Source organism: Mycetomoellerius zeteki, unplaced genomic scaffold (genome assembly GCF_001594055.1).
Source record: "Mycetomoellerius zeteki isolate Tzet28-1 unplaced genomic scaffold, Tzet1.0 scaffold102, whole genome shotgun sequence".
Taxonomy (NCBI): domain Eukaryota; kingdom Metazoa; phylum Arthropoda; class Insecta; order Hymenoptera; family Formicidae; genus Mycetomoellerius; species Mycetomoellerius zeteki.
Window position 1 is genome coordinate 1,417,043 of NW_017255933.1, and position 72,089 is coordinate 1,489,131.

A 72,089-nucleotide genomic window follows, 5' to 3' on the forward strand; every position below is an offset into this window, starting at 1 on the left:
CATTTTGAATTTTTAATTCAATATAGTAATTTAATCAAATAGTAATTTAATAATAAATTCGTAAATCAAAATCATTACTTTTATAATATTTATTATAACCAAAATGATATTTATTAAAAGCGTTTTCTACAAATGTAAAACAAAAAAAAGGAAGCAACATGTACCGAGATTAGATTAGCGTTCGAAAAAAAAGGATTATAAAATTGTTTATGGTAATTAACTAAAGATTTCCATTCGCCATAGTGACTCAACCACTTTGAAATTTCAAATTTTCAATCCGCCATAACGATGAGGTCAGTTTTCTAATGCAAACATTTAGAATATAAATTCGTAACAATATATTTCATAAAGTCTAAAAAGGAGAGTATAATGGAGCAGCGCGCGCGGAGCGTGCGCAGGGAATGTGCTAGTTAATCTAAATTCGAAACGCAGATAACCTAAATAGATTCGAAATTACAGAAAGTTCTTCGCGTAGTTTTTTTTTTTTAAATAACATCAATCTTCTTTTTTCCGATTTAAATAATAGGTATATATAAGTACAAGTTGTAAATTCCTACACATTGAAGAAAATACTATAATTTTTATCTTATCGTATCTTATCAATATAATGATAAAACATGAAAACTGTGTTTAATAGTGCATACAAAAATAGAATTGAGTAATAGATGAATAAATATTCGTATCATATTGTGTTATGGTATAGTATTATATATAAAGATAATAAATAACGTTATATTGCATACAAAAATAATGCGTCACTAAATGTAACAATAAAAATTAACAGCCAATGTATTTTATGTATTATTTCAGATCACCGGCATCGTATTTATTTCAGTAGGCGGTGTGATTCTGGTTGTTTACAGCGGGTACAGCAACTTTGTGGATAGTTGGTTCTTTGCAGCCCCACTCTTAATGATAGTGGTCGGTGTCATAGTCTTCCTTGTATCATTCTTTGGATGCTGCGGCGCTGTAAAAGAGAATCATTGCATGATAATAACGGTATGATTCTTCAAAAACATTATTATTTAAATATTATTAATTAAAACTATAGTATCACTTCTTTTTCGTGTAACGGCAATACAAGATTTTGATTTATCTTTTTAAATATCTTCTATTATACATGTCTTTTTAAAAAAGTATAATTAAATCAGAAAGCTCTTATTTTATATGACAGTTTACTAGAACATATTATCATGTATAGTACACCCGTGCAATAATTTTTATTTACTGTAGTTCTCGGTTCTGCTGCTGCTGATATTTGCTCTGGAATTGGGCGCTGGAATCACAGGTTACATGATGAGAGGAGAAGTTGCTAATATGTTAGAAAACCGTCTAAATGGTACTTTGCGACAATATGAGATTAATCCGGATATTCGTCGTTCATGGGACATTATGCAGCACGATGTAAGTTCACTAAATTATTTGTATATAAATGTTATAATTATACATTAAAATTTTTATTTATTGCTATAAGAAAAAATATTGATATTACATATTGTGTAGGGAGAAAGTCCTCACTAGTTAGATAAATATCGTACTAATTTTATGTATGCCGTTAATGGAATTTGTAATTAACTGACAATTGAAATACGATTTTAGTTACAATGCTGCGGTATGAATAGCCCTGCAGACTGGCCCCATATTGGTTTCCGTGATAATACTGTTCCCGATTCCTGCATCCTGCTCAATCGCGATGCGACTTGAATTCCATTCATGTGTACAGTGACGGCTGCATGATGAAACTGCAATCTGCTATAGAAAATAATGCTATGATCCTGGGAGGAGTGGGCATAGGGGTAGCCCTCATACAAGTAAGTTCTGATTCATACTATCGTCCTAGCATTATGAAGTATATATTAAATAAAGTACTTGTGATTTAGATATGAGGCACTATTGTATACATTAATAAAAGAGAAAGATTTGTTATATAAATAACATTAAATATATATAACATTCCAATGTGTATACTAATAATAGTAATACTAACGAGCAAAGGATAAATTTACTTATTCGAAAAAATGAAATTGTAAAACACAATAACTATTCTTTATTTTACAGTTGATTGGAGTAGTCTTTGCGTGCTGTCTGGCTCGCTCAATTCGCCGCGAGTATGAGACTGTGTAAGCTGATAGACACAAATTTTCATTGCAACAAGCCTAAAATGCACTTGTATAAAACCTGATCTTTTACACAAGCTGTCACTATTTTTTTCCCTTATTTCGTTACCATTTAACCATGCACAATTATAAAAAAGATTTTCTTTCTTTTATCGCTTCTATTTTTAACACATTGCAAAGAAACCGTTAATTATTTTTCATCAGAGAGTGCGTGATAGGTAAAAACATATTTAAAGATCTCCAAAGAATCTCACTGCTATTTTGGTATCTGGGCCTTATCTATCAGACATGAAAACGTCACACACGTATGTTTTGTATGTTTTTACAATAAGCTCTCGAACAACTTTGTATATTAATGATAACAGAGCATCTGTGTTACGCTCGGAGATCATACATTTTTTAAATATATATCTAATTTGTTCAGTGTCATTGTGATACTGTTATAGTTGAGCCACGATAACTATACATCGATAATAAAGTTACATATAAAAGTTATATATAAATCACTATATATATATATATAATGCGTTAAAAGCTTCTTTTTGTTTGATGTCTGCTTCACGTGAATAATTGTTTAGCTTATTAGCAGAAGTGTATTTTTGTCGTTTCCATATATTTTTGCTTCATAATATCTCGCATGATGTAGTGTATATTAATATTGTTGTCGAGGCTCTGCTATAATATTTAGCAGTATCATCTTCAAGTTATAAGAGAATGTTCATATTTCTTAAGACTTCATTTTGTTTTCGGATCAGTATCATATTCTTATGAAAACATATTTTAGTATATAATATTTTTAGAAGCTCAGACCACAAATATGCGTATATATATATATATAAATATATAAAATATATATACATATATAGTAAATACTGAACCCGTATGAATTCTTTTATTCTTATATTTAAATAAAAATAAAATATTGTATTATAAATATATGTTTATTTTGGTACAATTTAATATTCTGAAAAAATGTGTACATGTACATCTTTTTTGACAAATAAAATTTCTGATGTCAAATGAAGAAAGCCACTAATTAGATTATTTAAGGTACAAAATGAAGTATTAAGATACGTGAATGTATCTTCTCAGCATTAACCCAATGGTGTATGATGAAGGGCATTTCCTTTATATATTGCATGTTATATAATCTATTCAAAGAGAAAATTATACTTTAACCAGTTAATAGGATGTACTATACTTGTGAACTGCAAAGAAACTGTGATTGAAAGTAACATGTGTCAATGCGCAATTTGTTTTTTTTTGGTATATTCTAATTTGTGGCTAAATGGTACTCTTCAAATTAATGAAAAATTTCCATGTTTAACAAATTGTGAAAGAGAAGTGTTAGCCTCAATTTGCAATTGCATGTTAATTACACGTATATGTTGCTGCGCGCGTGCTGTGCGATCAATACAAAACAAGAAATATACTATATCTAACATTAAGATATTTTGTTGTTTACCACAATGTAAAGTTTACATAGTGTTACAATCATGAAAAATGTCTTACAAGATGTATAAGTGTATAGAAATAGACAAAACGTAATATAGTTGTTCATGTTATATAAAATTATAGTAAAGCGTAATTCATAACAAAATTATTTCAACAAGAGAATTTATATCTTTCAGTTAAAGAGCAATAGAATTGCTTCAACTTGATTATAAAATGTCGTTTAAGCCGGTGTTGGCAATAAAAATACTCGTTATTAAAATCTACATTTTAATAGTATCACACAAAAATTGAAGTGTTTTCTTTTGTTTTCCGTTGTTTGTACTATATATATATATATATATACACGAAATTATATTGCTTAACATGCCGTAAAACTAGATGTTTTTTTTTTCAAATATTTTATGTTCATACCTAGTGATTTAATATTTTTACTTACAGCGAAACCACAGCACACTGATCTGCCATCAATTAGGAGGCATTTTTCATAATATTGTTCATCATACATTGATTAATAAATACTTGTAGATTCATTACGACCGTAATCATTCTTATTGTGCTTAAATATATACTCAAAGAGGAATGATGTCGCAAGTATTTAGTGTACAGCGATACCTTAAGTTAGTGATATTTCGGTATGTATGTATGTAATCCATGTGAAATTATACATACTTTAGAGAGAACGCAAATTGGCGTCTCTCTTTGCTTCGCTTTTTCTTATAAACTGAAAAAACAAACCGGATAGCAATATGCATTGAATATTAACATACCCTGTTAAATTTAACATCAAATTACTGCCAATATCTGCCAAAAATATATGTCACATGCAATATGAAAGCAAAAAAAGAAAGAACAACTAGTCGACAAATGTATACGATCCCGTTTACAGAAATTACCAGTGGAACTTTTATCAATTTTGGCACACGTACAACAAGGTGCCTGTTAAATGATGTGCCATGATGCAATGTCTAATCTATTTTTTCATGTGATATATTTGTACGAAGTTTGGTAATATTTTGCGAATTATTTACAATCTGTATCATTATAAGAAATAGCATTCAACGTAGCCATCATTCCTCTTAATTTTTTGCCAGATTTAAACGAACAAAAAAGAATGAGCTATTTCTGCATAATCTTCCTCAGAGTGCAGAATGGACAAATTGTGTAACGGTTAATTACAAACTTGTGTTCTGATAATTTAATATTACCATAAAATAGTATATATTATATTTGAGTACATGCAGTCTTGGCATCTATTTTTAATGCCTCCTCATCTTTTTCTCTCGACAAAATACAGTCTCTAATACTTATAATATATACGATGTTGTAGAGTAATCTTGTATTAAATTTATAATGATTTTCTGTATTCTACGAAGAAAAACAAGAAAAGGCAGTGTACTCTTATTCGTAATCGACGGTGCCCCGTGAAATATATATACGTATGCGTGTATATATATAGTGTCATTATGTAATATCAGATGTACACAAAAATTCTGTACATTATGTACCAATGATGTAACAAAATTAGCGCATCTTAACATTTAGCTCGATATAAATGGAGTATCAAATGGAAGCTAGCTCTATCCTGTCAATAATTTAGCTTGTAATGTCAGTGAACTCTGATATTGATTCAGATTCTTGCGCTTCATTGTATTATATGCTATTGACAGTCTATTGCTACAAAAACATTTGTGCATGTTTAGTGCTAAGTTCATTCATATTTGGGACCAAAGTAAAAAGATTGACATTATTTTTACTGATTGTGAGTAACAAGTTATTCTTGAAAAGAAATAAACGATTTAAAACAATTATGTGATACATTAAAACCTATAAAAAAAGACTTCTTGAACTTTATTCATAGGGTTCTACTTTCCAGTATTAAAAGAGCTTTCAATAATATTGGAAAAAAAATTAAATGAGAATGAATTACGATGATATAAAACTACTTATTTATTTGCTTCCATTTAAAGGAGAAACATTTTTAAATGTAATTTAAAAATTGATGCCAATTGGATGCTATTAAATAACATTATGTGCGTTTAAGTACATCGAAAATGTACAGTACTCTTTAGATTTATACGTAACAGATGAAACAGAAAAAGTTTTAGAAATTTCACTGCGTCTTGTCGATTTCACGAATTCAAGTACCACAATTCAAATTGAATTATGTAAGTTTCTGTAGTCTTGTGTATACAAATGCATGAAAATTTATAACATTCCTTTAGACATATATACCGAACGTTAGTAGAACGTATATGTCTAAAAAAATGGAGATACGTATTTATTGCAAATAATTTATATGTAAGAACAAAGAGTATTGATATATTTACTATTTTACAATAATGTTGAAATAATTTAAATCTACCATCGGCACATACACACACATACACACACACACACACACACACAAATACACACACACACACATGCACGCGTACACAGTGGGGAATGCACAAGATCTCAGAAATAAACATGAACGTCCGTAGGATAAACCATAAATGCAGAAACATAGAAATAATAGCTATGAGATATTAAAGTGTGCCTAACATAGTAACGTTTATGTTATAAGTTAATAGAGATTAGAAAGCATTTCTCAATTATATTAATCTATCGATCATGCGCAATATAGCTTCGAAACTAGCACTTGTCCAAAACGTTTGCTCCTTTTGATTATATAAAATCGTCTGTGTTTGTCAGAGATTTTAATTGAAAATTTTAGACTTTGTATGTATTAATTGTACCAGGCAACGCAAAAGACTGACGAAGATTATTGTAATCAGTATTAACTAACATTGGTATATTTTACATACAATATATACGTATTATATATATTATATGTACACACACACACATATACACATACACACACACACGTATACAACACATATATACAAATGACTTTGTACTAAATTCTATTTTGGCTGCTTGTGTTATTTTTATTATAAAGGTAAATTATTAGTATCGTTAAAGTGATACAAATGTAATTTCGTTAATACAGTATCTAATTTACGGCATTTTAGGAGCCAACATGTCCTTAGCACATATTCATCTAGCTTTTATGTATACTAATAAATTTAATGACACCAAGTAGCGTTTTCAATCAAAATCCTCTTCCTATCTTTACAAATTTAATTTAAATTCAAATTTCGCAGAATGCAATTAAAAAGAGTATCTTTAAGAAAAGATAAGGAAAGGTAACAATAATAACTACTGAAGAGATCAGCATATAATAAATTGTATTTCATCCGTTATATCATTAAAAGATTGTTTACCAATATATAAGACTGACCTTCGTACATTTGCTTTTTTCTTTGTTTGACATTCATACTTTTTATACACGTAAATAAAAGAGTGTTCATGGATCAACTGACTTCCCGGCGTATTGTAATTTTAGATCATCAAAACCGCAGATAAATGCCACGAGGCTTTTCCTTTGCTTCCTCCTATCCTTTTTTTTTTTTACAAAAGAGTTTTATAATGTGCTTATAAATTACTTTATAATGCGCTTCTATTTTCAGATCGATTTTAAAAGAGCATGCTTCCGTTTTCAGTTAATGTATAACGACATTTTTAGAAATAACGAGAAATCCATATTTCTTTAATATTCTGATAATTTTCAAGTGCACGCGGGCACATACATGTATTATCTTATGCATAATGATCTATTTACAATCCCGAGGCAGGATCAAGACTTATCTTCCACTTTAATTCATAAAGTTGTAAAACTGCATATTGGCTTACAAAATATAAAAAGCCAAAGTTTGTCGACTAAATCAAAAATTACTCAATTTTTGTCTTAATAGGAACTTACGCGATTCGCATATTTTGCACATGCATTTCACGCAATATTTACATTCCTCGAATTTCGCGACGAAAAGGATGCAAAGAGTGTTTACATTTTACACAATAAACTGTACAATATCAATATTCGTCGAGCAAGCTTCTCTCCTTTGCTTCATTTTTTTTTTCATTAAACTATAATTACACTCACACTACCCGATATTTTTAAGCAACTATCTATATTTTAGAACAGATATGTACAAAGTGATTTTAATCACCTTGTTGATCTAATTTTCATATGATATAAAAAACTACAAGAAATTATTCAGGAGACGTACATATACCTGACACATTGAAGATAGTGAAGTATCTCTAGCATGCTCGGGCTTAAGAGTATGCAACAAAATTGATATGTAAGTACCCTTTCAGATACAAGATAAAATAATATAAAAAGTCTAAAAACGCAATGAATTGCACCAACATTGGTTAGCGCTAATCATTAAAATTTTCTTTCTCTACTTATGTTAAAAATTAAGCTATAATATATAGAAAAGAATAAGAAATCGCTAATCAGAATTAGCAAATCAGGATTATCAGTGCAATCATTAAAACATTAATTTATACATACACATATATGGTATAGACAGAATATAAATCCAGGTCAGAATTACAAGATTTCTTGAATGTACCAGCGTATAAGTATACAGTAAATAATATTTATTTACAATTACAATATTATTTTTGCGGATGGGCCCAGACAATTGAATTATGTCTGATACGCAAGTATAATCTTAATGTCTGCTTCATGCAGAACATTACAATTACTGTATTATGAACACAAAATTGTATGCGATAGTTTTGTAGCATAGCTAAATTATAGTTACATGCTATTAGCCTATATTTTGAGTCAGGCGTCACATGTGTGAACATAATAATTTAAATTTAAGACAATTCAATATAAAAATATGGGAATTCAATTATATGGAAAAATGGGCCTCTACGTTTACGTCTTATTGCCTATATATCTATTAATTACTTACAGTTTAGATTATCAATATTGTTCATGTTATCTCCTATTCTAGAAACATTAGCAGCATTGTGCGTGGTATTGTTTTTGTAAACAATACAATCCATTTAAATACTATCTCATTGTAACTTTTAAGTGAAAAACTCCTGTCTCGTTATGCCCTAGCACACTATTTAAACACTTGCACGCACATTCATCCGTCCTTAGGCACATTACATACTCTACATAAAAGCACATCACAATCATGTTTGAGCTGATCTCAAACGGTCTTTGCTCACTTGTGTTTTCTGACCAACATGATCATAAGGATGTGTACACGCTACATATGAGACAAGTTGTATGAGAGCAGCAATGATCATAAGTTGGCATGAGACTAATAGGAGTTTAATATGAATAAAGAATATGCTCATGTAGCATAGCGCTTGGTCCAAAGCCGTGCTATGCGATCGTGTTCTTCTCTATTTTGTAGGTATTGCGTAGCTATACTACCTACCAGTGGATCAGCTGCAAGATAAAGTTATTCAAGATCCACATAATTTTATCAAAAGAAAATATGTTATCTACAGAATGTTATTTTAAAAACAAGATATTGTAAATTCATTCATTATTTACAATGTACATATCGTACATCAATTTTAAATAAATTATCATAAATAATGCGCCTACCTGGATTGCAGTCTGTTAAAAGGGAACATATTGACAATAAGACTTTTGAAATTGTCAATGCAGGAGACCAATTATCCTTTAATATGTCCAAGCAAATAACTCCTTGACTATTTATATTGCAATGGTAGATGCGCGTTCGGAATGTAACCTGTAGAGCAACACATTTTTGAAACATAAGAATTGTATAATTATTGAAATATATATCGCACTATTTTACTCAAGTAAATGAAATAATTGTAAATTTTCTAGGAATTTTTTTAGATGCAAGGAATTACTAATGCAATATTTACTAACCTCTTTACAGATAATTATTATGTAATAAATATTAATGTAAATATTTATTTAAAATATACAGATATTTCAAAAGTTTTATATAGAAAAATAACAATAATTTAAATAATACTTTTATTTAAATTTCTTTTTATTTTCGTCACTCTGACGTTGTTGTTATAATCCTGTATGAATAAGTTATTATCATTCGCAATATAAAACTAACGAAACTATCAACTTACCTTAGGAGGTTTAAAAGGATATTCTGGTGAGAAATGTATATCAAGAAAGAATACACCACCCTCATAAACCGAACCTGGAGGACCTAATATGGTAGAAACCCATTCATACAAGTTATCACCTTTTGGTCCTGCACTGTAAAATAAGTCAATCAACAATTAATTTTATTATCTATATATTATTCTCATAAGTATATAAACTGTTCCATAATTGATATTATTATGTAATTACAATTCTCCAAAATATTATTTCAAAAAGAATTATAACCAACGACAATAGTATTATACCTGCAATTCGGAGGTGGATCTAGCGTAATTTCTGCCAATTCTTTCTGTATCCTAATATTTAAAATATCAAAAACATTTAGTAACCACAAATTGCTGTAATATTAAATACATGTTATCATCACACGTCACAAAATGCGGATCTATTGCCTTACCTCTTAGCGGACGTTCCTAAAGCTTTCGACATCTTTGGATTTGGCTTAGCTTCTTTACTGTCTGGTTTATTGTCTGCCAAGGAGGAACCACGACCTCGCCCAGTTCCACTAGAACCTGCTCCTGATGACATGACTCTGTGACAAAACATACATGTATTATCAATTATACAGAAACTTTTGAAAATTATCAATTTAATGGAAGTAACAAAAGGACAAGCATTATAAAAATAAAACTAATTTTGAAACATGGTAACGGAAGTATAATAATGAAGTATAATGGAAAGCACATTGCGTTTCTGTCTTCGTTTCGCTATAGTGATATAATGAATCATATCTTGCGAAAGAAAGGAGAAACGCTCGATAGATCGAATTTTATTTGCGAAAACTAATATCACATGTGCAAAACAATAAAGCGAGGCAAACGGATCTTGTTAAAGTAAATCGAAAGCACAATTTGGATAGCAGTTCAGGGTGTTGAAAATGCGATGATGTAAACTGATAATGCACCGTGCTTCCGAAAACGGTCGTTTCTTTCTGCGCTTTCGACAGGGAGGCGACGAGTCGTACAACAAAGAATCTCGGTCGACACAAAACACAGGATTTTCTATTCTTCGCCCTCAACTGTCCCCTCCCTTCCTGCGCGAAGGAAAAACATAAACATCGCGCATATTTGATCGTCATCGGATAAGTGTCCTGTCTCACTCGGGACGGATATCTAGCGCGTCGTATTTTTAAACGGCGTCTCGCGTAGCGTTGTCTAGCCCGAAGCCCGAGGAGAAACTACGTGAGGACAATGTGCGGATCGAGAGACGTGCGTGACGGTCCGCCGGGTAGACTGAAAAAGAAAGGAATAAGATTCGTTTAACGTCATCGCGTTTGTTGCCTCCGATCGAGCGACTCGAGGGGGGTTCAACGCGCCCAAAATTGATTTCCCTTCATGGACGAGCACGCGTTTATCTCTCTCTCCCTCTCGCGCCTCTGTCTTTCTCTCGGGCTTCTTCCTCTCTCGTAGCTCTTGCGCAGGCAGGATGCGAGACTCTGGCTCCGACGGCGAACGCCGGGAGGTACCTCGGGACGACGTACGTTCCCCGATGTGTCGTCTACATGGATCTCCCTCTCCGTTCTCTATAGATATCCATGGTCCCTTTTAGGACACACGCACACGCACAGTGCCACTTCTGGCTGTTTCCTAACCCTCTCCTTTACCCCTCCGCGATTCGTTCGCGAGCCGAAACGGCTGTGAAAAGCGGTGCTGCGTCGATGTACCTCGTGTCCGATTTGTCCACGCCGTGTTTGCTGTCGTCTCGCCGCAAGCCTAGCTTCGCCGGGTCGCCGACGGTAGGGGGTGAGGCAGGGAGACGGGGGGAAGGACCGGTCCGCCGCTTCAGATGCGAGACCCGCGAGACGGTTCCCTCGGCGCGGCGACGGTGTCGCCGGGATAATGGAGCCGCGCGGATCGGGGGTGGGATGCACGCGGCGGCGGCAGCAGCGGCGGCGGAGGTGGCTCCGGCTTCGTTATTGTCCTCGAGTCAGGCGGGAGTACGCGGAGCTCGCGAATAATCCGCCCTATTACGAGATCGTACCGTTCTCGATACAACAGCAGGAACAACAGCAGTAGCACTCACTCACGCGAAACGCGCAGCGCTCGGCGAATCGGTTCTGTCGCGACCGTCCAATGGATCGACGGCGACGGCGATGATGATGACGGTCGTTGATACGCGACAACACTAAGAAACGATCGTGGACAAGCGCACGGACGAGACGGCGGATTTCGAATCGCCCTCGCGGATTGTCCTGTCCCGGAAGCCCAGCGCTCCTCAGGCCCTCGTTCTCGTATCGCGATCATTCATCTCGCTTTCATGTTCCGAAATCGCGATCGCGGCGTCCTTCTCCCCTCGGCGAGCGCCGAAACGTGCGCATCTCTGCGTCGCCGGATGTTGACTCTGTCGCCGCGGCGGCGGACGCTGGCAAACCTGACGACGCGTTTTCACGGGCGCTGTGATCGGTCCCGCGGAACCCGGCTCGCCCGGCGCTACCCGCTACCGGCACCCACAGGCGGTGTCTTTCCCCGCGGCTGAGGGGACCGTCGCGATCGCCGACCGACTGGAAAATTCCCTAGCGCACCGTGAGAGCGCGTAGTCGTCGACTACTTCTCTCTCTTTTTCTCTTTCGCTCAAGTCGCTTTATCACGCGCATCGTTTATTATCTATTTTTGATACCATGTAATTATGTGTTTTCAACGCTTAAGGAGAGAATATTACGGATCGCTTAATAAAATAATGACTCTTTGTTTCTCTTTTTCTCTTCTTCTTTTTTCTCATCGTTATTTTGTATAAACTTTAAATATGTTCAGATATTCTAATTTTTTGTATTAGAACTTTTTCGATCGCTTTCGCCAAATATTAAACACGCATCTTTTATTTGAAGTTCTAAAAATATATGCAACAATAAAAAACAGATCTTTTGTATTGTTTTTATATCACGCGGTGCGTACATTATTCAGGTCCGCATGCACTGAGAATGAGAGACAAGGCATTTCTTTGAAAAGAAATTTATGAATCTTTGTTGTTGTTACCCATATAAGTAATAATTCAATTAGTAAAGGTAACTTTGATCAACTTAATCAGCGATTAATCCAATCGTAGAGTTGCTCGAATCGTTGAAAAATTTATTCTAACTAGTCGTCCTTAATTTAATCTTGCTTTCCATGTTTTAAATGACAAAAAATTATTCCGCTTTAACACAAAATATAATAATATAATGTGAGTATTTTTTGATAAATTAATCGCCAATTAAGTTAAATCCCATTGTTCGAAATCGCTGTATCTAATTGATGTCATTCAATACGTTAATTACGTGTAAATTCTCTTTAGAAACTTGTTTTTAAATTCTGTTACACATATTATTATTAGAGTAATTCATTCTAGGCAAACATCTTCGAAAATATTTATCTGTTAAGATTAAAATGAATCGTCCCGTATAACGGAAAAATTCAAGAAATATCTTTAATAAACAATAATAAGATTGAAAGACCGCTAATGTTAAACATAATGCTTTAAATTAAGAAGCGCCATAACGGTCAGAACGTTGAGATGTTGAACTATTGTAAATTCATTTAAATGAATTAATTTCAGAAATGATAATTGCGTGCCGATATGGTTGTCGGACTTTCAACGCAATCAAATCTGAAAATATTAATAATCCCCTCCAAATTTCCCAACTTAAAAACTGTAATAAACTTATTGCGAAAAATAATGCCTCGGCCGGGAGTCGAACCCGGATCTCTTGCATTCCGTGTTATCTTTAATAAAGTATTAAATCCAATTTTTTTGAATTTTAAATAAATATATTCGGATTAATAATCTTATCCTTTTCTTTCTATAAAAATATTTGCATAAAAAATATTAAAAGTTCTAAATGAATTAATGTATATGTTTCCCATTCTGCAAATAAATAAATTTTTTTACAGTTCACGGAAACCATGAGTCTTTTATTTCGAATAACATCTTAACTATCTCCAAACGAATATTGATCTTTATTTCCAAGGTAAATAAATATCTCTGCTTGTATCTATAAGTTATCTGTCTGCAATCGAAATCAAAAGAAGATACGCGCATCGATTCCGATGAACAAACTGGCGCAAGTCTAATTCTAATGGCTCATGTTTGTCCGTCGTAACTATGACAACAACTTGCTAAGTTAAGAGAAAAATATTGTGTCGGAGACGTACGTTCCTATAGGAAACACTCGATCGGCACAAGTGTGCAAATTTACGACGACGTTAGAGACGATCCTGGCGAAATGAATGATAAGGATGACAGTGCTTGGGTATTCGACTCCTTGATTGGATTTTTACAAGGTCCTATTTGGTCCTCGCCCCTTCTGAGCTTCATCGAGGAAAAATCCCTCGGTTCGTACAACCAATGGAAATTCTTTTCTTTTGACAAATCTCGTCAGTTCTTCGAGTAAAAGGATCCTACACATATTATATGGAAAATTGGATCCTGAAAATGAATTAGTTAGAGTTTTTACAAATAATGTATAACGTATAATGTGAATAAAAGAGATATAGAAATATGAACCTCAATGCTTTCCATTTGATGATACAAGTCAACACAAATGTCGTTCTATCTTTGTTACTCTTTGAATGGCAAGAAAAATAGAATGATTGTTTACTTGTGTCACTAAATGGAAAATCCTCATTAATGGATAATTATTTAGTTCTGTGAGTTTTACACTTCTGATACACCAGTTCAAAAATATCTTTTGTTCACCACATTATATAAGTTATATATTATATAAAAAACTAACTCATTTTATCGCGCGAGACCAAATTTTCTATAATAATTAGTACGCTGGAGTCTTTCTTGGTGTAATAAGAAGGAATAAAGAGAAATCTTATAGCGTGGCTTGTAACGGAAGCATCACACATACATTCGTGTATTAATGCCTTTCAGAATGTGTTCGTATAATTTCTTCGCAATGGAAGTAGAAGTCTTCGTGGAATTGGAAAACTTTTCGCCGTGTGCTGTACAATATAAGGCGCATTTATTTGTAATAACATAAATAAATATTTTATAAAGTCTTATATATATTGTAGTTTTCGAGGCTAACACCGAAGACTGTGAAGAGTATCGGAAAATATATCAGGAGTACAAAAACTTGGTCGACTTGCTGCTTGGATGCTTTATGGAAGATATGGGTATCACACCGGAACAATTCGAACACGCATGCACCGTTAACAGAGATACAAAGATCCCGATACATTTTCAACAAGTACGACCATTACACATACACACACATCCTCATAATGTTTGTATAAAGAATTACGTTCGTGCTTTGTTTCATAAGATTGAAACCGAGATTTGTTTTCGCGACATTAAAAAAAAAAGAAGATTGACAATGGCTGCGTTCAGCAGAGAAAACTAATCAATTAGCGCTTAGTGATTCTTTCATATAATTGGTTCTTGCCTTTAGTTCTTCATTGGATCTAAGTGTAGGAACCAATTATATTGAAGAATCACTAAACGCTGATTATTTTCTCTGTTGAATGCAGCTATTGTATATAATATTTAAAGATTATAATACAAAAAACAATGAATGGTAGAGACGTTCATGAAAATTACACGATATAATTGATCTATAATTTTATATCCATCGTTCTTTTAAAAAATTATACCATCGTGTGTTTTACAGAATCTATTCGAACAAATATGGGCGGCGAATGAGTACGAAATATTCAAAAGAATGATGATACAAAAGAACTTGGAGCTCCAGCTGCAAGCGCTAAATATGATCGAACAAAAATACGGTCTCACACCTGCCTCCCTCGTGTACGAGACGGATGGCTTCCTTGACGACGAACTGGTCATGGAGGATTTGATACAGTACGTTATATCATAAATATATCAATAAACTAGTCAACATGTCTACTGGAGACGTACAAGAATTAGAGATGTTTGTAAAAATTGGAACGGTTTTTGTGTCGGAGAAATCATGTATCTTTCATATATGTGCACAGCAAACGTGTTCTGGAAGATCAAAGCGAAGAAGAGCCAGGTATATCTTCAGGAACAACATTGATCGCTGAACACGAGCGTTTAGCTGCCGAATATCACAATGAAAGAGCATTATTGGAAGAAGCATTAAGAAGATCGAAAGATGGCTCCAAGAATACTTCGGATGACGAGTCAACCGAAGAAGTTGAGTGTGCTACTATATCGGCTGAGAAAAAGCCGTTAGATAAACTTCAACTCCGGAAGAACGAGCCTCTCAAACCAATACCGACTTTAAAAAAGAAATCTACCGATGAAGATGAGGTATTTACTTTTGAATACGCGTACAAATAATTTTCCAAAAAAATAGACAAATGAACACGATTAAAAGATTTCAATCTGCATGTGTATGAAAACAAAAATGTATTGTATTGCTTCCATTTTGTAGATGAATGCAGAAGATATTAAAAAGAGGCAAGAATACCTGAAAGCCAGGCGAGATAAACTTGTGGCTTTGAAAAAGGAAGCTAGGAGCCATCAGCTAGAAATGAACAAAACTCGTCCGAGCTCCGCTAGAACAGTTGCTGAAGCAACTCTGAAAGGACAGCAAGAATTGGAAACAGCGCAAGCTATAGATCCTTCAATACTTCAAGTACGAAGGGCTTTAGCAGCCCGATTGAAAGCTGAAGTTGTGCATAAATAATTTTATTTTTGCATTATTATATATATATATATATAAAATATATAATATTATATTAGGTCTGTAACTTGAAACCCGCCCTCTAGCGATAAATAGCCGTAGCTTTGACAATCATCAATTGTGGCCGCAGCCCGATTCACGCTCACGCTTAAAAATCATTTCATCCTTGTTGTTTGTCAAATGTTGAACAAAGACAAATAATGCTCATGAGCGTGTCAGCATGAATCGGACCACGGCCTGTAATGGCTGAACAAGGCATCATTTATAGTTTTGACCTCTGTCGATAATATTCAGTATATAAAAGTTTGTATTTGTGACAACAACATAGTTGTTTACTGTGAAAAAAATGTCTGAATTTCGACCAAATAAGCATCATTTGCTTTTCTGTTTCAATTTGAAGAAAACTGCTGCTGATCGAATCATCGAATGCTGGTTGACGCTTATAGGGAATTTGCTCTATCGGAAACTACTTGCAAGGAATGGTTTCGACGATTCAAACTTGATGATTTTGACACGAATGATAAAGAACGTCCAGGCTAGCAAAAGAAATTCGAAGATACAAAACTGCAAGCATTGGTGGATGAAGATCCATGTCAAACACAAAATTAACTTGCAGAAATGTTGAATGTTACTCAAGCAGTTACTTCCAAGCGTTTAAAAGGTATGAAAAGCCAAGCTATGAAAAGGGAAAGGTATACAAGGAAGGAAGATGGGTATCATATGAATTGAAAGAAAGAGACATCGAAAGGCGAAAAACCATCTTCGAAATGTTGCTTGCTAGGCAAAAAAGAAAGGAGTTTTTGCATCGAATTGTGACTGGCGATGTAAAGTGGATCTATTTCGATAACCCGCTCAAACGCCGAAAAACCATTTGCGATCCAGGCCAACCATCGACATTGACGCCGAAACGCAATATTCATAGGAAGAAGGCAATGCTTTGTATTTGGTGGGATCAGAAGGGTGTACTATGAGCTGTTGAAATCTGGTCAAACAGTCACAGGGGATCTCTACCGAGAACAAATAATTCGTTTGAGCCGAGCATTGCGCGAAAAACGACCAGAATATGAGACAAGACAGCATAAAAAAAAAAAATATGATCTTGCTTCATGACAATGATCGACCTCACGTCACTAATTCCTGTATTCATAGTCAGGCCTTATATTTAAGGCTTCCTTAAATTTATCTTTAGATACTTTACGAATTATTTCATTAGCTATTGAGCATCTGAAGATAAATTTAAGGAAGCCTTAGTACAAGGTCTGACTATGAATACGAGCATAAGACTGTCAAGGAAATATTGGAAGCACTTCGCTGGGAAGTGCTGCCTCATGCGGCTTATTTACCAGACTGCGTCCCTTCCGACTACCACTCGTTTCGGTCGATGGCACAAGCATTTGCAGAGGAACACTTCAACTCTTATGAAAGCGTCGAAAAATGGGTCTTTAACTGGATAGCCTCTAAAAATGAGTCGTTCTTTCGCTGTGGGATCCGCTTATTACCAGAAAGATGGGAAAAAGTCATATCTAACGACGACCAATATTTTGATTGATGAATTTTTTTCATTTGTTTTTTAAATAAAGGCTTAATTTTTGCAAAAAAAGGCGGGTTTCAAGTTATAGACCTAAACTAATATATTGGTTTTTCATAATTGTAGAAGTCTTAAGCTTGCAATTCCAATAAAGTGCTTCACATAAAAGACTAAATAATTATGATATCTAGAAAAGTAGTACATGCAAAATTGTATTTAGTCAGATATAGTCTGCGAGAAATGTGTGAAAACCTACAAATTGTTTTTATATTTTTACGTCTTGTCGTTTTAAGAAAACTTTTATTTATAATATTTTCATAGAGAACAAACAAAACTTATTTAATATCTGCAAGTACATCCATGTATTTTATCTTATTAAAGTCTGATTTTTTAAACAAAACTACGTTTAATAAAAAAATATTGCATTTTAAATGTTTTTTCTCACAATCAGTATTATATAATGTTTGTATAAGTATATAATATTTAATAAGAACTTTTTAAAGTGCACGTTTATAAATATACGAAAAAGTATTATGAAATAATATTTAAAGAGCTCCAATTATTTCACAAAATTAAGTCACGTTAATTAACAAACACATAGACCCGTTTCTATCAACGTAGATTAACCTTAATCTCAGTTCAACTTACTCTTTATCTTTTTATAATTCTCAAAACTGATGAAGAGTTAGTTAAACCGAGATTAAAATTAAACTATATTGGTAGAAAGGGGCCATAGTGTTTCTGTATTCAACAGGAATTTAAAGTAAATATTAAGGTAGATTATCTTCGCTAACAAGTATTCATCTAATTTTAAATTTTATTTAATTAAATACTCTTCGCACCTCTACAACACACTGTATTTATATAACACACATTTATCATTCTCACTTTTTTGCAGACTACTTTCTAACAAATGAAATGGATTCATAGCATAATACCAGCAATAAGTACGCTAAACATATATTTATCTAACTTTTCTTATTATTTAATGAAATACTAACGTATATTTTTCTCTATAGAATAATAGAAATCAATATCTATCTGCAGCAAGCAAACATAAGTTCTTTTAATCATGTAATATATACATATATGTATATAAATGTGTCATCAATATTTATATATTAATACCTATTTTTATAACTATAATTAATATTTTTTAAGTTAAATTTAATTAATTCTTCCTATCGCTGCAGATATCGCTCTATTTAATACTACAATAGTATTCAACTAATAATTTTAAATATTAGAAGTGAACTGTTCGCTATAATCAAGTTAGAATCTGATTATACAATATTAGGCAAAAAATTCGTGAAAGTTAAACAACTTTCTGTACAATAGTTGCGTGTTTTGTGCTATGAATCCTGCATTTAGATATCACTTTTGTTGCCTGATTATATTTCTTTCATTCTCCAGTAGAATAAAATGCAAAATATCCTTTTTCAATTACAATTCATTCGCTTATTACCATAATACACACAGGATTGTATATCTTATATTTGCTCTTAATTCACAAAATTCTCGAATAGCTTTTCATATAAAAAAATTTTTTTTTCTGCATATATATATATATATATATATATGTTGTGTATATATATGTATATATACTCTCAAAAAGAAAAAGCTTATCTTGTTTTATCATATAATTAAAACGCATGCTAGTATTAGCATGTGATATTGTACAATGTGTGCACGTCTCGACATATTTTCTTCCTTTAATGTTATATCAATGTGACGGTTGAAAAATGTATGTTTGCGATCTCGGCGACGGTTCTGAGGCAGAATGTTTTAAACTGTCATATTATATGTCCAAAGTTATATTATGTAATAATATTATAATAAATATGAAATATTGTATTAATAGAAGACATATGATAAAACACTAACATTTTCAGAGCAGCCAATAAATATGAGATTATAATGATCTTGTGCTAGCAAATTTAATTGGATTTATTTTACTTCTTATTAAAAGTATATTTTTATTCTACAAATATGAATTCGTAACAAGAAAATATATTTGCTCGTTATATTTTTACAAAATTTTTTAATTTAATATAATGTATATCAATTAATAAAAAAAATAGAAACAAAAATATATCGAAGCTTGTAAATAATAATCAAGAATATTATTAATGACAAAATGTATGATAAGAGCGCAACACACTCTGTACAAATGTATATCAAATTTCTCAATTTAAATAGCACGTGACCGCATTTTTATTCTCTAGTATCACTTAGATGTTAATTCATTTGTTCTTTTTTTTACTTACATTCTTTACGCCCAATAACATTCTAGGCTTAATATCTGTTTTTTTATTATCGAATAAATTGTGGATATATGTAAAACACATAAAGAACAACATTACTCAGCATTATCTTACTTAACTAATTAATATTAGCCTTTGTTACATTTCTTCTTTTTGTGATCAGTCCAAGTTGCACAACATTTTATGTACATGTATCACTCAGCTCCAGCGAATTTGCCTACTCAGATATTCACAATTTGTTTATTTTGCGATTGAATTAACTTCTGAATCCCTTTCGCTATAGTAAGAGTTAATATATATGTATATGTGTACATGTGTATCTTCACTGCAATATTTCAAGCATTATGTACTTACAGTCCTAAAGCAGTCTTGGAAATTCTTTCGGGTATTAGGCATATTATTGAAAAATCTGTACATTAATTTGCAATACTTTTCTGTAAAATCAATTCAATAAAAAAAAAATGATAAAAATTAAAGTTATTAATGTAATACTATAGAAATTATATATATGATAAATGCGAAACTTAAATTTTCATTGTCAACTTTATCGCTTGCATAAATGGACCAAAAGAAGCAGACACTTTTTTCTGGAGCTGATTCAAATAGATAAATTTAGTCTTCTGACATGATGACTGTAAAGCAAAACTTAAATTTCAATTTAAAGCAATTATATATATATCTAATTGAAAATATTATTCACTTCTATAAGATGAAATTATTTAATATAACACTTCATCTCTTGTTAAATTTAATAGCGTAAACACAAATTAAGAATTTATATTGCAGTCTCTGTGACACTATTTTTTTATCCAATATATAAATTATGTTATATTATAAACATGTTCATAATTTAACAAAGCTAAATCGTGTATAAGTCTATTTTTACAAAGCGCTTTTCTGTCATTCTTGGCTCCACTCTGCCCTCATGTAAATACGAACAATATATTTTATACATAAGCCTAATATTCCGCGATACATTCATATTATACTTTACACATCAAGGATTAACATTGGGCATGAAGTGCAGACTGATAAATATACATAAATCAAATATTTATTGTACAATTACTACTACTTACATTGACAACCGAAAAATTTGTTGAAAGTATTTCAAAGGCAACTGAATCCTTAAAGAAATTGCATATTCTGTTTAATCCATGAGTGTGGTTGTTTTACAATCGTTACAAATATACATATATATACAAACTAAATACTACGTCCGTTGAACTGGATAAAGTTTCATAGTGCCTGACCCGTTGAAGAACCACTCTCACACATTCTCTCTCTCTCTCTCTCTCTCTCTCTCTCTCTCTCGCTCAGCGGGCGATAAGAAACTTACGAATGGCAAAACAAAACATTCGGTTACTTTTGTGCGGTACATCATGTACTCTTTGTCTTCTCCGAATTCGGTCTTACAACATATTGTAAGTTTCTTCTTGGCAGACTTACGAGATAACTATGATACACTGTGATTACGATTTCGTCACAGCTTAACTGTGACGCATTTCAGTTTAACTGTGACATATTCCAGTTTATCAATGTACTTACTAAGCACATGTTTCATTCTCTGTATCTGTAAGTCACTAAACTTGGCTAATTTTGGCCAATCTTCTTAGACTATTCATAATATCCGTGAGTTATCTTTCTTAATGCACAAAATGTTTCCAGACAAGTGGAATGGACTCTCTCTATGTGATTTGTTTAGTATCTCTTACTTTTTTAATGCATTATACAATAAATCATGCTACATCATATTATGCCACAATACTACACTGTTTGTTTCATTAAAGAAAGTTTATGCTTCCTTTGTTTTATCGATACACTCTGTCGACATAGCTTACTTAGTTTTCAATCACACCATATTTAAGTTTCACATACTATACACGTGTCAGCACAGACAGACCTATGGGTGCCCACCATACATTTTTTTTAAAAGCACTTATTGTTGTATCCGTTCCTTAGCAATAAGCTCAATCTATATCTCTTCCGACAACGAGAGAATAAATCTGTTTTTACATATAGAAGGGGCATGAAATGATAATAGCAATTAAAAATCACAATGTTCTTGTTGTTTTCAAGTTTGCCTACTATGACAATCGTTGTCGTTTTGGGGAAGGACTTAATTCTGAATCTTCGTCTTCCTCATCCGAATCTCCTTCATAATCGACTAACCCCTGGAAATTAAATTTATATAAATTTTATAAATTTCATAAAATCTATAAATTAACATAAAATCATTTATTGGTACAAATTGCAATTTAAAACCCAATTTAATTACTACAAGGATTTCAATACCAATAATTTTAATTGCATATAAAAACGATGCTATGCAACTATTATATCTCTTATTTTACCTTTTTAAACAGTGCCGTTCCCGTTTTTTCTACAGTACCAATAGCTGGAGAAGGATTTATTTCTGAAGCAATTGGCGATTCATTCGTTGTTGATGAGCTGTTATTGATCTGTGGTTGTTGTGAGGTAATATTATTATTAGCAGTATTGTTGTTTAATACAGACTGCTGTTGCTGTTGTTGCTGATGACTTTTAGAATCTATAATAATACGATTAAGGATAAAATTTGAAAATAATGACATTTTAATAGAAATTGGATGTATAAGATCTTATTGTGCTATTATTGCCTCACCTTCATCAAATTCTTCTTCTTCATTAAACCATAGTTCCTCTTCCTCATCTAGCTGCCTCTGGTCCCTTCTATACCGACTGTTTCGTAAGATTGATGGGACACTACACATAAATAATTTCAAAATGAATTTATATAAAATAAAAATGATTATGCTGTCAGTTCAGTAGTAATTTGTCGTATAATGTATTCCACATAATTGCGTCTATTATCTTCTTTTCATTATAAATATAGTAAAAGATATGTCAATATATACCTGTCAATTGTAGCTCTATCACGATCTTTCAACTTATCTTGATGTTGTTCATACCTTAACTTTAATGCTTTAAATGTTTGTACATAATCAATTGCTTCCAATTCCTTTGAAAAATTTTCAACAACATGTGAACATAGTGACTTAATATCCTCCTGAAACATCATAGTAAAAGATATAAATCGTAGTATTATATTATAAATTCTTTTAAATATATTCGGCAAATATACTGTTTGCCGAACAAAGCAAAAACAATTTTTACTTACCAATTTGATAAATTCAAACATTTCCAGTATAGCCGAATCTAAAAGATTGTATCTGCCATTGTTTCTTACAAATGCATCAAATACAGGTGTAAACAAGTTGCCCTTAATTATATACCTATTATAAAACTCATCCTTTAATGCTATAATCTTTCTCATAAACCTTAAAGCACATAGTACTAGAAATGTGTGTGTTGATTTCATTAAAACCAATATTCTTCTAAGTAAATCTTTATTCAATATGCAGTTTTTAATGTGATACGTATGGTGCTCCACACAGAATGATAATAATTCCAAGATCAATCCCAAAAGTTGTACTGTTCTGTAATCCTCTCTCGCAGGTCGTTCTCCAATTGTGTTTGCTAGAAGAGGGGCTATTAGAGTACCGATACTATTCTTGTAAAAGTAATTTAAGAAATCAGTCTTTTCTGATTTGTTAACAGAAGCCAACATGTTTTCTGGATCCAAAAGTAAACGTAGTACACCAGCCAACTGCACCGCTCCACCCAACTCAGAATCACTATCCCCAACAAGTTGAGCAACTATTACATTCACTAACATTTGGTCCTGTTCCGTGTTGTTTATCTGTTGTAATGTATAATCTCGTACAACACTTGGAGAGTATTCCACGATATAAGTCAAAATATCTATACTGGCTGTTTTCGTCTGTGCATCGTTCATTGCCAAAGTAATTTCTAGAGCAGGGAGTATACCAAGTGCTGTTAATGTTTTATAAAACGCTTCTTTTCCTTGTGGTTGAAGATTTTGCGAAAAGTTGCAAAATTCTTTTAGAAAAAGGACTAAATCGCGTCTTTTGCTATCTAAAGTCGCTTCGTCCGTTAACTGACGAAAAAGTTCGGTAAGAAATTTCTCATCATCCTGTATCAAAGTCACTATTTCAACTTTATTGAAGAATATAAAACTACTCAATGTACTCAGCATGTTGTCCTCGAATACACTCGGGGTTGGCAGCACTACGTCTTGAATGTATTGAACTCTGTATGTTTGATGGATTTTAGCTAATAGTTCGGTATTTGTAATAGGAATTGCTTGTTTAAATCTGGCTAATTGTCGAAGATACTCTCGATGCCTCTTTGGCTGAGATAACGTTGGCTCGTATTCCAGGCAGCCGACAACATCGAAAATTGTATCATCGCTGAACATAACTTCAAACAATGCATTTTTATTGAGTAAGAAAATATTTTTGAATATATCATAAAGATGATGTAAACCCTCAATATTTTCTAAATCCTCACATGTACGAAAAAGACTTAGCAATTTCTTAATGTAACCTTCGGATTCTAGTGCCACTGCTAATTTCTCTTTTCTCATTGGGGACGTTAAACAATTTTCTATGAGCTCGTTAATATCTTCCAATCGACTAAGTTCACAGGGAGGTAATTCGATAGGCGGTGCTGCATCTGACATATCATCAAACCGCTCATCTTCAGATTCTTCCACAATATCTTGTGTAATTTCTACAGATGGATCTTTGCCTTGAACCTGACAAATTTTCTCCCATATTTCGTCACAGCCAGCCTTTTCTTGAAAACTTAGGGCTAAATCGAAATTATCTCCTTCAGACCATACTATCAAAGTATCCTAAAATCATAAATATATTTACTTGTACATATCTATATATACGTGTCATGCATAAATTATAATTTATTTTATACATTAATATGTATAATATAAAAAATATTGATTTTTTAATGATACAAAAACACATTTTATAATTATATTATAAAATACGCAACAATAAAAAAATTTTATATAAAAAATTTTATGAGTAAATTATATACACTCATCTATTCTAGTTTTCACAAATTAGAGAGATTAGGAAATTTTATACAAGGTCACCAAAAATAGTAACATGACGTTTAACCATCAATATTGATTATGCTTGAAAAGTCATAGATCTTGTAAGAGAGTCACAAGAAAAGCAAATTCATAAAATTTTTGAATACCTGTTGTTTCTGATATGCTGTATCAGGTTGTATTTTACTCTCGAGCAGAAGAGATCCATCGCTTTCCGCTCTTACCAAGAGGGAAATCCCCTTTAATCTCTCTACGTAGGAAGAGGAAACATGACCTGTACCACGATCATCCCATTGCCTATCTGCATTAAGAGCATATAGTTTTACTCTTCTACGTGTATCCGTCATATTGTAAAACTAATTAGTACACTGTCTGTATCACCAATTCTTCCGCATGCCTTTATAAATTCAATCTTTGGCTTTCTCGGCTATCTCTACGAGATAATTTTCAGATACCTGTTGGAGCAACGTATGGACAGAAACCTAGGTATGTTAGACTTCCGCATGCCCTTCAAGATTTATTGGTATTGCATCATATGTATAATAAACAAGATTCGATAATGCGTCAGTGTCTCTGTTGAAAGACACTGCATAAAAAGCCACGTTCAGCGTCCACGACTCTCAGATGGAACCTCGTGCGATGGATAATGTACACAAGCTACACACTAGTCGGTTCCCAATTGGATCAGCCGACGATCATATGCATGCTCCGTGAAACGGTGAACTTGATGAATAGCACGAGTAATGGATGCTTGTCATGGATGAACGTGGAGAGTGGCGTTTCTCCCGGGGCCTTCTTTTCTCGCGGCAAGCACGAGTCGCGTCAACGCGACGTTTGCCGTACAAACCGTAGGCGCGATCGGGTCTCCCCCTCGGAGAAGAGCTCGATCCAGGAGGCAGATCGCGCGCGGGAAAAGATCGCGTGTCCGCGACACTCTCACGTGTCGCAGCGGTCGCGATGTATCGGGATATACGCGACAGTTTAGACTCGTCGTCCCGACCGGCACGACGACAAGACTCCAGCTTGGATACCGATACTTTTGGTTAGTGAACGTTGCGCGTGTGGATCTTTCCACTTCGCTGTGTATAATTCCTCTTCCCGCGACGACAGCGGTGGTGGCGGCGACAGCAGCGGCGGCGGCAGCGGTAGCGGCGGTGGAGGCAGCGACGGCGGCAGCGGCAACGACGAACCCGTGGTATTATCCGATAGCCACTCCTGCGATACGGATGTTCACAGGAACACGATCAACTCATGCGAATACCCGTGACAGTCGCCGTCGGCTCGCATCGCCGCACGCACCCTTTTCCCCTGAGCTGCACACTCTAAAATTGACATAGACACCGAACAGCCACAACACTACATTCCGCCATGATAGATCATAACAACGCGCCACGGGGTTCACCGCGTGATACGCAAGGACGCGTGGCGCGAGATTTGAACGGTGCCGACAGACTTTGAACAACTCTTTAAATCTCTCTTCTCTCGCTAATCTTGTGAACCCGCGGTCTCTTTTTGTTCCTAATTTTTTTTTTATATAATTAATCCTCAAGTTTCTGTCGCGATTTTTGTCTCGACTTTTGAATTTCAATGACCAGAGAAAACTCGACGAGTTTTTACGCCGTGTCTAAATCGTGTACGACGACGGCAGCGATGACCTCGAGAATCACGCAGTCGGTAAAGCGACCAAGTGCCGGCGAACGTACGAGTTTCGTTTGCCGACTTCTTCTGCGACTTTGCAATCTTTTCATCGCGATGAATCGAGACTTTTTTTTTCAGATGCGCTTCGCTCGCGCGCAACGATCGCCTCGCATGTCGCCGCGATGCGATGATTTCATCTCTTCGCGAATGCATTTTCTCCAGAATCCGACGGGTTCTTCGATTTCTGACGTCACGGTCAAAGATGGCCGGGCGACTTCTCGACACTTCTCGAAGTAGTCGAAGTGATATGAGACTCGGAAATTATTAATGTCGAGTAATAATTATGTGTTTGCGCGCGTGCGCGCGCGCGCCTTATGATATCTGAAAAATAATGTAATATGTACGTTTATATTTATTTAATATCCATAATAATCGTCCAGAGCGAACCTGAAGGGTTTTTTTCTTGAAATATCAAATTATGATAATTTTCTTTACTGAAAACGAGACGATAATTGAACCTTCACGTTGTAGTAGTATTCGATTCGATAACGGCTCGAAAAGTGGACCGATCTCGCTGATGACATTCGTTACGTCATCGCGATATCTTAAATTTACAACTTGGTAGTTCGGTATATCAGCAACCGTACGGATATCATATTTTTCTTCTTTTCTCGCTCCTCTGTAGAAGCAGCGATAACTTTGTTGAAAAAAAGATACTGTGCATACGTAATGCAGGCGACATCTCGGCAGGAGAATCGCAGAGATACGGTTGTTATATTCGATAGAACAATTAAAAAAGCAATTAAGACACCCTGTATGAAAATTAATTTATAAAATCGCAACGAATTTACGAATGTTATGATACATTATCAGGCATTATTAATGTTTATCAAGGAAGTTACTTCTACATTAACGTTGTTGCATGCTCCGCTTTGCGAAACCGAGTGTGCGCATTTTCGAGATGTTAAAATGAGGTTATAAATATCTTTCGATTGATCAATAAAACTTGGCGGATGCATTAATGTCAGTTAGTTTTCTTCTATATCAAGTGGAGTATCATTGCTTCAAATTGTTTTAACCGCGTATTTATTATTAGATCGGTAGCTCTTGTCACAAACATGTTAAAACATCACATTGACATTAGCAAGAATGTCACATCGCGATTGACCAGTGTCCATTGTTAAATAACATATGTAAAATATCTATTAAAAATTAACAATACATTTTTCTCTTAAGGATAAATTATTTTTTCTTACAATACCTGTTCATTGCTATTAATTATAAAAAAATAAACACGACATATAATCTAAGATTGTATAAAATTGAAATAGCTCGTATAGATTAAGCAGATTATAAATAATTGTATTCGAAGAAAAACTTTATATAGAAATTTCATTTCTTAAAATATATTAAGGTTATTTAAAAAATTTTTAGAAGTTTAATTGTTTATATATCACAACTATAGTCTCTCTTTTCTGAATAATTATCTGGAATCGAAGTCAGTTTTTAATTCAAGCAGTTGGTATTCAAAATTGGATAAAAATATCCAGTCCATACTAATAGTATTAGTAATAATGTTGATGTAATAATAGAAGAGAAATATAAAATAATTTACTCACAGATTGAGCTAAAGTTTATGTCCCTGCATTTCTTTTTTATACATATTCTTTCTGTATTTTTAGTTGATTCTTAATCCTATAACAATTATCTCTAAACATATACTTTTGTGCATTATCCATACTGTTAAAAAAAGAAATATATCGACAAATAAATTATATACATTGGCTAATTATTAGAAATGATTGTACTGTTCGTCATGATAATCAATATCGGTATGTTGTTTTGGTTTTACGAAAGGATGAGACACACAAAAATATAGCATATTTACATGACAATATAATTATAAATGTACATAAGAAATTTTCATATATTAAAGCTTAGGGATAAAAATACTCAAATACATGTTTATGCAAAGAACATGAAATTAATTTTAAGGTTTCACGTAGTTTCATAAGAAATACTCTCGTACAATTGTAAAGGTTATATAGATAGCAAGAAAATCTGTAATTATTTACAGGTAAACACATTTATAAATCTGAAAATTACAATCAAGTATAAGTCAATGGAATTAATTTCTTACATTTTATATGCACTCTGGTAATAATTTACAAAAAGAAAGACAAAAAATTGTCATTCCTATAAAATCATTCTTCCATGCGATTACGATTGTTGGTAGTACAACAGTTTGCAATTTGAGTCTCAAGCTTTCAGTCTCGGTTATCACTAAATTCTGGATTTAATAATCGCTGGAGATTTCTTTACAAACAGCCTTATTGGTCCTTAAAACCAACTGCTCTTTAACTCCATACTATATCGAATGGCATGTTGTTTTATCTCGTATCAATCACAAAATCCAAACTTTAGCTTTTACAGTCCTCAATTATTGACCGTTTGCGTTAATTGAGGCCGATAATAAACCAAGTTAAAAACTATTATGTTACATAAGTTATCACACAATTTTATTTTTATTTATTCTGTTGGTGGAGGTGAAAATTTTTGTAACCTACGTTTTCGCAGCATTTCCTGTTCGCTTGAAGATTCAGTCCTAGATAAGTCTACTGTATCATTACATGCTGACGTGTCTTCCTTCGATATACTTGGCGTAGGAGTATTTTCCTTCGACGTACTCGGAGTAGGAGGGTTTTCTACTTTAACTTGAGAACTCTCTCTATCGCTATTAATTCCATCATTTGTGTTTGCTGTACCGCTTGGACCTGGCATCGTAGATGTATCCGAGGTACTGTCGATATTGCTTGTAGTATTATTCACAGGAATGCTGCAATTTGAAGTCGTAGGTATTTTATAACAAATAATAGAATAATATAGATCAGAGCTGTCTAAGATTGATGTTGTTTGGCTTGAAATCGAAATGTGTCGGTATTCACACCTATTACCTTTCCTATTCCTTACTTCATTGTTGTTTTGTTGTAGTGTGCGAAGCTCAGTCTCAGGAACGACACTAGTTTGAAATCATTAAAAATTTTTTAACCTGTGTCTTTCACTATGTTTAAAAGTATTCTGTTATTCATATTTTTATAGTTAAATGTATTATAAATAACAGTATCTTATAACATTAGTAACAGAATACTTTTAAACATAGTGAAAGGCACAGGTCAAAAACTTTTAACGATTTTGAACTAGTGTCCATGAGACAGAGTATCGCGCGCTACGACAAAATAACAATGAAGGGAGGAATAGGAACAGTAATGGGCATGAATACCGACACATTTCAACTTCAAGCTAAAAACCACCGATCTTGGACATCTCTGATATAGATATATATAAATATTATTTTTATAGAATATTATACTCACTTAGCGGTAGCAGCTGCTGTTTGATATTGATTCATCATTGCATTGGCTGCGTCTAATAAAAGTTGAATCCTTTGCAGCGTTTGTATCCTGGCTTCAACAGCTTGCCGCAGATTACCTTCCATCGCTCTGAGCTCTTCTTCGCTCAATTCGATTAAATTCGGTGGCGGTACAGGAATAGGTGGCAATGGTACTATTGTAGGAAATAGCGGTGGGAAAAGTGGAATATTTCCGGTAGGTGGTATTGGATTTTGAGGCGGAGTACTTCCAGCATTATTTTGAGGTTGCTGCTGTTGCTGCTGAGGCTGCTGTTGTTGCGGTTGTTGTTGTTGCTGCTGTTGTTGTGGCGGCATACCTGGAGCTGGTAATCCAGCCCAAAATACCGGAAAATGAAAGGGTGGTCCTATGTTAAAAAATAAAAAGAAATAGATTAAATATGGAGATAACATATTTAGTACATAAGACTCAAGTATAAGAAATAACACAAAGTCATACCTATAGGATTGACACCAGGTGCTTGTGGAGGTTGTGGAGGCACCTGTGGTCCAGGTTGCGGAGGATTTTGTTGTCTAGGTCTCGCGTTGTTTGGCGTAGGCCTCAAAATGTTCAACCGACACGTCGGACACGTTTGCTGACGTTGAAACCAAGAACGTAAGCATGCAGTATGGAAGATGTGATTACACGGCAATTTTTTACTAGCTGTGACCATTTCCTCTCTGCAAGCATAATGTATCAGGTTACATTACGAGTGTTACAAGAAATGACACAATTTTATTTACTGCAATACTTACCGACATATAATGCAAACATTATCAGCAGCAGCTAATTCTTCAGTTGTTGCATCTGGATAAAGAGTATTCATATTCCTAATGGCTCTTCGAGACATTACAATATCGTGAAGGGCTTTCTTGAAGTCTCGCATTGTATAATACATAGGACGCAATGCAAATAAGGGTAATGTAAATAACTTTATCATTAAAGTCACAAAGGCAAAATAGAGGAAAACCTATAAGGAAACATTGGTTTGTTAAATAAAATACAAGCCATATACAGAATTATAAATTAACATAAATATAAGGTTTTTATAATAATTACCTTCAATATGCCAATAATCAATTCTGTATACAATAGGAACACTGGCTTGTTGTCCCAGGGAGTTTCGCTTTGCAGATCAATAGTGTGCAAGACATATTTTACGGTAATATTAAAAAGAACAGTTAGCAAAATTGCGTATTCAAAGCCAAACACAAGTTGTACAGAGGGACCTTTAGTGGCTGTTGTATCGTAGGCATAATTGATCATCATTATATTGATGACAAACAAAAGATTTAGTAAAGTGGCGACTCTGAGATGGAACAACCATGTTATTACCGGACTTCTTTCCATCTGAAAGATAAAAGATAATTCATTAACTGTATCACAAATGTAATTACTATATAGAATGTTTAATTACATAGATATAATTACAAAACTGTAAATAATGTCAACATTTAATAAAAATGAATGGTATGCCTGATACATCACAGAGATCCTCGCATTTTAACTGGTGATGACAAAAAAACTCACGTAATCAACACGATCCTCTGCAAGCCAGTGAAATGATTTTAGGAACAAAAGGAGAGTAAATAACGCTATAAACTTAGGACTGAAGTCATCCCTGAACACTGTAAACGCCAGGCATGTCTCTGTCACGGCGTACCAAACTTTTTCCACTAGGTGCTGCAAACAAGGCGATGTTACGAGAAAGACAACAACGTGAGGAGGGCAACAACATAAAAGAACGAGACACTCACCTCGAGCTCGGCAGCGCGTAAAGTACCGAAAAAGATCTTTCGCAGGAAGGCGTTAATCATGAACGCAAGAATGAATCCTTGCGTATAGATCACCTGAGTACAAAGCAATACATATGTGATAGTAGGGCGCACATTCGTTACGCGGTTTATCGTGAATGTGGAAAAAAAGGCTTTAAGGAAAGCTCAACTCACGGTCATGCTCGGATTAGATTTGGTTATGTGAACGACGGTCGGATAGAATTGTTTTCTTTGATAATACGCATTGCCAATAACGACGCAAGTTAGCGCGGTGCTTATCAGCATGATTCCAGCCTCCCTCATTTTCGTGCCGGGCGCTTTCTCGTGCAGCCCGAACACCTTCCGCGTATCCTGAACGAAGAAATCGCTGACACTCGCGTATTGCACGGAGAATTTAATCGGATCGCACGTTTCCGACGATCCTTGTACCACCCCGACAACTGTATGTACAACAAACGTGAACAAACGTATGCGCGCACACAAACAACGCCACGCTGAGAGCTGGTATTAATGTGGCGCTGATATCGTGATAGCGGTAATCTTCGAATCATTTAATCGCGTACATAAATTTTTCAGAGGCTGCACTCCGGCCTCTCTTTTACCCCGTTTTCTTTTTAACAACATTTAACGAGACAAATCTCGTTGTCAATTGCAATCGTCGCGTTGACAGTTATGTAAGACGTGAAATGTCAACCATTGTGTTGTGACAGCATGAAAAGGACAAGCGGTGCCACGTGATTGGTCACGTCGAGTATCGTGATCGTGGAACCACGTGGATCGCGATGATTTTCGCTTTCACAGATAAAAATACTGACAGGTGACGTCATAAGTATTTAAAAGAAAGCGGGTGCGATGTGGTTGTTCTGAGAGAAAATTACGAGCGTACACAAACATTATACTGACATATAATTAGTCTCCTTGTAATAGATATATTCACAAGTCAAATGTTAATTATAATGATTTGTATTGATTTGTATTACATGTTAATTAACGAGCAACAATATGAATATTGCATGTAAACCTGAATTTGTCATCGAATGACAATAAATGAGGATTATATTTAAATGAGAGCACAGATATATGTAATGACTAGCCTTAAAGATATTTCAAATAATATTTCATGTTTCAGCCTTAAAAAAAAAGAAGGTAAATTTTGTACTAAACTATAGAGATACAAGAATGTTTTTAAATCACTTTCTTTTTTAAAAAAAAAAATGTGATTTTAAACCCTTACGCATAGACTATCAGTTTTGCCTGCAACCTGCTATTTCTATTTGTAGTAACTTTCTTATATATATTCTGCTAATATAAGTATTAAATATATTAAAAACACCACAAAAGATATTGTTTATATATATATAAAAACTGTATAAAAATTATAGTTTCTTAAAATAACGTATATATATGTATATGTAAAACTAATTCAACATATAGTACTTATGGTTAGACTTTCTGTTACGTATACATACTGAGAGCTCGTGATTTCAAGATACTTTTAGGACTTTGACGTTTTGGGGTTCCTAGGTGTGCCGTTGCTTTCAATGGTGTTCTACGTGTGTCAACTGGAGGTCTACGCACTAATTTGGAACTTTTCGGCGTTTTTATTGTTAAAGGTCGCTTAATATGCGGGGTTTTGCTAACATCTGATTTGTAAGGAGACATATTTGGATTTTCTAGCGTTGTACTGACAGGCATCTTCGTCAATGGCAATCCTTTTGCAGCGATGTTTTCTTTCTGAATTCTTGCGTCGTGCGCGATATTGATCCCTTTATCTTTGGTGAAAGTTTGATGTATAATTGGTTCCTTATTCAAACATTTCTGATCTTGCAGTTCAAATTTTCGCACATAATGTTCGTTCAATCCATTTTGAAACGATTTTAATGACGCATCTATTATTTGCGTTTTAATGTATGGCGACGCATTTGGAGATGACGCTGCGTGACGACTTTTATTTTTCGAATCCTTATTGGATTTTTTTCGAGAGACTTGTGTCCTGTTGCACGTTTGCTTGAAACATTCAGCATTCATTTCCTTAGCTATATTGGGAGAATGTTTATTTACATTGTCGAGACAATGTTTTCTGTTTGATACATTACTCGATTTAAATTCGGATATCCTCGTTGTGCCCTCATCAAATAATCTCGCTTTGGCCAGCACCATACCAGCATTTTGCGTTCGAAGTTTAGCGACGGATGCTCTGCCAGTCTGTGGAGCAGGTGTATTTCTTCGGGACACTGATTTAAAATATTTATCTGCATCTTTCCAAGATATTTTATTCGAGCTCTCGAAAACAGTCTTATCACTTTGTAAACAATCATTGTTTAAGGCTATATTCTGATGACTATTCGCCTTTTTTAATTCATCGATCTTTTTATCGAAATAGGATGAGTTATCTACAAAATCTTTTCCATGAAAAGATGACGCTCTACGCACAGATGTGGTCGTATGATTGTTATTCAAATGCAGATCTTTAAATCCAGAAAGATCCAAGTCACTATTATTTGAAATTTTGCGTTCGCTTGAACGAGAAATCAATGTGTTAATTTGATTGTGTAAACAGGCTATTTCGTCTCTCATATTATTAGAAATATTTTCATTACATTTTTCGGCAGAATGAGAGTGCTCCTTCAAGTATTTATTAGAATAAATCGATTGTTTTTCGATGGGACAAACATTTGCTTGTCTTTCGAGTTGCATGTGATTTTGTAAGTTGAATTCTGGAGATATATGCCATGATGCAGTTCTTCTAATACGTTTGCTATAAATATTAAAATAATAAGAACGAGTTTTATATTAGTTTTACAACTATTTTTATATACTACTTGAACATTTTATTCTACACATAGAAGATTCTATATTTTTAAAAGGATATTTATGTATTTTTTAAAATAAAATTTTAAAATGTATAATAATTGTATATATTAAAAAAAAAACATTGTAGTTTAAGTGTAATTCAATTACCTTGCAGCCTTTTCTTGTGACCGTCTTCTTAATGATCCAATTTTTCTTGCGCTAGGCGATCTTATTATTTTATGTTCTCCCGATCTTCTAATTTTTAGTTCTTTACTCAGTCTTTTTGCTAGATAGTCGCTTGTTAGAGTATTCTCGATACTAGCCTCTTCTAATGTTTTTTCATACGCTGTCTGTATGTTATTTAGCGAATGTGTAGTGATATCATCTTTCTCGTTATATATACATCCAAACTCTTGAGAAATACGTGATTCAATCGCAGAAACTCGATTCTTTATATCTTCATATTCACTTTTACGAATTCTGACATAATCTTCTTCACAGTGATCACTTGATGAAGATATTATGTCACCACTAGGAAAAAATGTGAATTCTTCTGAATCAGTCTTTTCCTCAGGTGTCAACAAGCATATATTATCACTTTCATCTGTAGCATCCAATTTTCTTGAACTTGTGCTTACATTCATATGCCATTGCTCACCATTTTTACGACTTTTCTTTATAAGCAAGTCCTGCTCGCCACCATCGTCTGATAAATCCACAGTGGCATTAATGAATACATCGTTACATTCTTGACGAAAATCATTATTTGAGGGTTCATCATATTTCTTTGATCTCGTATCTGATATTCTGTTGTCGTACTCACATATCTTATGTGTATCAAAAGAGTTGCTTACTGAACTCCAACGTCTTTCATTACATGTTTTGTAATTGCCCATATATGAATCTGATAAGTTATCATCAACGTTCTTCTGAAAGTATTTTAAATAAAATTATTACAATTAAAATAAACTATACACAATATGATTTAAATGGATTCTATATATGAAAACAGCTATACTTACTTGTTTATTCTTAGGTACAAATTTGTCTAAACTTAATCTTAATTTTTTTGATTTGTCTAATTTTTCGGCCGTTCTCCTAGAACATATATTATATATTTGGCATCAATATTATTTTAAATTAAATATTAAATTATATATATATATATACATATAACAGAAAAAAAATAGGACAATAACAAAAGAATAAGTAATTTCATTACTTTTTCTTTATACTCGGAGGATATTCTCTCTCAATTACTTTTCGTTTCTTGGTAAATTTGTTAGGAGCTACATTTAATTGCGTTGGATGTACGAGAGACTGAGGTTGATTAATATTAGGTGTATCATCTGCGCCCTTTCCAACCATCTTCTTTAAGCCATTAAACATTCCTGTATAAAACATTACATCCCTATGTTCAAGATATGTTTTATATATATATATACATACACAGATATATAAGAAAAACTAAAATTTTAAATAAGATTTTAATCATCTAATGTTATGTGCAACACAAAATTACATTTAATAAATCTAACAGGTGTTGTTCTAATCTAATTAATTTTTTCATTAATATTATAAATCTTACTAACATTTATATATAAATATATTTTTTGTATTTACATATTAATCAGTAAATATATTTTCAGATATATTTAGATAAAACTGAGAGTATTTCGATATGACTTACGTGTAAGACTTCCACTACGATGCTTCTTCTTTTTATGCTTTCTATGTAACTCAAATGAATCCAGTCCATTGTCTGTGCTACCACTTGTTTCAGTAGAAATACTCTGAGCAATATGAGGTGGTAGGATACCAATATCTTCTGCATTTTCAATCAGAATCTATAACAATATTAATTTAAGTAACAATTACCTATTTGCTTATATAATTTATCGATATTCTCTAAAATTTATATTACCTTGACAATAGTTAAATGCATTTGCAATCTATTTTGTACGGCCGACATGGATGTCTCTTGCAATGGCATGATATTTGGTCCAATGACTTTCGCCAAGTTGTCAATACTCATCTTGTTCTGTTTCTCGTACATGGAAACCTTTTTTAAGAATTCCATGAAGAATGCTAAGGTATTTAAGTGATACGGTGGTAGCAACGTACATGCCAACAATAATGCCTGTACACGATGGCTCTTCAGCAACGCGCAATGCACGAACAAATCATGATATGCATACGGGATTAGTGGCTCTGGCAAGTCTCGAAAGAAAGATTTTAGGCAATTGGCAATATCGATCGCGTTATTTTTGTCACCTAAACCACCGCTGTTATTCAGCCGGGATATCAATTCCCTCTGTCGCGCCTGAGAGCCAGCCTTTCTGAACAGACCCTCTTGAGCGACATGCTCTTCCAGGAACGTAGAGGCTTGAATGACAAACACGGGTACGTGGACTATAGCACCTGATGACAAGTTAACAATGTCCAAGGCTTGATAAAACAAAGGGGTCTTGAAAACCTTTTTGGAGATATCCTTACACGCCTCGGGCCTTTCGCTCTTAAGCATGCTCTTCTTGAAGCGATACTTAACTCCGAGGTTTCTAAGATCGCTGGCGACAGCATGATACACCTTCTCCTTGTGCAACACATCGTAGATCAACATCTTCGATATTCCAGTGCGTTATAGACCATATAAGTTCTGTGATGATTGATTCTTGAACAAAGAATTTATTATTAATTACACGCCGTTCAAGTATCGTTTACTCTCGTATTCCTCGTCACCCGTTTTCATATTGAATTTGATTGAATTGACATCCCTCCAATGTCGCCAACGTCACAGTCGTAAACGCCCCGTTGCATAAAGCTGGTTCTACATTAGTGCATCGCAAGCGTTGCGGTCCAATCAACGACAAGCTAGCTCGACTCTGATTGGACCGCAACATTTGCGACGCTGCGATACGACTAAGGACGAGTTCGCACCTTGACGAAAAAGCAAAAAACGAAAAAGCAGCAGCTAATTAGAACTCGCGCTGGTAGTCGACAATTACGGCTTTTTGTACTACTTACTACCAGCGCGAGTTGTGATTAGCTACTGCTTTTCCGCTTTCTGCTTTTTCGTCAAGGTGTGAACGCGCCCTAAGAAATAAAGATAGCATGGCTGCGTTCAGCAGACTCAGATTGCGGTCCACTTGACGCTACAAACGCTTCGAAGCATTCTTCTTTGATTAGTCAATTCGTAAAATTCTTTGTTCTGATTGGTCACTCAACGCTTCGAAGCGTTTGTAGCGTCAAGTGGACCTCAGCCTCAACGGTTGAGCGCTCGCTATTACTGATGTATTCTTCCAGATCTTAGTTCGGATCTACAATAGGTGTTTTAAGACTTAATTGGTCAATTTCTTATGACCCGTCTACAATATGCGGAATAAGCTTGGTTTAAGAAGTAAGAGTAAGAAATTGACCAATCACAGTCGAATGTGAGAAGAATAATCGACTGTGATTGGTCAATTTCTTATTCTTATCCAATTACAGTCGAACCCAAAGGGAATAATCGACTGTGATTCGCCCATTTCTTATGACTTAAGGCTTAAAACCCTATTGTAGATCCGGGGTTAAGGATGAAATGATGTACTAGTGTTTCACTACAGTAGTTTGATATTAAATAAGGATGATAATTTACTGTGTTACACTGTGTCCTTGCTGGAAATTACCTCCTAATTTGTCATATTATACAAACTCCAATTAAATTAATTCAATCAACAAAATTACAAAAAAATTTTAATTATCTATTTTTTTTTGTTCTTATAATCTCATCTTCCTGTCCAAGCCAGACTTAAGGCCATCACACGTAAAAAAATTTTAGTTGTAATCTTAAGGCCGTAAGCAAATCAGCCAATCACAGTCGAGCGTTTTGAAACGCGAGATTGTAATTTTGATTGTGATTGGTTGATTTGCTTGCGACCTTATGATTACGACTAAAATTTTTGTACGTGCGATGGCCTTTACATCCATTTTATTTCTAATCTTTTTTTCTATGACAAAAAAAAATGATAATTCTATCCATAAAATATTGCAGTTATTACTAGATAAATTAATCAGCAATTAATTTATCAAACCATTGATTAATTCAACCGACTAAACTTTTAAAATAAAATTTATAATCATACAATTCATCGTCATTAATCTAATCTTTTTCTTTATATACGTATATATGTGAATAACTAATAAAACGCTGATTAAGTTAATAAAGTCGGAATTTTGTTGAAGAATATTCTACCAAAATATAAGTATACCGACTATAAATTTCATCGATGAATCACGTTATGCCTCTATACATGTATAACGGCCTTTAATGCGCAAGTAGCGGATTCACCGTCAGTGAAATTCGTCGTCAGTGGGTGCCTGTCGCTTGTCAGTGCCGTTGAGTGCCGTGCGTGCTAATTAACGATGGTGCACGTGAGTGCACGTAATTTTTCGATTCGAGCTCGTTGGTTTCAAAGGAATGTGACCCTTCGCCGCTGACTTCAAGCTTCTCGTTCCGGTCTTCTCTCCGATATTAGTTGCATGTATTTTTAGACGCGACCGACCAGTCTCGTCTAGCAGCAGACTAGCGACTTGATTACGATTTTACGAGGCGAGGCACTCAGCGTCGCGAGACCATATCGTGATACGATGCGACGAGTTTATCACCGTTTGTTCCCGTTGAAGTGATTTGAGATCGCCTGTTATCGACGTGTTGTCGGATTGAAGGATCGAAACGGGCGGTCGAGGTGTCAAGGGTCGTTTTCCATGCCGACCCATTCCAAGTCCTTGATAATCGATTGGAAAGCATGCGTGTGCACGGATTCGTGAGCCTCGCTCGTCGAAGGAGTCGGTATGTGAACGGCTGTCCTCGACGATCGGAGGCGATCTGGATGCGCCGGCAAGGTTAGGAGGAGGCTGCCATGAAGAGTCCTGCGACGTCCCAACGGCTGAACGGGACCAATGCGCATCCCGTCCCGTCGCCGAGCCTACAGACATCAGGAAGCGCAAAGTCCCGTCACAACAATGCTGTCAATAGCTTCCAGATGGTGAAGGTCACTGGACGTGAGTCTGGCTGCTATATCGCCAGCAACATCGCGCCGAAGGTTGGTAAGCAGCAATTGGTGTCCTTGAACGGGGACACGGTACGCTGTGACAGCGTCAACGTCGACGAGGCACTGGCATGCGACGTGGCGCCTATACCAGCGGCTAAGACCAAGGCCCTGTGTGTACACATCAGAGAGAACAAATGGTACGATGCCGGTAACGTCGTCTCTGTCGGAGTAGCGGGAACCAGCCTGAACCATGCTCTGGAAAGCATGTCCTTGGCTTATAATCCTTCCACGAAGCAGCTGTATTCTGTGGAGGAGATCAGAACGCCCAGCAATACGCAAATCGACTGTATTTCTCAATATCTAGAATCTCCATGTAACGGTAAGGAACAAACGTCAAGTGTGAAACTTGACACGGACAAATATACGAAGCTCGAGAATGTCAGTGCAAACAGTAGTCCAAGAAATAGTTTGCCACGTTCATGTAGCAGCACAGTGTCTTCCCTTAGCGAGATATCACCTTCTGGTAGCTTTCTAGGATCCGATGAACAACACGTCGTAGAAAAAAGTGATAAGATACCCAAACGTTGGGGACTGAACACGCTTTTTACAAAGAATGTGTTTTCGTGGAAGAATAGAGGTTCTCAGCATTCAACACCTACCGGTAGCCCATCAAGAAATATTGACAAGGTAGGCGGTAGTACAGCTTTAATTCAACAGCCAAGACCAGCAAATTTACCAGCTAAAAATGCACTGGAAGAAGAACGTCATCGTAAGCAATACAATGCTATTTTAGAAGCAGCAAGGAAGAGAGAATTGCGCGAAGAAAAAGAGCGTAAGCAACAACGGGAATATCAGCTAAAAGAAGAGAAGAGATTAGCCGAGGATTCCAACACGTGGAATGTACATGTTTTACCTAAATTTGAAAGCGTTAAGAATACGAAAAAAGTAAGGGACCTGTGGTGGCGTGGTTTGCCACCGAGTATTCGTGGTAGGGTATGGAAATTAGCAATTTCGAATAATTTGAATGTAACGCCGCACCTCTATAATCTTTGCTTAGACAGGGCAATGTCGAGTCCTAACAATGAGTCATTAGCCGCAATCAGATTAGATGTATCTCGTACCTTTCCTACCTTATGTGTCTTTCAAGAAGGTGGACCATTATTCGATAGCCTTCAGGGTATTTTGGCAGCATATGCCATATATAGACCGGATGTAGGCTACGTGCAAGGTATGAGTTTTGTGGGTGCTGTTTTATCATTAAACATGGAACCACCAGACGCCTTTGCTTGCTTCGCGAATCTGCTAAATTATTCTTGTCACAGAGCCGCCTTTACATTGGACCAAAACAGAATGAATACTTACTATAAAGTATATTCCAGTGCTCTTGCGCATAAGCTGCCAAAAGTCTTTTCCCATTTTACCGTAGCTGGATTAAGCCCGGACTTGTATTTATTAGATTGGTTGTATACTATATATGCTAAAGCAATGCCTCTTGATGTCGCATGTAGAATCTGGGATATCTTTCTCAGAGATGGAGACGAGTTCCTCTTTAGAACAGCGCTGGGAGTGTTGCACTTATACCAAGAAGAATTATTAAAAATGGATTTTGTACACGGCGCACAATTTCTTACTAGATTACCGGAGAATCTACAAGCAGAATCCTTATTCAACAGTATTAGTCAAATGTCTACTACTGTTGGAACGACAACGTTCCAGCAAATGTTGGTTCAATATTCTTCGTAATTTAATATATCAAAAGGTATAGCAAAATTGAAGTTTTCTTATTGTGATAACAAAATCTGAGTCTTTGTGCAAAAAATTTTATACATTATTTAATTAATATTATTTAAAATTAAAAATCTAATGACTTATCTGAAATTTTCGTATTAGATATCATAATTCGTGTTTGAAAATATATATAATTTATTACCAAATGTTTCAGAGATGCTATATATTAATATATATCGTTTCTGATCTTTTAGAAATAATATTCGAATATTTTATAATTGACACAGAAAATAATGTAGAGATCAATTGCACAATAGATCAGAGAGATGATTTTCAGAAATTTGTGACAAAAATACATTATTGTTATAAATTTTTGGAAATTACTCGTATGGTATATATAAATGAATAAATTTGTTATGGAAATATTTTCCATGTAAATAATTGACTGTATTATTCAGTTGTAGATATGTTTTTTACAACGAATGAAATTGGAAAAGATGATCTGCAATATAAAACGTTAATGCTCCATTAATACATCTATACTCGTTTTACATTTTTTGTTTAATATATTTTGAAACGTGATTTTAGATCTTGATAATATCTTGAAAATATTTTTTAAAAAACAAAACAGAATATTATTAAATTAAACTACAATTTTTTAATTTGAATATATATATATTGACTTATTTTAATTTTCGTTAAGTTGTATTATAAATATTTCTCATAAAATTTCTCATAAAATTTGTGATATTTAAACATCCGAAATATCGATCTTGCTTCACATACCAATATGTATATTACTATATGCAATATTGCATTTCAGCATTGAGATATACTGATTCTTTGTGTATCCTCTCAATTTTTACATTCTCTTCACATCTGAAGGGAGATATACTCAAATACAACAATATTATTCAACAACACAGGTATTAATCTCATAAATATACATCACGAATATAGAATTAGTCGGAATTAAAATAAAGAGTCTTGCTGCATAATATTTATTTGCTATTTACAAATGCTGGACATGCTGACGATATCACGATAAATGCCCAATGATAAATACCAAACTGTTGAGATTACGTACAGGGAAATGTATTTCGTCCAAAATTTTAATTAATATTGATTTTAAAGAAGCGAAGTTAAATAGTGCAAACATATATATAATATGCGATTAAATTAAGAAATTTGTAAAAAGATTTTTTATAATTAAAAAATTTTACGTATTTGCTAAAAATATTTATAATATTTAAGTATTTATAATTTTTTGTCACACACATGTTTCTCAAATATTATCAATTTCATATAGTTGGAGTTTTTTCCAATACAAATCAATGCGTGCTGCTTGCATTATTTCGCTTGGCTATTTTTAGTCTTTGGCAGTCATGAATTAAGCATTGAGTATGACATTACAATGAAGCGTGTGATAAAATATTTATGGTATACAATATATGTTTTACTAACTTATATTTAAAGGTTTTTATTTAATATTTAAGTGATATTTTTTCTATCATGTTTATCACGGGGTAGCAATTTATTCAGTTTTAAATAGCGAAATCTTATCACATGTCCCGTCTTTTGAGTGGCCTTCATAATGAAGATAAGATAAATTCGAGATTTTTAAGAAAACGTACGAACTATGCAATTATCGAACTTTATTGTCTAGGCTGTCTAGGGGAAGTAATCTCACAAATGTATTTTCATACAATGTAACTGCAATATGCTTATTGAATGTGCTTATTATATATCGCCCTGTTCAATACGAATGTGCGTAGAACGAAAAAATTTTAGATCTTACTGTCTCGAATAGATGATATCATCGATCGACCATTTTGAGGTTGCTAACTCATGATATTCTAAAATAACAGTCACGAGAATATTATATTAGCTTCACATACAGCATAGCTCGAGAGCTTGAAAATTACACAAAAAATATAGGATGTCATTATCTACCAATATAAAATTATATTCGAATATATATCTCTTTTATATAATATGAGCAAGTTTTAGAACAGAATAACGACAGAGCTATAGAAGTATCTGTGCCGAAATATTAGTCGCGCTGAAACAAACAATATGACATAATTGTCGCGGCTCGTTAATTTTTCATTTATTTTTACGAGATTATTTACAGTATATTGCGACATTTTGGTTGTACCTATGTGTTTATACCTGTGCGTTTTTATATAATATTATGCGATAATTTGCACGACCAGTGTGCAACCAATGGATGTGCTTCTCAATGACATATACATAATACATGTTTTATAGAAAATATGTGATTCTCAACACGTATCAAGATACGTATATGAACACCTTGAGATATAAGTGAACTCACAAGTGTAATATATATCCTAGTTTTTAATCGACAATACTCTCATTCCATCCATTATTCCAAACTACTATTTAGCGTTCATGAACAATACATAACGAATAAGTTTATAAATGTACATAAAGAGAGCATAAATGGGTAATACGTAATTAGAACACGATGAATTAAATTATTTCGAAACTTTTAATATACAAAATATATTGTGTATCTATGTACATGGACTAACAATTACGTTCATGTATTTACTTACGATAGATTTTCTCTCTTTTTTTTGTATCAATGATCAATGCAAATCTGTCTTGTATGACAATTGATAATAATAGATATTAATAGTTTGATGCTCATAGATTATTAAAGTGGAGATTTTTTATTTAATTGACTATGCAATGTTGACTTGAAATTATATTTTATACTGGTCCTTTTTGTTATCAAAGTAACTATACATTAAATGGCCAAAACATTTTAAAAGTACTATTTAAATATATATATTCTATGTACACGTCTCTTATTTCTCACATTGTTTTAGCTTTAACGTATATAGGAGAGAGATTTTAGAAAGAAATCTTGCAAATTTTATTTATAATGATTTTAATATAGCAGGCATTAACTTTTATCTCTAATCAGTTCTTTCATTTTTGTTAAATTAGTTTTGTTCGTGTCTGCGCCATATAATGTTACAATTAATTAAATTTCAATAACTATATAAATCGCATCTGTGTATACCTTCTACCTTTGACATAACGTAACGTAATTATGTGAAATTGTCGACGATGATGTGCCAACCGTATCAAAGTTGTAAAAGAAATGTATGAGAGAAGACTACACGAAATGTCTTCGTGCTAAGCACAACTCGATTATCAAGTTTTGTAATTATTTTAGCATCACGCTATGCGGTTGGCTGATATAGTTAATACAATATAGTTATCTAATTCATTTAGTGCTGGATGGTAATGTCATTGCGAAATATACAAACAAAATGCGACGTTTGTGTCCAAAAATAACTATCTGTTGTACGATCAATGTGGAGTGCAAGGATGTTGAAATTTTGTTCATCTTATCGATTTAACGGCATTATAATTATGAATACGAGTTACTACAACTAAAAATGTATGTATGTGTAATTGGATGTACACGTGACGTATGCTTGTATTATTGATTGCATTAGAATACTTGTAGGTATATCTACGTTCTACTTGAGAATCTATAAGGAAAATTGTTTTAGATACACAATTCTTGAATTTTCTGATCACAGTAATTGTATTAAGAAATTAAGTAATACGGAATTGTATTAGAAAAATACAATTTACTGTCTTTAAATTCACAGAAAATACTTTATTATAAATAGTAGATTTATACTCGGTTATATTTATTTTTGAAATATACTGGGACATACAATGTAGCAAATCATATATTTATTTTTATAGATATACCTACGTGTATTCTGAATTTTTAAGTTTCTACTTAAGGTCGAAAAGTTACGATGCCTAAAAGACATGATAAAATCGTGTAAATGCAAACGTTAAAAATCTGTGCACAAATAATCATGCATCATGCACTATGTGACACTTCTGTGTTCCTTGTCGTTAGTGCCTCGATAGAGGAACTCATTGTATATTTTATACGCGTTTTATCGTGTGTATATTTACCTTAAGTGCAATATTGTAATATATATTTTTTAAAGAATCGATCCCACGATATTTATTTTGTCAGATCTACCTAGATCAGTAAACATGTAAAGTATACATAGAGACGTTAGCAAATTAGAAGAAAAAAAAGAAAGAAAGGGAAAAGAAATCTTCATATTTTTTAATACGAAATTTGAAAGAACTGGTTTTTGCTAGAAAGGACGTGAGATCGTAAAGTAGCTAGTTTGCGTTATGAATTCCCAAAAAATCCCATGGATATCCCGATAAAACGTGATGCACAGCCACGTCTCTGACGATGCTTTTTATTTAGAAGAGGCCTCACGGCACCGCGTGAGGACTGTTATGTACATAAGTACATGCTTGCTTCCTAATTTAATCGAAATGTAAGGGTTAAACGATATCTACCGCAATAGTGTAATGACCATTTTTATATTATATAATGGACTGCGAACGAAATTGTAAGCGTATTAAATGCGCGTATGAGAAACTTTGTAAATGACGCCGGCAACATATCTCTATAAATGACTTTTTTTTCCTATATGAATAAAATCTACGCTCTGTGACATCGAAATTCCGAGTTTTCTTTATTCATTCGTTAGAGATAAAAGCCACTTTTGCTTCACGATGTGTTACGTGTTAAATTTCGAAATTATGATCGTTATCATGTTACTTTTCATGCATAATACAATTATACAAAATACATTTTTAATAAATTTTAATTATAAATTAATTTTTTAACGCTACTTCGAAATTTTAATATTATTTCGTATATTACAGAATGTTTCGTGTATATATTAAATAAATTATTGTATAAGTCACTATTTATCAATCATTTTATGTGCATTAAGATATTTCGAATTCAAATAACTGCTGATTGGCGCTAATATCAATAGTATTCTTCGGCAAACTTCATGTCGTTCCCTCGAAACGCGTCGCGCCGCGGTGATTGCGAAGTCGCATTCGAATCGCTCCGTATTTTTCGCGATAATTGTCGATCCGAAGTAGTCTCGTGAGAAGTTATCACAAATGTATCTCGTAAAATCAGACGTTCTCTATAAGTCGAATATCACATATATACATATACAGTCGCGATACCGGCGATTAATTTTGCGTCGATTGGGATCGTTTTCTTGCCTTCTTGCCGTGGAACATCGAAAGTGCGCATCATTGCCAGGTATATGCATATTACATATTTTCGTTCTGTAATTATTATAGCTCTCTACGATTACATCTTGCATCATCTGCTATCTTGGTATTACCTATATTAATTACTGAAATATTGGGAGCTTTACGTTGAATAATTAATAATAAGCCATTAATAATAAACTATTATATACCGTCAAAATGGCTTTCATTTCCAAAATGGACGTTCTCTGATCGCATTAAATTTTTATCGTGGCTCGGAGTTGTCTGATACTTAAAGTATTCAAGTTCTTAAAAATCATCCTACAATTCTCCGAGGAATCATCCTTATATAGGATGTTGCGTCCCATAGATGTCCTTAGGATGCAGACGTCCTCTGAACATCCCTTCGAGAATTATATCGTGTGGACCGTGATTATATTGATCAAAAAATCTAAAGATATATTCGAATAATAAAAAAAATTATTATATTGACATATATAATTTTATTTTGGTTTATTTATTTTTTATTTAGTTAATAATTTTTTAAATAATTATATTTGATTAATAATTATATAAACTAATTATATTAATTAGTATTACAGTAATTATATTGATTAAGAAATCTGAAGAAATTAATTAACGAATAAATTGTATAATTCGGATTGTAATTTTATTTATATAATCTTTTAAACGTTACATTTAATCCTTTCCGCTTGTATTGTGAAAAATAATAAAATTAAAAATTAAACAATTTATTAAATTAATATCTTAAAATTTTTAAGCCAATTATCGACGATCGAGTATCTAGATGCAATACGCTCTAAAAAGTGCCTCGCGCGGCAATGGACAGCATTAACTGGCATTTACTGTTCAGTGATTGGCAGCACTGTTTCAAGAGTCGCGATTCGCGAGACGCGATGTTTCTCTCTGATACGTCTAGTCACAGTCGAAGCGCGCCGCGGAGATTGTAGGATCGCGTTCGAATCGCTTCATATTTTTCGCAATTATCTTCGGCTAAAACAATTTCGCGATCGAGAAATTAGATCGTGAATACCTTTGTCGAACGTTGTCACCAATATCTCTTTTACCGCGCTTAAGTATCGCTCAGTATCGCCATTATTACGATTTCAGTCTCCCAATTCTTCGTGCTCGAAATCTCTTCCGTGTTCGAAATGTATCGAAAGAGTAATACGCACACGATTGTGGACAGGTATGTATGTGTAATGTTCTAGTCACAAAAGTATCGAAAGTATCAAAAAACGCGAACAAAGCATCCGCGAAAAGGTAGATCTGATAGATCATGTCGGGAAACGTTGAGCCCTGCGCACAATGGAGGAAATATTAGGAAAAGGAGTAAATATTAAGATTTTAATCTATCAGAAAGCGTGTATTTCGACGTAGCCAGTTTCTAATAGATTGAAATCTTATTACTTATTCTCGTTCCAAATATTACTTCCATTGTGCACCCTTTCGTTTTATAACGCGGGACGGCGCGATTTGAAAAATTTAGCTCCGTGCACTAACGCCCTCTCGGCGCTCAAACTGAGAACCAGCAAGCCGAGACTAGTATTATATATGTAGGTAATGTAGGAATATACTTATTGGAATACGGCATATTTACGAAATAATTGAATCAGAATAATTCTATAATACAATAATTGTTGTAAAATTAATAATGAGTTGTACAATTAGATGCTACTCATTTTGTTTTTATTAATTTCATAAATTCGTTTTCAAACAAACTTTGACTGCGATTAAAAGTGTTGAAAAACAATGTATGCGAAAAAAGATGTATTAAAAAATGAATAATTAGATACTGATTAAGTAAAGAAAACTTTTTAGGAAATCAATCTCGGTAATAAAAAAAATTAATGATAAATTATCAAATTTAAAGATTTATACATGCTGATTGTCGGAATACAGTTTATACATATTTACGATTGAGCTAGGATAATTGTATGATACAATTATTGTAAAATCAATAGTGAATTATTGAATTATAGATACTGCTCGTTTTACCTTTGTCATTAATTTCATGAATTCGTTTTCAAATGAATTTTGACTGCATTAGAAACGTCAGAAAGCAATGCATTGTTTTGTGAAAAAAGATGTATTAAAAAATGAATAATTGTGTTACATATTAAATAAATGAAATTCTTCAGAAAATCAATTTCGGTTATTAAAATAATATTAATAATAAATTGTCGACAATATTATATGATCGAGGGGACAGGCGCGGCAATTCTTACGGATTGCGTTTATTTCTCGTACAACTAATCACATTTATTACACCACAATACACGACGGTACACTTAATAATTTAATCGAGTCTAAGTAATAATCGGTACAGTAGCAATCGATTAATGCGGAGGTATAAATAGCATACTCTTACTGCGTAACATCGCGTACAACTCTACGATATATGTACTTGCCGTTCGTAAATTCTGAATAAAAGTCGCACCCCTCTCGGCGACGATTCTCGGGAGGGAGAAACTCGTAATACACTTTTTAGCCGTGATAGAGTTATTTTGTTACATCGAATTACGTACAGGGGCGTGGATAAGTTGCCCGTTAAACATTATATACCATGTCATATCTGCACGCCACAGTCAGGGATTAAAATTATCGAACTAATCGGCTAATCTGTGTGAAATCGGACCCGTGTTGTAATATTGAATTTTCTCTCTCTTCTTCTATTATCGCAATTTAATTAATGGTTGGCGATCTACTGCATGATATAAATTAATGAAATACTAAGTGAAGAGAAAATTACGCTGTTTAGTTTCTTAGATTTTCTATCTGTTGATAGAAAACAGCTACAGATTATTATTGGCGAATTTCTAAAATCGTAATTTTAATGAAATGAAACAATTTCTAAATTAAAAAATTTTAAATATACGTACATACAGACATAATTATTTTATTTTTGAAAAAAAATCATTTTGCATCGTAAAATATGTATCGGGACTTCATAAAAAATTGAAAACGCTAGACTCGATAATGTAAAAATGCCTGAAATATATTTTATCTTCCGATACGTTAATTAAACTTTCAAATTAAAGTTATTTATTTATTCTAACATTTAATTTGTGTATAAATATAGTCTTACATAGATTTAATAATTTTGAGTACATTAAAATTAATAACAAAATTTATATTAAATTTTTTTAATGGTTTATTTTAGTTAAATATTTTAGTTACAATATTTGAAAGATTTTATATGTCATGTTAGAGAGTGATGTTAAAAATCATGTCGATGAATGTATTCGAAATAGATGCTTAACTTATCGATAAACATTCAGTAAGATTGAATATTCAATCGTCAAGAGATTGAATATTCGATCGAAATGCCTTCGCACTTGAAACTGCCTTCGAGTGCGCGATGGAATTCGAGTGGCGAGTTTATTGACTCTGAATTCTTCTCGCAAGTTCGTTTTGCTTTTCTTTTAATTCCTTCAACGATAAGCTGAAAATTGATTCCCTTCCTTACGAATGCGGTAATAAATGATTTTATTCATGCGATAAATCTGCATGTCTAATCTATTGGTTCCGATCGTACGGGAAAAGTCCTCTTTAATCCCTGACTGCACGTATTATTCGCGAATAGATGATATATAGTCTTTTAATATCTTAATCTAAAGCTATCTTAAGTTGGTACATTTTATACATGTAATTATAGCGCAGGTGGTGGAGACGACAGATCTCATTTCGAGTTAAATAGAGGTGCTAGATCGATTAGTATATAAATAGATGTAACTTACAGAAAAAATTACAGAAAAAATATAAAATCTAATTTAATTTTTAAGAAATCAAGAAATACATTTCCAAATGCGTTGTGAAAATCCAAATCCAAATCCAATGAATCATTAAAAAAACTCGAGAATATAAATATAGTTACTAGTAAAAGTTGCAATACATATTTGTGGAAAGATAAAAATTTAATTATTTTTTACAATAATGAAAATTTCTCTTTTTTTATATTTTTGTGGAAAGAAACACAATCCCACGATTATGAATTTTTGTGTGTTTAAAATAATTTTATTAATTATATTAACTTTATCAATAAAAGATATTAATAAGTACATGAAAAATTTATGTATATCTTTTAAACAAGGAACAATTTTTATTATTTTTGTTTTGTTCTTTTTATGAATAAGTAGTAAGATTTAACATAATTCTCGAGTTTTTATCAAAATTATGCAATCATTTTAAAAGTAAGAACAGCTTTATGGTTCAATTCAACTTGAAATAATCGCAAGTCTGCGTTGTGCGAAACTCGGAATGCGAAAGTTCAATCGCCATGATCTTTGATTTCAGGGTATATCGTTTTGTAACGTGAAGATCGATCGAGGATCGAGATCGATCGTCTCCATAGTACGTGATATTATTGGCTCGCGGTCGCAACGACGTGAACGTCCGCCGTCCATCTGTGACGTTATCGATCGTCAGAATCGTTTCCACCGACATCACGTTCAACCATCGTTAAAATCGTAAGTACATACATACATTGTCAACTACGGCACACACGAAAGAGCGTATGACTGTTTTCTCCTCGTTCAAGAACAAGGGCGATCACATCTGATCCATTTCTCGCGGGGGATTTTCTTTCGGTAAAGAAACGCTCGCATGTGATTAGCACGGCTATAGCTTAAATGTGATTTAGTATTTAATATATTTATAGATCTATTGAGAAAAAGCGTACATCCAAAGAATTTTTTCATATTTTTATATGTGACGAAGCATTTTTTCTTTCTTTGTAATTTTCTTCATTTGAATGCGCAAACCGCAACATTTACAATTAAAATAGAACAAAATTGCTCTAAATATGATATTTCAAGTCATTTTGCTAAATAAATTTTTTAAATTATATAATTTTTAAATTAATTTGTGCGTTGCTTAAAAAGTTTTTTTTAAATATACGAATGCACGAATAATTTTTTATTGTTAACAATTGAAAAAAAGAGATTTGTCGTGACATATGTTGTATTGACGTGGATATATAGGAGTTAGTCTCATTAATCACACGAAGACTCGACACATTGCAATTAGTATGTAACTCAATATGTCGATATTATCGTCGCGCTAATCCGATATGAGCGTCGATGATTGGTTCCTCTTCGAACGCGACACGTGCACTTTGCATTTCCCCTTCATTCTGATTTTCTTGCATTGTTATTCATTCGTCGTGTTAGAAGGAAAATGGTTTATATCGATCGTGCAACGAATACTGGAAGAGGAAGATGCATTTAGCGCAATTTAGGAACTTGGCTCGAAACGCGATGCGTAAAAGATGACTTGCTCGAACATTATCGCGTATAACAACAGTGCTTTCCAGCAAGAGACAGTGTGACACGATGAATTATTACAACCTTGTTGTTTGCCAATGTTAAACAAAGAGAAATGATCACTGTATTACATTATGTCTCTTGCTGGAAAGCACAAAAAATGTTTACATTACGCGATTTTATAGCGATATTCACATGCAATTTTCCATCGTGTCGCATTTTTTTTTTAATATCGTAGCGCTGTAACTATTATGAGTATGACATCGTAGCAACAATCATATATAATAGTTTGCATTTTGGTTATCATGATTCAATACACTTTGTAGCGTAGATAGAGGAACGATTTTATTATAACGACGTTATTATAAAATTGAGTGGCATATAAATTACGCCCCTATTCCCTTCGGAGGATCAAATTAGTCTCAAAAATTTTTCTTATTGCACCACAAAGCACGTGGTTACAAATATATAAACGTTTCTACAGATTATCTTATTACCGTTAAATAATGCGCTTGTGCCGTTTGATCTTCGCGAATCCTCTTATCGTACGATCGCGAGAAAGACTTAACTCTGGAAGAATAGCCTTCTTGCATGCTGGTGTTGATACCAGGAGTTCCGAAAGGATCAGGTGGGACGTAACAGGTGGGCTTCTTAATCGCAGCTGAGTCATCGATTATGTCGAATAACACGTGTGATAATTCTCAAACAATTCTCGTTGATCTTTATTGTGCACGATCTTTATCGATATTTCATGCCGTACTGCATCAAATCGTACTTACATCGACGAAGTATACATATTTTATGCTATAAAGATCAGCGATTTTCACGATCGACGATTAATCGAACGACGCCGCCGTCGTCGTCGCCGTCTGAAATCCGCGACGCAAACGATCCGGGAGAGTGTCATCATTGATCGATAAACCCGCGACTCACGTCGCGACACGTGTCAGTGTGCTTAGCCTCTACTATGTTTCTCTCCTCTTTCTCCACTACGTAATATAATATACCAGCTAGAAAAGGATCTTAATAATTTATATAGAAAATGTACAAGAAAATCTACATTCAACGAACGCGTGATATTTCTATATGAGTATGGTACGACGCGCGATGATCGAGCAGGCGAAGAATAAATAAATTAAAACAGAAGTCGCGAGAGAGGGAGGGGAAGCCCGGGGACGAGTTTTGTGCCATTTGTGATCGAGCGATCCGCCGTGTCGCAAAAAAAAAAACGACGGGCAATGCAACAGTTGACCTCTTAATTTATTTCTACCTTATACAGAACTTTAAGACAAGAGTTGAAGAAGACATTTATCCACTTCGTTGAATAGATCATTTAAGAAGACGCTTGCTGTTCGGTTTCTCGTCACGCTTGCTCAGTGGATTTGCGAAACGCGTAGCCCTGTACACATCACTTTCGATTAAACACGACGTGCGTATCTGTCAGTCGGTGCGAATGCCACACGTTCCAATTTTAGATGAGCGCATCTTGCTCCGGCTGGAAGAAGCGTTTAAACCGAGCAAAACGGATGCTCGTTGACGACTTAAATTCGTACGCCTTGGATTCCTAATAGCCGTCCTTAGAACTGAATGCGTCAGGGTCGATTTATCTAACGAAGATAAACCGACGTCTTCGTTGTAGGTACAAGATATGCCTCGCGACATGCTTCAACATGATTGCCCAATTCAAATAAATCAACATATCTAAATCCTTCAAATGTCGTTGATAAATCGAATTTGCAGAGTGGTATTCGCGCTTTTGCATTGATATGTAAACACAAATCGTAGATAATGTTTGCGTGCAGAAGCTTGGTAAAGAGTCAAATAAAACAATAGAGGATTCAAACTGTTTGATCTTTCGTCTTAGCAAACGTTTACTTAGCAATACTAAAACGCGGTCATTATCTTTGTCGAGAGAACGCTGTTGAGAGAGATTGATGAAGGTATATAGATCGTGCTAACTTTTTACTAGTGAATTTTAAAAAAAATCTGTAGTTGATCTTTTTTCGAAAAAATATTTAAAAAGTTAAGAAGTTATATATGTTATAAATTATAGTATATAAGTAATCGATAATTATCGATTTTTCGAAAATTAAGTGCAAAGGAGGAATAATAGAAATTTATTTATTTTTAAATTTCAAGTGGACTTTTATAAATTTGTTACTTGGGAATTGGCTGTCCAGATATTTAGTATTGAAAATTTATAATAAATAATTTTTTTCAAGAATGATTTTTTTTCGGTAAAGAATTTCGATATTTCTTTTTGCTAAAGAAAAATTTTCATAATGATCAAAGAGAGATGAAGCATGATTTTTATATGGTGATGTTTTACACCGAATAAACGATCAGAGTCACAGTAACTTTCTAGCAGGGCGATAAAAAACGATAACGCTTCTCAGATTCCGATATGTGATACATCCATAATGATAATATGTAATGGTTAAATATATTTTATGTCCGAAGGTATCTTCGCTTATCTACTTGCTTCGTCCGTCTTCGTTTCTCTTTTTGCCTCTCTTGTGGTTTCATTGGATTCTCGCGCTGTTTCCCTCTCACGCCCACTTTCTCCGAGTGCACCGGCTCTCAAGACACAAGGCGGCCGCGAATAAATCAGATTTGAAATGGCTAGACGTGGTACATGTACGTACGCATTTTGCGCTTGTCTACTCGAGACCAGCCTTTTAGTACCGACGGCAATACGAGCCCTCTAGTGCTGGACGCGGTTGAATCATGCTTCCGTAGCAGGTGTGCCGCGGTTTTCTCAGGAATTAAGTCGAAGCGTACATATTATCACATGTACCTTCACCTCGCTCTTTCTACTCCGCGACGTTGAAAGATACTGCGATGCATAATTTGCGGTCATTGTGTAATTTTATTGTAGCAAGATTATTCTTCATATATTATATTATTCAATATTTGAAACAGTTTTTGAAAAAAGGATTAAATAATTAAATAAAATAATAATAAAATAAAAGTTAGTTATAAGTTATAAAAATTATATATCTGCGATTTGTTTTTGAAGAAATAAAATTAGAATAGTAAAATTGAAACGGATTTAGAAAAATTACAATTTTTTCCCTATCTCACAATTGCGTTAAATTATTAATGTATAAAAATCAAAAGCATGAATTGAACTTTTCTTCAAACGGAAGTTTTCTCGTGTGCCCCTTTTTCAATCTTCACTTCAATTTTTGCTCATAAGCAAAATAAAAAGGGATGAACGAGATTAAAGACATCGTACATCAGTATGCGATTTTCGAAATTGATTTCGCTTTGCCGAATCTATTAAGCTTTAATGTGATAGTACCTTCTATAATATAGATGCATTAACGCTCAGTTCGTACATATCACGCTCGCATCACATCATGCACAATCTATACACGTCCATGTTTTGTATATAGCAAATTGATGTTGATGAAAATGAATTACCATTGAACCGTCGGAGAAGCGTTTTGAAAGAGCTCGATTATTTTGTATGTTATAGAGATATTAATATCACGTTCTCTCGCAATTCACATTGAATATTGTTGCACGCAACTTAATTAAAACCATCAATTTCTATTGATCACGACAGTGACTGCGCTACGAGCATTATGATGCGGAAGCGAATATCTTTTATTTGAATCTGGTTTGGCTGCAGTATTAACGGTACAGAAATGTGTGACGACGATATTCGGGCGATTATTCGCCATTGAATAACAGGGATACTGCCAGAAACCACCATACCGGTGACGATTTGCGGTATTCCAGAGTAATTGAATCCGTCGCGTAAATTTGACTCGACATTTATCTCGCGACATTTCTCACGGACATGCGATTTATCGGGTGCGAACGGGTACGATGGCGAGCTTTCAAAGATTCATGCCGTTCAATAAATCGCTTGTCACGGAGAAATGTCGCGCAACAAATGTCAAGAGTGAATCGACATCGAGGAATGCGCTTGCTCTACAGAGACGTTAGGTACTCGACCGAACAGCAAATTGCCATATTAGAATGGAAAACCTAGATTAATTTGCATTTAATTCAAAGGATATATGCTTGGCTGAAGAGTTCTTTTAATTGAAATAATAAATTAAAAAGAAATTTCACAAACGTGTACATATGTGTGATTGATTAATGATACAGATATAGATCATCTGAAATTTTAATGCTTATTCGTCAGTGTATATTTTGAACGATCGATCATCCCAGTGGATCGTTTCAGGATTTTATCTCGCGACGAGATGGTTGCCTTTGCACGCAATCTTTCTACAAATGTGCATTGCTCGCGTCATATTTCGCGGGGCGGACGCACTCGTCATGGAAAAATCGCTGCTCCCCCTTTCGTCTTTCTTCCTCGTATCTTGCTTTCGACATAAGATCGTCGATGAATACCGCGCGCAAAACAAAATCGACACCCCGATACCGGTATTCGCGGTCGGGAAATCAAGATATGCAGGTTCCTACGAACACGGTTAGGAGGGGATTGACTTCTCTCTTTTCCTCTCTGTTTCTCTCTCTTTCTTTCTTTCTTCTTTCTCTCTCTTTCTCACTCTCTTTCTTTTTCTCTTTCTCTCTCATTCTTACATACACACGAACACACACATACATTTCCTCTTTCTCTCTCTCTCTCTCTCGTTCTTTCACTCACACTCCTTTTCTTTTTCTCTCTTCATCTTGCTTTCTATCTCTTCCTCTCCGCGACGTACGAGCATCTCAATGGCACGATCTCGCCCTTCGTTGGAAACGACGCATTCGACGGTGCCATTCGTCGCGCCACTCGATGACGATCGACCTCTGTGTCACCGTGAGTCCACCTTGACCACCGCCGTCACTCTCTTGGCCAAGGATCAAGTACGATCTGTGAATATAACAAAATTGTGTGAGTATAGTCTCGATCGTTGTCCAGCTGTTACCGGCTATCACAATTTCTGACAGGCAGTTCATGGTCGTTACAATCTGTTTACATATTGTCAGAGCTGTCCCATTAGAAACCTTGATCGTTTGATTGAGCTCTAAATGAAGACAAATAGAAAATTAAATGGCTATGAGATATAAAGAACACAAAAAATTAGGAGCTTCATGTAGTTATTAATGTCTTTTGAATGTGCATTGTCCAAACAATAACGAGATTAATTAATAATAATAGTAATAAAATAATAATACTTGCGATTTAAAAGAAGCAGATTTAGATTTACAAGATTTTTTACTTTTTTAAAGATAGGCAATTTGAAGTTATTAAATTTTTAATGATATAAGCATTCATACAAAAATGAAAGAGAGAGTTTCAATTCAACATCCAATGCTTTGATGAAGCGATAATACTTACTTATTAGGCTTGATTTTGGGGCATCTGCAAGCCAGATCAGCTGAGTGAACGTAAAGGGACACGTCGCCACGTCGAAGCCTTGAATTAGGATTTTTCTTGTAGATGAAGTCGACGTTTAGAGTGAATCGGATCCAGGATGTGCCTGATACGCTTGTGCCGGTCTGCGAGCTGTCGCTTTTCTTGTGTCTGTCCGTTATTCTGCCCAGAATAGCTGCGTTGAAAAAGAACATATTGAGCATTACATTTCAAGCATACACATAGTAATATTACCAAGTTATAATATATAATTGAGGTAGAATATCTGGAGCAAGGATATATATATAATCGAAAATTCCATTATGAAAAGAACATATTGAAGCTCTTATTGTATTTTATAGAATATTTCATAGTATTTTATGGAGACAATGATGATTTCGTTCGACAATAGCCGAAGTTACTTCTTTTTTCTCCGAGTATTCTACAAGATGAAATAAAAGATTTCAGTACATCATTTTTAGAATAAAATTTTATTAGAAAGTTTTATAAAATAAAACTTTAAGTAAACGTAACTTCATAATTCTAAATAATTTCATAAAACTTAAAAAAAAATGTAATTAAAGAATTGAGACGTTTTACATTGTAATTAAAATGTATTGGACGTAATAGTGTTTAACATGGACCTATGTGTTCCTTTCGTTCAAAGGATGTCTAGGTCCTTTCAACCCAGGTCGAGACTATAGAATTGAATGGGAGGCGGCCGGCGGCTGGGCACAACTCTTTTCTTTTCTTTCTCTCCCGTTACGACTTACCATCGATCCTGTCGTCCTCAGGACAGGGATACTATTAGCCTTTCGCCAAGGACTAGGGTCATGCCCCTGCGAAACGATTTAGCGTTGAGTTGCATTCGATCGAACCATTCATTACTCGACGTCGGCGTTACGAGTTTATACGCCATCGTGCTTGACCCCGGAGTTTGCTATTCGAATCACGGAGCCGCGTTATTCTTGACATCGTAGTCTGGAGATTTTACATCTCTCGTGAGGGAGAATAACAGAATATATTTTTGAAATGGAAATGTATATTTTCTTTGATAGCTTCGTAGCAATTTCGCGAATTCTAAAACTGACTTTGTTGAGTTATTACAGTCTTAATACCCTAAATTGATCTCTTGTTGAGAAAACACAGTTAATAGACGAAAAGAATGTGAAATGCAAAATTACTGAACATTTACATGAAAAACTATATATATGTGCAATTTTGTTTTTATTCTACAATCAATTTCTATTGTTATTCTAAAAATGTTTATTTCTATTAAGAAAAAAGTTTCCAATGGATAAAACTCAAAGTAAAAAAAACATTTTATATATGATATTTGTGTGTGTGTGTGTAAATAAAAATAATTTTTTACTTTATTAATATTTTTATGAAATATTTCTATTCTTCATTTTTTCTATTCTTTCATTTTTATCAAGTCAAGTTTTTCTTGTATTGCGATTTTATTTTTGATACGTTATAATGTCAAAATCATTGTAGAAGCTTCCTATGACATCTCTTTGCGTATTTCTCGCTCTGAGCGAAAAACATGCGGAGGCACGTGCACGAGGCGTCGCTTTCCGATCGGTTTCGCTTTCGCGACACGACCATAGGATGCACGGTCGTTTTGGCCGCTATTCTAAGTCGGAGACAGCTAAGTGCAGACCTGTTGAAGATTTATCTGCGCTGAATCAAACGAGCGGACAGGAAAGGAAACAGGGAACAGCGAAGCCGCTCTGCTTGGCCAAACCCGCACCGGACCACGGCTCAAAGGCATACCATTCTATTATTGAAAGCCCCGGCACCGTTAAAATGCAAGTCTTTCATTTTTGAACGAGTTGTTATATAGATACCACCGCGAGAAGAGAGCGCAATTGCGACCGTACGCAAACAACCCTATCCTTTCTTTCTCGTTCTCTTCAATGACGGGTTAAGCCAACTCCGAGCCCCAAGTATCATCAATCGGTGTGAAATTTTGAATTTTTTATAAAGAAATAACGAAATTTACGATATTAATTTTTCATATTTATTATAAAGAACAGCAGATGCAGAATATGACAATTAGTGCAATTATAGCAAAAAGTGGAATTTAGAAAATAGGAAAGATTCTTTTTAAAAGTGATATTTTAAAAAACTATTTTCTATTTAATATTATAAATATCCATTTTGATTTCGTTCAATATAATTTTTCTTAAACTTCTTTTGTTAATCTTTTTATGTAAATGCAGGGCTTTCTAAAGCGAAATCCGTTACTGCCTCTTCTCTTACTGTCTCCCTGTTTCTCTCCCTTCGTATCCCTCTCCCTGTGCGTACATTTATGTTCGACTTTTTCGAGGACTTTCGAGAGAACGGCACTCTGGCATAAATCGTTGTTTTACATGCGTCCTCCACACATTATTGGGGCGCGGGCGCACATCTATTCCCGATAAAAGCCGAAACAATTCCGGTGGCTTTGTGTCGTGCAATGTTTTTCCACATCAGCCAGCCAAGAATTGACGATTGTTTACATCACTACGTTTATTGTCGTTTTCGAGCGCTGTCATTTAACTTGTCAGTGTGATATTGGATTAGAAGTCTTGTATCTATTACTTGTCTATTGCGAAAATAACGGGGTCATATTGGATATAACACTAATTCTTCATTTTTATACACTTTAAAACTTCTGAAAATGTTTGATCCTTTAATGAGAATTGAATATTTTTCTCTATATCTTCTAGTGCTTAAAACGTTTATCAAAATGTTTATTCTTAATGATCAAGAAATTACAAGAAAATTTTATCTTAAGAAATTCATCATAACATAAAGATGTTGCGTGATAGTTTTAAATATGAGTGTAGATAGATTTTAAAGTGATATATCTTTACTTTAGAATGGGTCATTTTATTTTTAGAAATGTAATAGTTGATATATACAGGGTGGCCCATGTAAAGTGTTACAAGCTATTATCTCTAAAAGTGTGTGTCAAATGACTAATATGTTCAGACAAAAGTTTTATAACTTTGAGGAGGTGCATAAGATGGTACCATTTGTTTGACCTTGGGTAGCGTTGTCAAAGTGAGAGCAAGGCCATTTTGAATTTTTTAAATGGAACCCCCATTTTTTATTACATATTCTTGTAGTTTATCTTGAGAGCTTTCCAAAATATTATAATTAAGTTAATTTTCATTAAGTACTTTTCGAGTTATGAGGCTTGAAAGTTACAATAATGCCGGCATTAGCATTACACAAGGTGTCCGACCGACGACTAAAACCTCTTGAATGTTATTCAGGATCATATCCTGGATAACATTTGTTAAGATCAAGGCCATTAGAGGTTGTACCTCTTATTTTCATTTTTACGTAAAAATGAATTTTTAGTGCAAAAATTAAAAAAAGAGGAATAATCTCCAATGATCTTGATCTTAACAAATGTTATCCAGGACATGATCCTGAACAACATTCAAGAGGTTTTAACCGTCGGTCTGACAACTTGCGTAATGCTAATGCCGACTGTACTGTAACTTTCGAGCCTTATAACTCGAAAAAAACTTAATGAAAAAATATTTTATTATAGTGTTTTGAAAAGCTCTCGAGGTAAGCTACAAGAAAATGTAATAAAAAATGGGAGGTTCCATTTTAAAAAATTCAAAGTAGCCTTGCTCTCACTTTGTCAACGCTATCCAAGGTCAAACAAATGGTACCATCTTATGCTCTCCTCAAAGTCATAAAACTTTTGTCTGAACATATTAGTCATTTGACACACACTTTCAGAGATAATAGCTTGTAACACTTTACATGGGCCTCTGTACATACATATAAGAACAACTTAATTATAGAATCTCGTGAAAGCGGGAAGCGGGACGTTTGTCGCGTTGTTTGGGTTTCTACAGTTTGGGTTTCATTATATCAGAGGGATGAGTGCAATTACCTACACAGTTCTTTGTCCACAGCGTTGTTTGATTCGGGAACACTTACCGTAGTCTCTTTTGCAGTACTTGTTGAGATTTAGCCTCTTCGTGCTGGCGCGACACTTTCCGCACTGATCTGCAACAAAACAAAGTGAAAAACAAATTACGCGACTTTCAGTGGCTTAATCAATTTATGTTTGCGCGGATTAATTCCCATGGGCGTAGCGTTGGCGAACGAAGAAACACATTGTTTAAATTGCACGCAGAATAGAATTCGGTCAGGTCGAGCAATTGTCGGAATTGATCCTTGTGCAGAGGTTATCAAAATGGTAAATCGACTATTATTACAGTAATCATAGTATGCCTGACATGATTAACCACATTAACGTCTCATATAACAAAACCACATTAAGCTCTCTCACATAATTGTGCTATTTATTTATGATTAATACCGTTATTATTATGATTTAATATACGAATCAAATTACATTGAAACGATGTGTCTGCATTATGAAAGTCATCTCTTTATTTAAATTATAAAAAAATAACTATTGTTTCACATCTCTCTTGAGATAATTAATCTTGCACTCCTCGGGAATGTAAATAAAGCAAGACCATAGAATATTTTGAAAAGATCGATTAATTGGATTTCCTTACCAATCGCAGTTTGTAATGATTTAAATTAGAAATACATATTTTGCTTTTAGAGCTATTGCGATTTTATACTTCAATAAAATTTTATATTTCAATAAAATTATATCTTTGACTTATTTTTAAGTAAATTTTATTTTAAAAATTGTAAATTAAATAATAGTTAATATTAATTAAAGTTATAGGTATTTAATGTTGAAAATTGCAAGTTCAAACATAAAATTTTTCTTCGGTATTTTCAATAAATTACTTTCATATAAAAAAATTCACAAAAGATACTTCGCTATATTTGGATAATATAATCTGTTCAATATGTATAATAGTCTATACATAGGCACGTAGATCTGGTGTTAGTCGAGACGACAAACGAGTATCGTGACGTCACAGACGGAGAGCCTTCGACCTCATGTCGCGTACACATTGTAGGCACTTGGATTACTTCAGCTCGTCTCGTCTCGCACTTGACACGACCCATTATCATCCACCAGCGAATCCATCCATCTATTATCTAGCCGCGACTATCCATCCATTATATCTCATACGGTCAACGCGTCTCGCAGCCGTTCACTTAATTCCCCGGACAATATGTTATAGTCCCAACTGGAGGCCAAGAGAGGTGAAAGTCGGTAATGTGATTAGGATGAGACAAACTTTAGAACACTTGTTTTAGAAGTTAAAGGAAGTAAGCCTTAGATTATCTTTTAGAAAAAATGGAATGACTTGAAAGAAATTCAAAAAGTAGATGATATCAAGAAATAACGAAAAATAAGAATTTTTACGTATTTCATGAATTATAAATATATCCAGTATACGATGAATATATTACATATTTATCACATTGTTTCAATTATTGTTCATACACCAAGAAAAAAAAATTTGTTTAACGAATTAAACACATTTAGTTGTTTGCAGATTTTGTTAATCCGACAAATTTAATTTAATCGAATTTAACCGTATATAGTCTACTTAACAAACTTCACTGTTAAGCAGACTACGGTTAAATTCAATTAAATAAAATTTGTTGAATCAATCAAATCTGCAAACAACTAAATCTGTTTAGTTGAACAAATTTTCTTGCTCAGCGTAATATATATGTACGTAATATATATGTAAGTCTTCTACACAGATATTATTTCTTCTTCTTACGTTAGGCCTCTGACCTGTGGTACACCTCTTTCATATTCTTGTGGTGCACACACTGATTATTCAATTGTCACGAGCATATGGGACCTTATACGGTTTTAATGCCGGTTCCGAACGGCGGATTTTTCGAGAGGTGTTTCTGTAGGCAAGGGTACTCTCGGGAGATTGTCGGTCTTTTCTGAGAGGAGATACGAGCGTAAATATTTTGGTTCCTACTGAGATCGAACTCTGGCATGATAGACCAGTGTGCTGTGTGCCGTGCCACGCTCGCGTTCAGATATTATTTGAACGAATTAAACGTTACAATACAGTTATATTCAGTTTGGGGGTTTAAAATTTAAATGAAACAAGATGTGGGATAAAGTTAATTTCGATTGTATTTCTTAAGAGAAGATAAAGTACACTTAAGTGAATTTTGTAAACCCGGACGTGTATTTGGACAGACATCAGAAAAGGAGGATGTGTCTAGAACGTACCATAACTTTGAGTTTGATTTGTTTGGCTATCGATTTTACTTCATGTTCTCTTTAAATTACGGCAGGGGTCCGATCAGTTCTGAGTGTAGGTAGGCAGATGCAAATCGACGTTAAATGCCAGCCGCATGGGGCTAACTGGTGAATTAGCGTGAGTTGCCCACCTGGTGCTGTGTATGGATTCGCGATACCACGCTGATGTTCATTCGTTCGTACGTACGTCGGGACGTTCGTCGGATCACACATGTGTCGGGGATTGAAAAGGCGTGATTGATCGGCCGGCCGGGCGATCGAGAATTGCCCGCGAGATCGTCCGACTGTTGCGTTGATTTATCGGCAACGACGTGCTTGGATTTCATAACGCGACGGAGATGATAGTCGACGAAGAAGTTTTCTTGTATTGGAACTAAATCTGTTGCGCATGTCCCACATGAGTCATAAACATAAGTGACATTCTTGACGACATTTACAAATTAATAATACAAATATTAATTAAAAATAAAATCATATTCGTTATTATTACGGAGTCGCTTGGGTGGCTTTTAACAGCGAGATCTTTAAGTCAAATCGATAACTGCCGAAAAGATTGTCGTATATATAGAAAAATATCATTCACCTGCTAAAAAAAAACGATTACACAGATTATTATTTTTTTCTTTTAAATAACAGTTATGTTTAACAAAAAATATTTTCTTGATAAAAATCTCACAATTTACTTATTACAAATTTTAGAAAAAACTTATTATCATGTACTTAAAACAAAGAATTTATTCTCTTTTGAAGTATATTATAAAATTTTACCGCGAAAAAGTAATTTCATGTAATAAATTGTTTTAATTTAATAATTTTGATTGAAGTATATTAAACTTATTAGGATTCAGAATTTATTTTAAATAAATTTGATGCTTGTAATGAACTAATGATAGATTTGCAGGTATATGAACTTTTGAAATACTTGAAATATAAGTAATTAATTGAATGCAGATTATATTTTTCTGTGTGTAGGATTTAAATAAATAAATACATATTCGTAATATTTAAAACGGTTATATCAATTAATCTGTTGCTTAGCAAAAGTTATTAAATTATGATTTTGTATCTAGGTAAACTTTTCTGTAACAGTTTTCCCAGTGTTTGCACCGGCATACATTAAGTGCGACCGATGGAATTCGCTATTATATTTGTTTACACATTGCGAAGCATCGGTTCGTAGGAATAAACAACATCGAGCAGGAAATTGGCGCGAGAAAAATATACGGTCAGACGAAATATTTAAAGTCACCGAATAGACAGCAAAAATATATTTGTTTTCCGATACGGTGAGAGCAACTGATTCTTTCACATGCATGGTATTCTACGACTTCGAACGTCGCGCATCCGGTCCGCGAAAATGGACGATGTACGACAAAAAAATAAAGTAAAAACGTGCTACGAGAGCAAAACATTCTTTTTAGACGGGATAACATACGTGCGAGTGCCGACATACATTGTTACGCGGTATCTTGTATTCCGCTCGCATTTGGAGTACGGCATCAGTGAACGACCGCTGCATCTTTTCTTATTTCTAGCGTAAAAGCGTTTAAATCAATAATCTCTTCGTTTAATGTTCTTTATCCGCATTACGAATATAGAATAATTCTTTCTTGACGCAAAGCTGATATATTTGAAACATTAAATCTTATACTACATGTACGTAAAGGAGTAATTTTTTATCTCGAGAGAGATATTCAGTTATTTAATAAGATTTCTCAGCTGGTTATTTACTGAACGAGACAACTCCCATACATCTATACTCTTTCTCGTTCGCGTGACGTTTATCGAAGTATATCGCGAAGTGGCTGCGAGAAGCACGCCTGATAAACGCGAGAGCATGAGAGAGACACTTTGCTTTCACGGACGAGTTGAGAGAGATGAGAGCTTTGAGATCTTTGACCCTGGGAGTGTCAAACTTTTTGCTGGCCTATTATCATAGACTCCTGTAATATACGCCGAATAGCTAAGCTGGTGAGATATGAGTGAGGAAACATCACTACATGCAATACAAGAAGCGGAGGCTTTATGAATTATAAGATATCCGCATGCCCTCTGTATGTGAGATTTTCCTCGTCATATATTTTGAACGTCTGAATTTCTTTTTGTATCGCTAACCTGATTTAATGAGCTTCGATCTCTTTTAATGAAACAAAGATCGAATCGAGGATAGAATTGAGTGGATTTTATAAACAAAATGCACTCCAACGTTTGAGAAGCAGAAGAGATCGTATGTTGGTATAATTTTATTTTATTCTAAAGTATTTTACGCGAATAATGAAACACTGCGTTATTTTACATTCAATTAAATTTACGGGTCGCAATTAAATTTATCCTCGTGTATTTTTTATTCAGTCTATCACTTTTTTATTTTGTCTATCTAGGAAGTGTGCTAAATGTTCGCAGGCTTCTCCTTATGAAATAAGATCTAGCGTTTGCATCTTTTCAAGTGTAGATTTACACTAATCGTGCGTGTTGCACACTACTTCGATCGCGTGCGAGAACGGTCAGTATCGATCCCGTAATCATGGTTAAACGCCTTCGAAGAAACTAATCTTTTTCTCATGACCGGTGCTCGTTATTTAATGCTCAGTGTGGTTAGAGAGGTTTAGCGGTTACGCACTGTCGAAGCCAACAAGATGTGTGCGCATGCTCTTCTTATTTATCTTGTTCTTACCGCGATAATTTTACCTCTGTCGATCCTGCCTTCCGGCTACTCGGTAACTTAATTCTAATTATTAGCAGCGATCTTCTCTCCTGTGAAAACTTAAACACATCCGCGTAGTATTCAAGTGTAAAGAAATGAAAAAAGATGATTAGCGAGTACGATTACACGAATGAGAAGGTGAAAACAAACGTACGTAAATTCAATTTGCTCTCTTGGCTGTCTATTTGAATTAGGATAACTAGATCTTTTTGAGATATTTAACATCGGAAAACGGAAATATAATTTCGATCAATTTGTTATTACATGTTAATATCTCATAGTGGTGAAAGGAATATGTAAAATTGCTGTAATATGTACAAACATACGTATAATATGTATATCAAGAATGTATATAGAAATTTCACGAGAGAAATAAACTCTTGGCTAAATTATGTTTTATTATTATGTATCTAATTGTAGGGTCGTTAATTATGAATCTGAATTATCTGAAAATTATCAAATATAATTTGTTTAAACAATTAACAAAAATTTTATTTAAACGAATACTAATATAGGCACTGTTGGAGTCTACGGAAAAAGCATATATAAGTATTGCATTCTTTTTTCATCCCTCATTCAAATAGTTTATCTACAGATTTAAGTTCCCTTTTTTTCTGTAAATGTTACTTCTTGCATAACGCAGTTAATACAATAGATAACTTCTATAAATTTTTTATCATCATAAACGAGAATCCGTAAATGAAATTATTCTACACGTCACATTTTTGAGGTACATACTTCAGCTGAAAAATAAAAAAAATGCCATTTTTGGCACTTTTAGGTTCAATTTTCTTAAAAACATGACGTGGTAGAACAATTTCATTTACTACAATTCAATTTCAGCGACAAAAAAATCACTTCGTTCTGTTCGTGGTTTAGAAAAAAAGTTTAAATTTGTCGAATAGTGTAATTAGCTCGTGTAATCAGATTCGCTTATAAATCAGAAACTATAAGATAATGCTTCGCTATCCTTGTAAAGAAAATTTGATTTTAATTGAGTCAAGAGGTATATTGCAGTTCCGAGTTTTCTTTGCATTCTTATTTTTTCTCTGTAGTTTTTATTTTAGTACACGGACATATACTTTCAACACAGCTTGCGGGATCGCGTGTACGCGCGCGGCACGACCGCTGATACGCGCCATTCATAAGCGTCCTTTAGACGAGTCGCCATTCATCCTAGCCCATTCATCGGCCGACCGTCCCCAAGCGCGGCGACGACGGCAGTCGGAAGTCGCGCGATTTAGAACGTTGATATTCGCGTGTGCGCGCGCGTGTAATCCGCTTAGATCCAATCGTTGAGTTATCGTTAATACGAAGCGTCCGATCGGGACTTCCTTTGTGTCTTGATTATTGTCAATTTGTAATCGCACGAGGCGCGAAAGCTTTTATTAACTGCAAAGAATGCTTCTTTGAGGTTTATTTAACGTAAAAACGGAGACATTGATTCGTTTGATTCGCTTCGGGGATTGATTCGCTTTTATTATTGTGTGATTTTAGGGCAAATTATTTAATGGCCATTATTTAATAGCCATTAACTTTTTTAATGGCTAAGTAAATCGATGAGATTATTTTTATAAATAGTTTCTGGTACGTTTTATTAAAACGAAAGAGATTCTATAATTTAAAAACATTTTGTATTATAATTTAAAAATACAGTTTTATGTAATTAATATTAATATTATTATTGACTATTATATATTAACTACTTTACGCGTTGTTGTTCTATAAAGAATTGTTATAAATTACACGCGCAAAGAAATATTTTTAAAAATAATAAAATAATAGGGCAATTTTTGTTTTATCTATTATTACACATTGTATCTATTATTACATTATTAGAGCTGCTGGTATGACCTAATTTAGCAATGAAAGTCTATCTCATGTTAATTTGAGAAGCTGACATCGGTATCCATTTAGACTGGGATAAATTTTGGAAGTTATTTTAACCTTGACTGTGAATATTTTTAGTCTATGAATATTCTCGGCGTATTAATCGCTGAAAACGGTTACGTAAAGTGATGTAGAATTTTATGACACTTGCTTTTAGTGAACTGACCTAATACTATTTTTGTTTTATGAGAGCCATATTGCTGTCAATGTGTATTAAACAACATAAAAAATTGAAGGAAGATAGATATTTGTTCAAATTCTTTAATATCAAAATGTAAATTATGTTAACTAAAGTTCGAGTACAAGTAATCATGTATTTCTAAAAGTTATACAGTAACACATACATGTTAAAATATATTTAATAAATATATTTAATAAATATCTATATTTATTATATACTAATAAATAGAAAGGAAATGAATGAATAAAAAAAGTTGCGAGAAAAATCAAGAGAGATTATTATTACTATTATTTGAATATTTTCAAAATAATAAAATTTACAAAGTGTAGCAATTGTGAAATACATAAAAACTTTGTTAAAATGTTATTAAAATAAAAAATACGATTTATTTTGGAAAAAATTATGCCTTAAAAACTTGTAGATTAAATTTTAAAATTTATTTTACAAAATAAAAATATGTCATAATTTTACTTTACTTTGCAAGGTACTAAAATATTATAATATAAAATTTCTATAAACATTACACTTTTACTATTACCTAAAAAATTTCTCTTTTTTCTAATTTTTCTGCAACCTCTTATATGTTGGACAAGATTTTTATTGTTATATCTGCGAAGATTGTAGACGATATTAAATTATTTTCTAAACTTTTATCTAAAAAAAAAACTAAATTTAATCTTGCTTGTTTCTTTGAAAATTCAAGAGGATGTCTTTTTCACCGACTTACAACGTCTATGGTGTGCGGATTCTTTCCAGGTGACGTTGTACCTAGTAGCGGACGTAGATTAATCTTTCGTAACGTGACTGTGTTTTCCTTGGCAGAAGGGCCACGCCGCGCGCAAGAACGCGCTCGAGGTTTAAAAATGAATTTCGCAAATTCTTGTCTTAGCCGCGATAATTTTAAAGCCAAGAAAAACATCGATACTGGCAAGACGTTATTGCTTTCTTTCTGTACAGCTTACATCTATAGAGGGATATAAAACTTTAATTTTTTTTAATTTATCTGTAATATGAACGAGGCACTTGATGCAACAATTAGTTGATCCTTTGTAAAGATTTGGTTGGAACAAAATGAAGATTGGAACAAAATGAAATTGAAAGTTACAATGATTTTTGTAAGTTAATAACATTTTTTAAATTTACTGCTGTATTAAAAATAATTTGAATTTGATCTCTTTCTTTTCCTCTTTCAATATATATATCGTATGAAATATAATAAAAAATTGTTTCGTTTGCAAAATCCTTCTTAGATACTTATGTGTTGGTTTACACACTTTCACGTTACTTTATATTAGATACATGTATACATAATACACCATTTATGTGCGCGACTGATCCTTCTGCATTTCACGCTCAATCTGGCCACATGTAGACGTCTGAAAGTATTTGCGGAGTGGGATGTATACCGATGTTCGTCGACTAAATCCAGAGTTCGCGAGGAAAGATTTCTTGGAAGCTACCGGAATAAGGAAAGAAAGCGGAGACTGGAAAAGAGATGCGGAACGAGATCCGCACGAAGATGCGCGAACCGGTATATTTATCTCCACGCCTGTCTCATTCAGGTATTCGCGGAATAATGAGATTATATTGCGGCAACCATTCTAAAATAAACTGCAAGTGCAAGCCACGGAAACTAGGACGTGTGTACAATACTCGTAAAATATTTTAATACTTTCATTCAGGTAGACACAGAAAAGAATAGCCATGAGAAGCCTTAGGATTAAACTGGGAAAAAGGGCACACAATATACTTATATATATGAGAACATATTTTATAATTTACTCAATCTTTTTGGCTCCTGCTGTATATTATTTTGTTTCTTCAAGAGAAAGCTCCAAGTTGACTAAATTTTTTTTCTTATTTTTAAGTCACACGTACTCTAAGCTCCTTTTCATGTTGAAGTTAGGACGTCTGTATATGTACTGCATGTACTATATGTGTATGTAGTCGACGGGAAATATAATACTTTTGAAAACCGTCCAGAATCTTCGGGCTTTTCTCATAAATCCGACAACGCCTTCCGCCCGCAGGAAGCAGAACAGGAGATTGCTTCGAAATCAATTTACTTTGACGTAATTCATCTCCGCGGTCTGTTTGAAAGGGTCAGAATCATCCCTTGTCTCGAAACTAAAAGTTGGCCGGCTATCTGCTATCACGCTTAATACATATATAATGTTTAATAAAATAAAAGTATATTAAAATTATCGATTTCGAGAAAAGCTCGAATTGGGACACATTTAAATGCAAGTTGGATTCTGAATTAACATGACGTTGAATATAAAATGGAAGATTCGAAATGATGAGCAAATTCTCTTTATTTATATACGTCAAATACGTTTGTCATTTCAATTTGTAATTAAAGATCATATTATAAGAATTAGTTTTCACTGCATCGAGATCGAGCGATTTGGATCGCGTGAATTGTGAAAATTGTGTAAAAATGGTATAAAACACACACAAATGGAGAAAATGTTCGCGATCAAAAACACAAGTGAAAAGGATAACGTCACGATTATATCGCACAACATCGAATTTTCTGCGAAATAGACGAGTTGCGCGAGAAATCAAATATTGTATTTTCCGGATACGTTGCTGCACCCTGGATCACGCTTGCATATATTGCGGCGCACGGCGCACGTAGCACCAGTCCTGTACCACCCTGGAAAATCCAATTTTCATGGGCCAAAATAAACCTCTATCGAATATCGTGGTCACGCGTGGAAATGTACGACGTGACTCGCCGTTTCGACATTTGTGGCGAAATTTCTAACGTACTATATTCCCGCGTCGACAGTCGCGGGTATTATTGCATAATTACGTGATCCTCATAGGTGTGGAAGCACGAGCGGCGTAACAATATAAATGCAGAATTTGCACTCCACATGCACTACTCCATTCTGGTATAATAAGACGATTGTAACGCGTGGCAAAGGTACTATAATATCCCGTAAAGTTTATATAGCAGAACACACTAGTATTTAGATAAGCTTATTAACAGTCGAGAAACTACCAGTCGAGAATCACTATGAATTAATGATCCTTATACAAATTTATGTTTGTCAATTAAGTTAATTCCGCTTTTTTTCACTTTCAAGAATGAGAAATGAATTTCATTTATCATGAATAATAATGTATTGTAAGACTGCAACAGAAATGCTTCAATCAACTTTTTTTTCTCGGCGAAGGAAGTTACGAAATCAATAAAAAAATTTTGGAAGAATTTCTCTCATATGTAATATCGAGTCAATATTATATATCTCTTCTCTCTCTCTCTCTCTCTCTCTCTCTCTCTCTCTCTCTCTCTTCCTGCACGCAGTTGATAAGCTACATCCAAAAACATAACTACAGATCTACTGAATTTGGTGAATACAACCACATCACGTTTGCACATGGTGCAATACGCGAGCGAGGTTACATAGCAATATACGTGAAAATGTCGACTCCCGCATGACGCCGAATTCCCATATAGTTGATATTATCTACACTATACGATCGAGAATCACGTGCGAACGTGAGTAGCAAAGAAATAGGAAAGGTAAAATGACGAATATAACATTTATTTTGGAATTTAATTATATTTTCCTACTTTTTGATTTATATTGCTAATTATGTAAAAAATTCTACAAGTCATAGACGTATTAATTTTTGAATGATACGATAATCTGGAATAGTATAAGTAAATTTATATTAAAATAAAAAGACTTATACTTTTTATATTAATAAATCGCGTAATAGAAAATAAAATTGAAGTGAGTAAACGCATTAAGACGTTATGATTCTATATATAAAACCAAGAAAGATCATTAATTCTGTACAGAAAAAACGATTGAAGTACATAAAAATTTAGCTACGTACAGATCTGAAAATAAATTTTGTTAGACCATCAAAATAATTGGAGAGGTGAAAGCGATAGTGATGTAAGTCACTTTTTTAAACCCATCGATTTAAAGGCATTCGTGACATTGGTGTAGTCTATTGAAGCAAATATGTTGAAAAAAATCTTTTGTTTCTAGAAATTATAAAAGTGACTTACATTATTACGACTTTTAACCCTTCAATTATATAGGACACTCAAATCAATAGGACGCTAATTACTTA

At 34.0% G+C, this 72,089-nt stretch overlaps 9 protein-coding genes across 10 annotated transcripts in view; 4 read left to right on the forward strand and 5 right to left on the reverse strand.

Moving 5' to 3' along the window:
- The window catches only part of LOC108720402 (CD63 antigen-like), a 10,819-nt gene extending 6,413 nt beyond the window's left edge, over window positions 1–4,406 (forward strand). Inside the window, 6 exon segments of the mRNA XM_018444407.1 lie at window positions 811–999; window positions 1,234–1,404; window positions 1,600–1,690; window positions 1,693–1,811; window positions 2,059–2,120; window positions 4,011–4,406. Of these exon segments, the coding sequence (XP_018299909.1) occupies window positions 811–999; window positions 1,234–1,404; window positions 1,600–1,690; window positions 1,693–1,811; window positions 2,059–2,120; window positions 4,011–4,029 (651 nt within the window). The 3' untranslated portion in view covers window positions 4,030–4,406.
- Window positions 4,407–7,941: 3,535 nt separating this feature from the next.
- Ubc2 (ubiquitin conjugating enzyme 2) lies at window positions 7,942–12,043 on the reverse strand. The gene is given in 8 exon segments (XM_018444413.1): window positions 7,942–8,880; window positions 9,043–9,190; window positions 9,555–9,687; window positions 9,840–9,890; window positions 9,992–10,126; window positions 10,161–10,165; window positions 11,621–11,696; window positions 11,698–12,043. Coding segments are annotated over 8 exon segments (786 nt in total). The 5' UTR covers window positions 11,838–12,043; the 3' UTR covers window positions 7,942–8,782.
- A 1,717-nt stretch (window positions 12,044–13,760) lies between these two features.
- Window positions 13,761–16,189, forward strand: LOC108720388 (cilia- and flagella-associated protein 36). Its single transcript, XM_018444380.1, has 5 exons — window positions 13,761–13,901; window positions 14,592–14,767; window positions 15,188–15,378; window positions 15,513–15,810; window positions 15,935–16,189. Exons 1-5 carry the CDS (start codon window positions 13,793–13,795, stop codon window positions 16,187–16,189), a joined length of 1,029 nt encoding a protein of 342 aa, XP_018299882.1. The 5' UTR covers window positions 13,761–13,792.
- A 4,582-nt stretch (window positions 16,190–20,771) lies between these two features.
- flfl (serine/threonine-protein phosphatase 4 regulatory subunit 3 flfl) lies at window positions 20,772–25,812 on the reverse strand. Its single transcript, XM_018444629.1, has 6 exons — window positions 25,103–25,812; window positions 23,139–24,737; window positions 22,876–23,027; window positions 22,623–22,723; window positions 22,333–22,529; window positions 20,772–22,152 (listed from the first exon to the last, which is right to left on the reverse strand). Exons 1-6 carry the CDS (start codon window positions 25,298–25,300, stop codon window positions 22,066–22,068), a joined length of 2,334 nt encoding a protein of 777 aa, XP_018300131.1. The 5' UTR covers window positions 25,301–25,812; the 3' UTR covers window positions 20,772–22,065.
- LOC108731795 (uncharacterized) lies at window positions 25,600–26,411 on the forward strand. Its single transcript, XM_018462302.1, has 2 exons — window positions 25,600–25,693; window positions 25,806–26,411. Exons 1-2 carry the CDS (start codon window positions 25,600–25,602, stop codon window positions 26,288–26,290), a joined length of 579 nt encoding a protein of 192 aa, XP_018317804.1. The 3' UTR covers window positions 26,291–26,411.
- Window positions 26,412–28,747: 2,336 nt separating this feature from the next.
- Window positions 28,748–32,076, reverse strand: sip3 (septin interacting protein 3). Its single transcript, XM_018462620.1, has 8 exons — window positions 31,948–32,076; window positions 31,756–31,848; window positions 31,529–31,681; window positions 31,058–31,348; window positions 30,754–30,968; window positions 30,458–30,678; window positions 29,966–30,365; window positions 28,748–29,427 (listed from the first exon to the last, which is right to left on the reverse strand). Exons 1-8 carry the CDS (start codon window positions 32,074–32,076, stop codon window positions 29,121–29,123), a joined length of 1,809 nt encoding a protein of 602 aa, XP_018318122.1. The 3' UTR covers window positions 28,748–29,120.
- A 1,145-nt stretch (window positions 32,077–33,221) lies between these two features.
- On the reverse strand, window positions 33,222–37,319 carry LOC108732049 (rho GTPase-activating protein 11A). Its single transcript, XM_018462665.1, has 6 exons — window positions 36,491–37,319; window positions 36,257–36,413; window positions 35,789–35,957; window positions 35,589–35,664; window positions 34,735–35,495; window positions 33,222–34,531 (listed from the first exon to the last, which is right to left on the reverse strand). Exons 1-6 carry the CDS (start codon window positions 37,184–37,186, stop codon window positions 33,229–33,231), a joined length of 3,162 nt encoding a protein of 1,053 aa, XP_018318167.1. The 5' UTR covers window positions 37,187–37,319; the 3' UTR covers window positions 33,222–33,228.
- A 1,633-nt stretch (window positions 37,320–38,952) lies between these two features.
- Window positions 38,953–41,339, forward strand: LOC108732063 (TBC1 domain family member 14). The gene has a single exon (XM_018462690.1). It carries the CDS (start codon window positions 39,465–39,467, stop codon window positions 41,337–41,339), a length of 1,875 nt encoding a protein of 624 aa, XP_018318192.1. The 5' UTR covers window positions 38,953–39,464.
- A 14,984-nt stretch (window positions 41,340–56,323) lies between these two features.
- Window positions 56,324–72,089, reverse strand: part of LOC108732038 (netrin-1) — a 214,536-nt gene continuing 198,770 nt past the window's right edge. Inside the window, exons 5-7 of one of the 2 annotated variants that reach the window (XM_018462644.1) lie at window positions 60,984–61,052; window positions 57,018–57,228; window positions 56,324–56,549 (exon numbers count right to left, since the gene is read on the reverse strand). In XM_018462644.1, the coding sequence (XP_018318146.1) occupies window positions 56,405–56,549; window positions 57,018–57,228; window positions 60,984–61,052 (425 nt within the window). In that variant the 3' untranslated portion in view covers window positions 56,324–56,404. Of the gene's footprint in view, window positions 56,550–57,013; window positions 57,229–60,983; window positions 61,053–72,089 lie in introns of those variants that run through there. The other variant, XM_018462652.1, reaches the window with a different exon arrangement.

What these genes read in the sequence shown, in the direction of transcription:
- LOC108732063 (XM_018462690.1), top strand. Translation starts at nt 39,465, where the DNA reads ATGAAGAGTCCTGCGACGTCCCAACGGCTGAACGGGACCAATGCGCAT.
- LOC108731795 (XM_018462302.1), top strand. Translation starts at nt 25,600, where the DNA reads ATGTACACAAGCTACACACTAGTCGGTTCCCAATTGGATCAGCCGACG. An exon ending in GAACTTGATGAATAGCACGA is followed by an intron (nt 25,694 to 25,805) that starts GTAATGGATGCT and finishes TACAAACCGTAG; the next exon opens with GCGCGATCGGGTCTCCCCCT.
- LOC108720388 (XM_018444380.1), top strand. Translation starts at nt 13,793, where the DNA reads ATGAATGATAAGGATGACAGTGCTTGGGTATTCGACTCCTTGATTGGA. An exon ending in GTCATGGAGGATTTGATACA is followed by an intron (nt 15,379 to 15,512) that starts GTACGTTATATC and finishes ATATGTGCACAG; the next exon opens with CAAACGTGTTCTGGAAGATC. An exon ending in AATCTACCGATGAAGATGAG is followed by an intron (nt 15,811 to 15,934) that starts GTATTTACTTTT and finishes TCCATTTTGTAG; the next exon opens with ATGAATGCAGAAGATATTAA.
- LOC108732049 (XM_018462665.1), bottom strand. Translation starts at nt 37,186, where the DNA reads ATGTTGATCTACGATGTGTTGCACAAGGAGAAGGTGTATCATGCTGTC. An exon ending in TGCATTTAACTATTGTCAAG is followed by an intron (nt 36,414 to 36,490) that starts GTAATATAAATT and finishes ATATTGTTATAG; the next exon opens with ATTCTGATTGAAAATGCAGA. An exon ending in CCTCCGAGTATAAAGAAAAA is followed by an intron (nt 35,665 to 35,788) that starts GTAATGAAATTA and finishes TATATGTTCTAG; the next exon opens with GAGAACGGCCGAAAAATTAG.
- sip3 (XM_018462620.1), bottom strand. Translation starts at nt 32,076, where the DNA reads ATGAGGGAGGCTGGAATCATGCTGATAAGCACCGCGCTAACTTGCGTC. An exon ending in CAGAGGATCGTGTTGATTAC is followed by an intron (nt 31,349 to 31,528) that starts GTGAGTTTTTTT and finishes TTTATCTTTCAG; the next exon opens with ATGGAAAGAAGTCCGGTAAT. An exon ending in ACCTGGTGTCAATCCTATAG is followed by an intron (nt 30,366 to 30,457) that starts GTATGACTTTGT and finishes TTTTTAACATAG; the next exon opens with GACCACCCTTTCATTTTCCG.
- flfl (XM_018444629.1), bottom strand. Translation starts at nt 25,300, where the DNA reads ATGACGGATACACGTAGAAGAGTAAAACTATATGCTCTTAATGCAGAT. An exon ending in CAGCATATCAGAAACAACAG is followed by an intron (nt 24,738 to 25,102) that starts GTATTCAAAAAT and finishes TTATGATTTTAG; the next exon opens with GATACTTTGATAGTATGGTC. An exon ending in AGAAGAAGAATTTGATGAAG is followed by an intron (nt 22,530 to 22,622) that starts GTGAGGCAATAA and finishes GTATTATTATAG; the next exon opens with ATTCTAAAAGTCATCAGCAA.